This window comes from Lepidochelys kempii, chromosome 2, assembly GCF_965140285.1.
Source record: "Lepidochelys kempii isolate rLepKem1 chromosome 2, rLepKem1.hap1, whole genome shotgun sequence".
Classification (NCBI taxonomy): domain Eukaryota; kingdom Metazoa; phylum Chordata; order Testudines; family Cheloniidae; genus Lepidochelys; species Lepidochelys kempii.
The window spans coordinates 229,479,023-229,551,111 of NC_136381.1; positions in this window are offsets into that span (position 1 = coordinate 229,479,023).

The window sequence follows — 72,089 nt, forward strand, 5'->3', positions numbered from 1 at the left end:
TGCACTGCTGCTGCTGCTCTGCCTCCAGCTCCCTGGGCTGCTTCTTTGGCCCCTCTGGCTCTGGTTGCTGCAGCTCTGCTTCCAGGACAGTCTGCTCTGCACGCTGCTTCTGTGACTCTGCTCCCAGCACTGACCTGCTTCCTGGGCTGCTTTTCTGGCCCCTCTGGCTCTGGTTGCTGCAGCTCTCCTCCCAGGGCAAGTCTGCTCTCTCTGGGCTGTGCCTCTGGCTTTGGGGCTGCAGCTCTGCTCCCCAGCTTAGCTTGGGCCCCTGCTTTCTCCTTAGCTTGGCCCCACTCTGTCTGACCCAGGCAAACCCAGCTCACACAGAGGACAGGATCTCCCTGGCCTCCTGACTCCATGATTAGCCTGCTCACCCTGTTATTCAGGCTGACCTGGAGCATTGGCCTTTCCCCATTGTTCCTGGGGACTGTCAGCCTCACGGTCCTGATTTCCCGTAGACCCTTCCCCTTTTAGTACTGGGAGCGAGCCAACCAAAACACCCCCAATGACTGTTAGTAAGGGGGCAACAGTCCCCTTACAAAAAGAAGGTGGAGGGGAGATATGATTGCTCTCTATAAATATATCAGAGGGATAAATACCAGGGAGGGAGAGGAATCATTTAAGCTCAGTACCAGTGTGGACACAAGAACAAATTGATATAAACTGGCCATCAGGAAGTTTAGACTTGAAATTAGACAAAGGTTTCTAACCATCAGAGGAGTGAAGTTCCGGAATAGCCTTCCAAGGGGAGCAGTGGAGGCAAAAGACATATCTGGCTTCAAGACTAAGCTTGATAAATTTACGGAGGGGATGGTATGATGGGATAGCCTAATTTTGGCAATTAATTGATCTTTGACTATTAGCAGTAAATATGCCCAATGGCCTGTGATGGGACACTAGATAGGGTGGGATCTGAGTTACTACAGAGAATTCTTTCCTGGGTGTCTGGCTGGTGAATCTTGCCCATGTGCTCAGGGTTTAGCTGATCACCCATATTTGAGGTCGGGAAGGAATTTTCCTCCAGGGCAGATTGGCAGAGGCCCTGGGGGTTTTTCGCCTTCCTCTGCAGTGTGGGGCACGGGTCACTTGCTGGAGGATTCTCTGCACCTTGAAATCTTTAAACCATGAGTTGAGGACTTCAATAGCTCAGACATAGGTCAGGAGTTTGTTACAGGAGTGTGTGGGTGAGATTCTGTGGCCTGTGTTGTGCAGGAGGTCAGACTAGATGATCATAATGGTCCCGTCTGACTTTAAAGTCTATGAGTCTAGTTTTTAAAAAAATTACTGTATTTTTAAACCAACTATTCTGATTTTTTCCTCCCATGCAGAATTAAATTTCCCAGAAAAAAAAAGTTCATTGAGTTCAACTCTAAGGCCAGAGAATACTAATCAGAAACCTTCTGTGCTCCCTCAATCCTAATAAAGTTTAATGAAAGATGGAAATTGTCCTTTATTCCTGCAGTTTTGCTGACAATCTAGTACTGAGCTTTATTAAACAATGTTTTGCTTACAACAAGTAAACAGTTTACAAGATAAGCTGTACACCTAGAGATTTTTGCTAAAAGATCCACTTGTACAGCTCATGAATATTTTTGACAGGTGAGGTCCAAAAGTACAGTGCACCTGTCCATGGGCACCTGTGTATAAATTTACAATGGACTTCCACAGTAACAACATGGCATTATTGAAGATTTGCCTTGAAAGATTTATCATACTCTCTGAAAACAAGTCATTAGATTTATCTCTTTCAGTATCATAGGTCTTCATTGAGTCAGATAAACCATATTTTGTTTACCACCCTGGAAAGATATAAATGCTAAATACTGTTTAACTTTATTTTATGGGAGTGCATATTATATTCTTCTTTCCAGTGACCTTTTATTGCCTTGTGAATAAAAAAATAATTTACCAGACTGAAATAACAGCCAGAGGAAGGTGGGATTTATGAGCATGCCAACTCCACTAAAACCAAAGGATAAAAATAATAGTCTCAGAGTAAAAATAGTGAATTATCTAGTGCCCTATTCTCAAAACTTTGAAAAAACTTTACGCAGAAAATTAAAGCTTTACTCATTTTATCTTCTCAGCAGGAAAAAAGCACAGATTCAGTTTTTCCTCTTTGCAATTTCTTGTGTACTGGTGTATGTCATTAAGTTGTATTAAGAAGTACTTTTGTGTCTGACCTCCTCTATAACAAGAGCATAGAACTTCCCCAAAATAATCCATAGAGCAGATCTTTTAGAAAAACAGCCAATCTTGATTAAAAAGTTGTTAGTGATGGAGAATCTGCCACAACCCTTGTTAAATTATTGCAATGGTTAATTACCCTCACTGTCAAAATTTTACACCTTAATTCCAGTCTGAATTTGTCTAGCTTCAATGTCCAGTCATTGGATCATGTTATGCCTTTCTCTGCTAGATTGAAGAGCCCGATATTAAATATTTATTTCCCATGTATATATTTAGACTGTAATCAAGTCACCCCTTAATCTTCTCTTTGTTAAACTAAATAGATTGACCTTTTTGAATCTACTACTATAAGGTATGTTTAAGGCATCCTGTAATGGTTCTCGTGGCTCTTCTTTGAGTCCTCTCCAATTTATCAACATCCTTTAAGAACTGACTGCGTCCATGAACTGTCAATCAAGACTCTAACAACTCATTTGATAAAATCGGCGGAAGATATCTAATCTCTGAACAGAACAGATATAGATATTCTATCATAACAGCAAGTATTAAATAAATATTTCTTTGCTGTAAGCAATTGTCTGAACTTGCTGCTGCTTTTCATAATGTACTGAATGACCATTTGACACCTATTAACCGCTTTATTAAAAAGGAAGGTTTAACTCCAGAGAGTGATTATGTAAAATGGCACCTTTTTACTCAGGAGCTGTACTTGTAGTAACTTGTGTTTAATTAGAGGGTAGGACTCTTTCAGGCAAGGGACTGTCTTTATATGCATGTACAGATCCTAGCACAGTGGAGCCCTGATGCTAATTGAGGCATTTAGGCATTACAAGATATATAACACACCAAAAAAAAATACCCTACATTTAAAAGAAGTACTCAAAAGAAGGAAATGCCAGAATTAAGTTGCCTGTACTACCTTAATTTAGCCCCCTTCTGTACTCTAAGATAATGTATTGGATAATTTTCTGGTTCACATCTCAACAGAACTGGTAACTAAGTTCTGTTTCAGGAGCCTTCTGTGCAACATGATGATCTTAAATAAATATGTCCTTAGTTAAATATATGTCAACTATGGAAGATTGTAGGATAGCACAGCCATAACCGAGGGCCTACTTTAAGGACAGTGATGTTGCACAAGGGTAGCTAAGGGCATGTCTACATAAAGTTAAGTCCACATCCAACAGCCGCAGTAATTAAATTGGTCAGGTGTGTCCACACCACACTCATTATGTTGGTGGAGCAGCACTTGTATCAATGCAGAAAGCAGTGCATCATGGGTAGCTATCCCACACTGCAAACCATAATTTTTAAGCCTTTCTTCAAGAGCCTGGCTTAGCCGTGCATATGCCATAGCCTGAGAAGCATGGCCCCTGCTCAGCTGTGCACTCTTGGTGTGAGCATTACAATCACGTCATGCCTTATCCTGCAGTATTTCCAGAGCCAAGACAGGAACCACTGTGCCGAACATTGTAATGTCATGCAAGCAGCCCTGCTGCAAGCCATAGAACCAAACAATTCCCGGTTGCTGCTGGCAGTTGCACAGCAGCTGAAGACAGTGTAGCTGTTTCTGGTCCTGATAAACAACCACTGACTGGTGGGATCGCGTCGTTAAACAGTTGATGATGATGATGATGATGATGATGAACAGTGGCTGCAGAGCTTTCAAATGCAGAAGGCCATATTCCAGGAACTTTGTACAGAGCTTTCTCCAGCCCTGCAGTGCAGCGGCACTAAAATGAGACCTGTTCTGACAGTGGAGAAGCAAGTGGTGATCACTGTGTGGAAGTCTGCAACACCAGACTGCTACCAGTGAGTGGGGAATCAATTTAGAGTTGGTAAATCCACCGTGGGAGCTGTTGTGATCCAAATTTGCAGGGCCATTAATCAACTTCTGCTAAGAGGGGTAGTGACTCTGGGAAATGTCCAGGATATAACGGATGGGTTTTTTTTGTGATGGGGTTTCCTAGCTGTGGTGGGGTGATAGATGGCACACGTATCGCTATCTTGGCACCAGACCACCTTGCCAAAGAGTACATAAACCGAAAGGGATACTTTTCAATGGTGTTGCAAGTGCTGGTGGATAATAGGGGGCATTTCACTGACATCAATGTGGGATGGTCAGAAAAGGTGCATGATACATGCATCTTTAGGAATACAGGTCTGTTCAGAAAGCTGCGATCAGGGACTTTCTTTCAGGGTTGCAAAATAACCACTGATGAAATAGAAATGCCAATAGTGATCCTGGGAGACCCAGCCTAAGCCTTGCTCCCATGGCTCATGAAGCTGTACACCGGCCACCTGGACAACAGTAAGGAGTGGTTCTACAATAGACTGAGCAAATGCAGAATGGTGGTAGAATGTGCCTTGGGACGTTTAAAGGGTCACTGGCGCAGTTTGCTTACTAGGTTAGACCTCAGTGAAAGCAATATCCCCACTGTTCTCACTGCCTACTGGGTGCTCCATAATATCTGTGAGGCAAATGGAAAGATGTTTCCCCAGGGCTGGGGCATGGAGGTGGATAAGTGGAGCTAATTTTGAGCCACCACATACCAGGGCAATAAGAAGAGCCCAGCGAGGACCTCTGTGTCTCCAGGAGGCTTTGAAAACCTGTTTCTGTAATGAGGCACAAATAATGTGTGCTACTTATCTGTGTTATGCTTTCTCATACCATCCTCTCCACTGCATCAGTTTCCCAGTACCTCCCATTCTCCCTCCCCAAACCTCCATGCTTGGAATAAATAAAGAATATTTAATTCTTGCAACCTTGACTTTTATTGTACAAACATAAAGAAACTGAAAGACCAGGAAAATAATTTAATCTTGGGCAAATGGTGTAATAAAATTGGGAAGGGAGAAACCAAGTCAGCTTGTCTGTATAAGCACAGAAGTCTTGCCATCAAACGTCTTTGAATGGCTGCCTTTTGTTCTTAGTTACCCTCCCCTGGGGTCACTGCCAAGAATCACAAGCAGCTCACTGTAAAAGTGGCATGTCTGTGGTGCAGAACCAGAACAACTGGTTCGCCAAAAACCAAAGTTCTTTTGATTTTCACATGGCACTGCTGCATGTTTTCCCTGATGTAGCCCTTGTTCCTCATGCCTTGTGCAATCTTTTCATAGATGTCGAGGTTTCTATGGGTGGATCGGAGCTGTCCCTGCACAAACTCTTCTCCCCACAGACCAATAAGATCTATCACCTCCTGTGTACTCCAGGCTGGAGTGCGTTTGGGGCATTAAGACACCATGATCACCTGGGCAGGCGAGCTCTCAACACTGGTGAAACAAGAAATGGGAATTCAAAAGTTCCTGGGGCTTTAAGAGGGAAGGGGCTGCTTCCTGTGTACGTGGCTGCTGTGCAGTGGAGTTGAAAACAATCACCAGAGTGGTCAGAGCGGAGTATTGTGGGACCCTCATGGAGACCAATTCAGTCGACTTACACAATGTTGTATCTATCAACATCAAATTAAGCACTAGGCATCTCACGGAAGTAGAGTAATTAAGTAATAGGTGAGTTAGGTCAGTGGAAGGGATCTGGTAATGTAGACACATGCATTATTAGGTTGAGGTAAAGCAGCTTCCATCAACCTAAGTTTGTAGTGTAGACTAGGCCTGAGAGGAGCATTTGGCCTTCAGATTCTTTATTACTAGTGATGATGCACAAGAGAAGAAGACAGCTTAACTTTCAGATCAGGTTGAGGTTGCAGGCCTCACAGAATCCCTCCCCGCCACACCTTTTTACCTGTAAACTGAGCACATTTTATATTAATATTGTGGATACAACAAATGTAGAAGCTCACAATGCACTTTCACAACAGCTGCTCCTTAGAGCAGAGCTGCACTGTAACCATTTTTTTCCACAGCATATTTAATTCAGCACTAGTTAAAACAAAAGTATTAGCAGAACTCTGAGAGAATTGAGGCCTTCCTGATCATTTACATAGCACCATATTTTTCTAGAAGACCAGTGTACTGCAGATAAGTTGCCAGTATTAAGGGAATGAAGAACATTACTGATTTTTTGGGAGAGGGAAGGGTTTTTTGCTTTGTTTTTGTTGTTTATTTACTAGAGATGAATGGAATATTCAGAAAAAAATTAAACAGAAACAAGCCTTGCTGAATTCCCCTAAATGAACTCTGCTACAAAGAAGCATTTTGAGGTTTGAAAAAGTACATTTATAATAAGTTTTCCCTTACTGTTTTGTATTTTAAATGCATCTGCACTTGCTATTTTTTGCTGGGAGAAGATTCTGAAGAACAAAAATGCCATGGGAAACTCCTGTAATTATACAAGAACAGTCTAAAACCAGGAAGTAGCTCAAGTGCTTCAGGAAAGCCTGTTCTTATGAGATTTCTAGACCCCTTTTGCAGACTACGTTGGTTTAGACTGATTTGATAAGCATCTAGAACCAAATTCAGACCAGGATAGGCAGGTGCAACTCCAAGGAAGTTAATAGGGAACCACTTGCTTACCCCCAGTCACAATTCTGTCCCCAGTCTTGTAGGTGTTTATTCACACTAACCCTTTGAGCATTTTGTAGTTCATCCATCTCTGCTGTTAATCATGAATGTTCATTTTCACAGCAAGTCACTAGACTTGGGCTAAGCAGCAGAAGCAGATAGAGAGTGGAAGATTGAAGATGGAAATACAGCCTGGAATCCTAAAATGGATAATGAGCCATGAAAATTGAGATAAATCAATGGTGTACTGATTCAGTGCAAATGAGTTCAGGCATCTCCTGACCCATGTCTAGCAGTATTGTACACGCTTTTTGATTTCTACTTACCTGTGTCTGTCTGTGATATATATGGAATATGTATATCTATAATATGCAACCCCATAAAGTCGATACATGTATTTTCATCTGCATCTCTTGTTCTGTGTTAAAGATAACTGGCCAAATCCTGACTTTATTGGGTAGTATGGATATACATGAAAGCAGCATTGGGCTCAGTATATCTTTAATACTGTGTACAAGCTGTGGATAAAGACACAGCATAACTGTCTAAACATTATATATTGACAAAGCTGCACCTGTGTCTTCAACCCCCAAAAGTTTAAAGAACACAGAACAATTTGTCTTAATGCCACAGTGTATTCTGTTACATCTCATTTTCTAGCTCTGCTCTTTGGAAACTAGATCGGTACCTGGTTATTTTTTCATTCATCCCAGGATCACTGCTGTCAGTGGAGTTACCTTGGTGGAAGTCTGGAGTAAGTGAGAAAAGATTTGAGCCTAGCATATTTTTCAGAAACAAATGTATCTATATCTGATTATGATACACAGAATATGCTAGTTTTAGGATCACTGCAAAGTGACAAAGGAACCAGAGTTGGTAAGAGGTGGAACTTCAAGTGAATTATGATTTAAGGCCCCTTCCTCACTCAGATGAAACTCGCCTTCCACTGCGCACTATTTCATATATTGTTTATTCTTAAGGGATTTTAAAATTAATGACAAGAATACTTGTGGAAAAAGTGTCTGGTTTACACCTGTAATAGGATTTGCCTGCAATAGCAGCTCTGTCAGTTTCAGGTAGGTGACAGGCTGACAAATGGAGAGGTTACTTCTGTTCCTTCCTTCATTTGCAGAGTCATAAATCTGAAAAAATGTGGATTTTTTGGGTATTTCTTTGTCATCTTTTAAGATTTTAAAGGAAGAAATTAATTCACCCGTGAGAGTATCCAAGATGGCAGAGGGGGCAAGGTTTCAAAGTGTAAATGAAGGTGTAGATTGGTGCATCTGGCTGTCAGTCCCCATGAATTGACAGCCTTTTGGTCAAATCGGTGTGTGGTGCTTTGTTGAATTTGACAATTTATTCTGATTCATATAGTATAGGGAGTGGATATAATGAAAAAAAAACCCACAAGGATGTTTTTATATTGTCCTTGAGAAAAGGCATGTTGGTACTGTTGATTAAAAAATAAAAACCATTTAACCTTTGCTCATTTTAAATCAATGTCAGTTTTCATATTTATACAGTTACAACCTTTGCACTAGCAGGGTCAGGTGTTATCAGTTACACCCAGTGTTTGTATAACCTTATTTAACTAAAGGCATGTTTATACTCTTCTTTATCTTAAGGTGTGCACACAGCTATCCCATTGATAATAAACTTCACAATAAAATATATACATAGTGAATAGTTAGAGCCAGAACCTTACTATGTCTCAGTGGCTATATAATTACCAGCCAAACTAGGTGTCTGATGGAAGAATTTCAATAGTAATTGGGCTCTACCTACTCATGTTGCTGGTAGGGTCAGGGGCTTTTCTCTGGAGGTGCTTCAGCCCACACTGTTCTATGGATGGTGTTTTATCTAGAGCAGTGGTTTTCATACCACAGTGGTCCTGTTACATGGAGTTCTCTTCTGGGGCTTGAAGTATGTCTGTCTTGATGCAGTGGTCGTCCCAAGAGAAAAAAGCTGTTACTTTTCATGAAAATCATGGACTCACACATCTTTATGCTCGGACACACAAAGTCAGTGGGTTAAATCTGTATTTGGGCTGGTAGTTAACAAAAAGCCAATGAAAATATCACACTGAAACACACTGCAAAACATCTTCAGGAATCAGTGATGTTTGTACAACTAGACTTCTCAAACCTGGTGACAGATTTTGAATGCCAGATCTCTCCCTGAGCCTTAAATAACATGGCTCAGATTTTTATTTTATTTGGCTGTTTTCATGACTGTCTAAACCAGTTCTTAATGATAAAGTAGTCCCTTGCATTATAGATATATTTAAAGAACTTAGGTACACATTTCTTTTTCTAAAGCATGTAGTAAGAATTACATAATCAGAAGGCATTTTTAAAAATCATCCATCAGTGTATTAAAGGTCATATTGTAATACAAGATTTATACTTGTCTGGTTACTTTGGGATGTCCTTTTTATTCTTAGTCTAAAAATGAAAACCAGGTTGTATAGCAGTGTGAAGGTCCTGGTCGTTAGCTGTCTGATAACGTCTCCAGCACTGGAGGCCCTCCCTGTCCCCAGCAACTGTAAGGGGCACTAGTGAGTATGGATGGGCTGGCAGGCCCTCTGAAAAGCCATGCATCTTAACTCTCAGTAAGGAGCATCTGGATGTAGTAAGACTGACTCCTCCTATCTTCTTTCTGGTAGTAGCAATGTCAAGATCAGGAATTCCTTGATACCACCCCCAAAAAGGTAATAGTACCTTATCTTTGCCTCACCCTCCTCCTCTGTACACTGAAGGTAAACTTCATCCTGTTTAGAGGGCCAGCTCAAGACTTACACACCTCTTAAGTCCCTCAAAGGTTGAGTTGATTTTTTTTTTGAGGGCTTACAAGCTGCTTAAGTGGTGCATAATTCTTGCACTGGTCCTCAGCCCAAAAGTAAACAAAAATAAGTTACTTAAAGTGTTATCTGTAACAGCAGCATCTTTTTGAGAGCACAGTGCCTTGCCTGGCACTTCCCCCTAGTTATGTTCAACATCCCCCTTGCAGACCCAGTGAGATGGAAGAGGAGCTGAGTGATTGTTATGTTGCTCCTTGCCAGCATGTCAGCCCACTAAGGAAGATGCAGAGAACTATCCCTTTTCACATGTTCCACTGTTTGGCGGACTTCTTCCCCACAGAGGATGCCAGCAGCATTTCCACCTCAGAAAGGAGGAGGGGGACAAAACTGCAAACAACATATAACAGTTCTAAGTGATTTCATTTTTTTTAACATTCAAGAGACTGGAAGTTTTTTCTTTTCTTCAAAAATTCTGTATGATCTGACTGAGCCAGACAGGGGAAGAACAGAAGAGAAAAACTCTTGATTATAAGTGCAATAGACTGAAGATCAGTGACACAAGACAGATTCAAACAGACTAAAAAGGGAAAATTGCAAAGACAAAGTTACCACCAACTTCAGCCATGCAAGTCCCATGTGAAGAAAACCATTGTCCCCTGAGGTGGGCCAGTCACAGAGTCTCATTCAAAGTTGATGATCTCGATGGCTCTCTTACACTGACAGTCCTCTCCAAGGTGTACCACGCCCTTCCTATGCAAGGCAATGTCTGCAATGGATTGACCTTCATGAACAAGATCAGCTCCCAGACTACTACACTGGGCAGCACAGTATGGGGAGGAGGTGACCAGCCTTCTGTGGAGAAAGAAGTGGTTCAGGACTATTTAGAAAAGCTGGAAGAGCACAAGTCCATTAGGGCCGGATGCACTGCATTCGAGGGTGCTAAAGGAGTTGGCAGATGTAATTGCAGAGCCATTGGCCATTATCTTTGAAAACTCATGGCAATCGGGGGAGGTCCCAGATGACTGGAAAAAGGCTAATGTAGTGCCCATCTTTAAAAAAGGGAAGGAGGAGGATCCGGGGAACTACAGGCCAGTCAGCCTCACCTCACTCCCTGGAAAAATCATGGAGCACGTCCTCAAGGAATTAATTTTGAAGCACTTAGAGGAGAGGGAAAGTGATCAGAAACCGTCAGCATGGATTCACCAAGGGAAGTCATACTTGACTAACCTAATTGCCTTCAAAGATGAGATAACTGGATCTGTGGATGAGGGAAAAGCAGTGGACATGTTATTCTTTGACTTTAGCAAAGCTTTTGATATGGTCTCCCACAGTATTCTTGCCAGCAAGTTAAAGAAGTATGGGCTGGATGAATGGACTATAAGGTGGATAGAAAGTTGGCTAGATTGTCGGGCTCAATGGGTAGTGATCAATGGCTCCATGTCTAGTTGGCAGCCGGTATCTAGCGGAGTGCCCCAAGGGTCAGTCCTGGGGCCGGTTTTGTTCAATATCTTCATTAATGATCTGGAGGATGGTGTGGATTGCACCCTCAGCAAGTTTGCGGGTGACACTAAACTGGGAGGAGAGGTAGATACGCTGGAGGGTAGGGATAGGATACAGAGGGACCTAGACAAATTAGAGGATTGGGCCAAAAGAAATCTGATGAGGTTCAACAAGGACAAGTGTAGAATCCTGCACTTAGGACAGAAGAATCCCATGCACTGCTACAGACAAGGGACCAAGTGGCTAGGCAGCAGTTCTGCAGAAAAGGACCTAGGGGTTATAGCGGACAAGAAGCTGGATATGAGTCAACAGTGTGCCCTTGTTGCCAGGAAGACTAGCGGCATTTGGGGCTGTATAAGAAGGAGCATTGCCAGCAGATCGAGGGACGTGATCATTCCCCTCTATTCGGCATTGGTGAGGCCTCATCTGGAGTACTGTGTCCAGTTTTGGGCCCCACACTACAAGAAGGATGTGGAAAAATTGGAAAGAATCCAGCAGAGGGCAACAAAAATGATTAGGGGGCTGGAGCACATGACTTATGAGGAGAGGCTAAAAGAACTGGGATTATTTAGTCTGCAGAAGAGAAGACTGAGAGGGGATCTGATAGCTGCTTTCCATAGCTGCTTGCCTGAAAGCGGGTTCCAAAGAGGATGGATCTAGACTGTTCTCAGTGGTAGCAGATGACAGAACAAGGAGTAATAGTCTCAAATTGCAGTGGGGGAGGTTTAGGTTGGATATTAGGAAAAACTTTTTCACTAGGAGGTGTGAAGCACTCCTGAGGTCCCTTCCAGCCCTGATATTCTATGATTCTATAACTTGTTAAGGGCAGGCTGTTTTTTCAACACAGAACCCAAAATGTCAGACGTGGTACAAAAATGCAAGTTCCAGAACACAATGGAGTTCACAATTTGATGCAGACCTATCCCACGCTGTCACAGTACCCAAAGCTATCTATTATTTTTGCACTAAGAACAAACCTTAGTAAATGTAGGATCTGTTTTACACTTTAACTCTCGAGCAGTGCCACAGGTTGTGGTTGCACGCATTGTGCAATCAGTTTACAAATTAACCACTTTGTGATCACAATGTTCCTGAGTCACCATCTAATCTCTCACATCTGCCACTCGGCATGCAATTCCTGAGTGCCAAAAAACAGGCCTCTGCCTCTTGAGCTAATAAGGACCATTTCCATTAGCCAGCAACAGTATCTTTTCAGGCCTCTACCTACCTGAGAGCAGCTAAAAAATATTTAAAAATTACATCAAGCTAACTGTATCCTGGACACTGAGACTGACTGAATAAGATGGTCACTGCCCCTATGAAGCTATGCAGGGAAAATAAGTCTGTCTGGGAATATGGGATAAGGAAATCAGGCACCACAATGGATTGCTCACTTCTACCAGAATTGCCATCTCTCATAATATTTGGGTTTTTTAATATTTTCCATAATCTCATGATTTCTGACATCAAATTCACAATTTTTTTAATTATTCAGAATGTACGTGGAAGGGCGCCTGCCTCTAGGAAAGGGGGTCAACTCCCATTGTTTGAAATGAGATTGAAGCCATGATGCTCCTCTTTCGTCGGAGGCCTGGATAGGAAGATATGAGGAAACAGGGGACTATGTAAAGAAAGAAGGAAGATGACTAAGCCCAGAAGGATGTGGGGAGGTGGGGGCAGGAGGTAAAATGAGGGAGGGACAAGGGATATGAGGTGGAAGGGAGAAATTAATGGGAATGTGGTGAAGGAGACTGAGCTGAGCATAGGGGAATGTGAGGAACTGGCTGGGTGCTGAAGGGGACTGCAGGGGAATGTAGGGAGCAGGAGGAGACTGGGCATTTGTAGATTAAAATAAGGGGTGGTAAAGAGGGAAAGAGGCAAGAGATAGGATACCATATAGGAAAGGGGAGAAAAATTGTCAGGGCAGGTGTTCACATCTCAATATCCCTGTGAAGTAAATAAGTATTATCATCATTACTGTACACACGGGCAGCTGAAACACAGAACAGTTAAATGACTTGTCCAAGGTTACCCTGGAAATTAATGGCAGAGCCAGGTATAGCCACAGGAACCTTGAAACTTCGTCCACTCCTTTAACCAGACCATCTTTCAAGCTTGTGTGTAGGAGGGGTTGACAACTTGAACTCACTGGTAATTTTGCATCTGAATGATTTTCCAGCAGAAAACGCCCTATTTGTCAAATCAAAATTTTCAATGGAAAATTCCAATTTTGCAGAAAACAATTTGGTTTTCCATCAGGAACACTGACATGACAGCTGATGCCACATTCTGCGGGCGGAAAGTGAAATTGATAAGAGCCTTCCAGGCAGCCAGCCAGCAAGCAGAAAAAAATCCATTATGGTTTTCCCAAAAGAGGTTTTTTTTCTAGAAATCCCTTCCGACAAAATATGTCACATTTTTTACTTTTTGTCCTGATTCAGGGCCAACTTTTTTTTAAAAAAAAAAACAAAACAAAACATGAAATGTGTAGCAGGAAGGGATTTCTGTTTTCTGGCTGTCTCCGTTGACAACACTGGTTTTGGTATCCTCCCACGCCACGAACCATTGGCTAGCTGTGGTGAAGAGGATGAGGAAGCAGTAAAGAAGGGGCAACGCCTAGTGGGAGATGGCTGTTTAGACCGCTCCTCCTTCGTCTGCACTGGCCACCAACCAACCGATGACCTGAGTGTTTTGATGCACTTTTGTTCCAGAAGCCTGGTCAGATTTTAAAGAAGAGGAGAGTTAAGTTTCCCTTGCTTGTGGGAGAAAGAGGACAGCGCAAGGAGAGGCCAGAACACTGCACAGATCTGCTGGGGGAGCACTTGGTTCTGTGACATTTCATAGCTGTATCCCTCGTTTTCTCCGTGTGGCCACAGAACAATCCTGCTCCTGCCTGAGGGGATTTTGCAGTGAAAACGATTATGTTTAAACTCAGAGTTTAAGATTTGGGGGTGGGGCTTTTCCTTTTGTGGCACTTGCCCAGGCACTGACTTATTTTCCCTGCTGGGTGCTCCACCTCCACTCTGCCCCGAGGCCCCGCCGCACTCTGCCCCTTCCCCTGAGGCCCCTGCCTACTGCTCACTGCCCTCCCCCTGGCACCTCCTGCCACCTGCCAAAGAGCTGATCGGGGTCCCCGTCCAACAGCTGTGACCAGTGGGTGCTGAACACCCCCTATTTTTTCCATGGCTGCTTGAGCATGTGTGGGGCAGTTTTTCCCATTGGACTGGTGGACTTTGCCCAGTATCTTTTATTGCCATACATAAAGCAATGTGTGCGGGGGAGTGGCGGTATTACCTCTATGCTAATAAAATATGTTGGAAAATAAATATATTAATCAGACTTACCGTACATAGTTACAGTTTTTGCTTTATTTTGTACCCTTGCCCCTTAGTATGACCAACAAAGGCGTACGTACTGCATCTCACCTCATAGCATGGCTGGTACGAACTCATACTGAGAGTCGGCGGTGCAGTGACACATGTGGTTGTTTTGAAAAATCTTACTGAAAGCTCTTCCGTTAATTTTTGTCAGTTCTGAGAAATTCAGAGCACTGCTTGAATTGTGGTTTCACATCATTGTCTGTGGTGTTAGAAATCTTGCACTTGTGCCTCTTGTCCAAGGAGTTAATGAATACGCTGAAAAGAATGATTCTAAGACCAGAAAAATCTGTTTATCATGGACTGGGCAGTTATCAGCTTTCTCATTTATTTGACTGTGATCACTTTCTCATTATGATTGCTTTCATCTCACAAATGAGAGTGGCTGGGAGAGCTTTTCCTGAAAGGTTTGAATCCCTAGTTCCTAAAGCCAGTTCTCAATCTGCAGGTGGTTAGACATCTCTAAGGTACTATCAGCAGGCCTAGTCATAAATCATGGAGCCTTACTGTTTACCACAATGACTGATCTCCAAAAACAGGATCAATGCAGTTCATTTCTGAAAGCTGAAAACAAGTATATATAAGAAAAAGTGTCAAGAAAGATAGTAGTAAAAAGGTCAAACCTTAATTCACCTTGGTTCCCAGAAATATTCCTTCCAGCTGCCTGATGAAAATCATTTCATAGTCTACGAGGACTGCATTATACCAACCATAAAGTCAAGCCATTTAAAGATAGTTACCTGCTCATTTTTATTCTAAAGAAGTATTTACTGTGCTGACAAACAAAAGCAAACACCTTGTAACTTAAATTTAGCTTCCAATTGTACTTTTGCTGCTTTTAGGTTCATTCCTGGCTTGCCACAAGCCCATGGCTGCACTTCCCCAGGAGCTGTAACTCAGAGAGTTTCCCCGCAGCTCCACAGAGGGAGTAAACTGTGCCAGGTCTATACTCAGGGCAGCATGCATTCCCCTGCATACCAGTGCAGGTGCACCAGCTGGTGCATTGAAGAAAGGAAGGGTAAGGCCACCCTGGCCCTGACTCATACTGCCCCCCTCCCACCCACCTGCACAAGGGGGAGACATAGCAGCTCTGTAGCATCTGCTTCCCCTCCCATGCATCTATCTGTGATGCACGGGGCAAAAAAGGGCTTTTGTACCCTCCTTACACTTCCGCACTGCTGTGCTAGCTGAGCCACAGTCTGTCCCTTAGTGAATACACTGTGCAGCTGCTACACTGAAGGACGATAGTGTTTAGCAGTGTTACATGTTTTATAAAAGATTTGCAATAAATGCCGTGAATTATATTTGCTCTTTTTGGATTTGATTCTGATCTAAGTTATGCTGGTGGAAACCAAAAGTAACTCTAAAGAAGTCAAATGACTTACACAGATTTAAACCTTGTGTATGTGACATCAGAATCAGGCCCTTTCTTTTTTGCCACACTGAAATTTGAGGGGTTTATCTGTACAGAATGTGGGAGAAATCTTAGGAAATGGCACGTCAGAGCCTCCTCTTTTACAACACTCACTAATAATACATTAATGTGACACTGTTGACATTGCAGCATTACTGTGAATTTTCACTGGAGCATGAGAGAAAGAAATCAGATCCTTGTCTTTAATCTGAAGTGGGATAAAAGTTCTGACAGGTTTTACAACCTCAAATCAGCACCCCTGGTAAGAGGTATGAGCCCATCATTATTCAAAATACCAGTGTTCATGGGTCTGAGACACACCGATTTCCAGGATCTCAAACTTTAGCACTTCCAACTCCTACACAACAACAAAACTTTCAGGAATAAACACATAAACTGATTTTCTAGTTAATTTAATTTATTTTAATTAGCTTTCCTTAATTATCCATACAGCTGTTCAGTATCTTTAACATAGCTCAGGGGACTATTTAAACTGCTTAAGTTGAAATGTCATGTTTTAGCACAATGTACAGCAGAATATTCATCTTTTTGGGAGATGAGGGGATTGGAAGGGTCTTCCAGGATCCTCACTTTATATTGTCCCCAACATACTCACAAGAGACCCTCCTCCTGTGAACAGAGGGGAATATGCCTCCCTGCTAAGCCCACCAATGCAGCATCTTCAGTAAGCCAGGAGGATTTCAAAGAGCAACGCGTGCCATTCCCTCCCCAAATGATGTGCATGCTCTCTGTTGTGGCCGCGAGTCTAGCCAACCTAGGGAACATAAAGATAAGACTAAGTCTGGTCCTAAAACTTAGCTCCCCCATGTAGCGCTGCCTTTAGACCACTTAGATGCAGAGAGAAGGAGTACTTGTGGCACCTTAGAGACTAACCAATTTATTTGAGCATAAGCTTTTGTGAGCTACAGCTCACTTCATCGGATGTAGCTCACGAAAGCTTATGCTCAAATAAATTGATTAGTCTCTAAGGTGCCACAAGTCCTCCTTTTCTTTTTGCAAATACAGACTAACACGGCTGTTACTCTGAAACCTGTCTTAGATGCAGAGGTGTTCTTAATTCCTGATTGTAGTTAGGATGTGGACAGGTTTATGGAACAAAATCCTAAAGTACAAATCTACTAAGGAGATTGTCAAATGACTGTCTTTAAAATAAAGATTCTCATAAGAACATTTTTCAGCCTGTTCACAAAGTATTCCCCTGCCCCTAAAATTTGTTAATAAGCACTCTGTCTAAATCATCTAAGTGAAAACCCCAGCATGATTTCAGCTGGTAAAACACCTAGGCACATAAACAATCACCTGGACTTTTCCACTAGACTTGTATTGTTTATTAAAAGTAAGTAATGACGATATCCGAGATTGGAATTTTAATCTTTTCTATCAAACAGGGCTGTCAGAGGTCACCTTCACTGTGCATTCAGAGACACACAGATATATGCACACACATTGCATTTGTTTGGTAACAGTTAATTCTAATTCTCTCTCCCCCGTTTTACTGGCATCTTAGAGCTAGTGCATCTACCTATTCATTTTGTCAGACTTTTGCAACAAGATATGGAAGGCATGAGAACATCTTGGGGATAATTACTCTTCAACTAATTTGAAGAGTAATGATGATATTCTAGTTTTTATGGTGCAAATGTTTTATTAATATGTTCTTTCCTTTGATATTTTTCCTGATGTCTAATAGCTTTCCAGGTTTACTTTTTGAACAATTCCTATGCTGTACATCTTGTACCCCAAAAGAAAGCATTTATGGTAATACTCTAAAGGCCAGTTGCTGCCCTTTGGAGGAAAAAAGTACTTAAGATGAAAACTTTAGCAGAACTGTGTGCACTACTAGTGCAGGAAAATGTCTAGCAGATTGTGCCCTTTCACAAACCCAGATCTCAAAGTATGAGCTCTATCTGTCTAATCATGACTTGCGTCACCATAGTATCCAAGCACCTTGCACATTCTACGAGTAAAGACAATAGGATCCTGGGTGTCTTTCTCCTACCCCACCAGTCTGTGACTTTTTGATTGACCAGTCAATTGTAGATTGTGTTTTGTTTTGTTGTGGGAAGAATAGGTCAAAGACGAAGGTCTGACATGTTGGTTTTCAAGCAGTGGGTTCTGTGGTAGTTCTAGATACCACATGATCACATACCATGGTGATAGACACTGTACGAGAACTTAAGTAGAATAGAATTGTAATCTCTCCTGGAATTGAGTTCCACAGTTATGGACCAGCTGCTGAGAATGCTTGTAAGACTTGTAGATAAGGCCCAAAGGTCAGATTTCCAAAGATATTTAGATGTCTAAAGATGCAAATAGGTACCTGCTGAGATTTACAGATGCTCCTATGTGAGTTTAGGTGACCAATTTCTATTGACCTTGATAGGAATTAGGCAGCTAACTTGCTTAGAAACATTTAGAAATTTCACTAGAAATCTATCTGCATCTTTAGGTACCTAAATACCTCTGAAAACCTGTCCCCAAAACCTTTACCTTGGCATCCAATAGGGAGCCAGTTTCTGGGTGGTAGTTTTAGCTATCTTAGGCCAGTATATGGCTACCATTACCATACTATCAGAGAGCCGCACAACCTCCCAGTGAGGTAAGAAAGTACTATTTTACGGATGGAGAAATGAGGCAGAGCAAGGCTAAGTGACATGTCCAAAGTCACGCAGAACAGGAACTTGAAAATGGAACAGGAACTTAAAATCTCTGAAGTCCTCAGCCAGTGCCCTAACCATGCTTCCTCTCAAGCTTAATAAGTTTGTAATGCTAGGCGTATCAAGCAATGGCTTCTTAAGTAGTAGCCAGACTAATGCATACTAATGCATAAGGGTTTCTTCAGGTATGTTGGCAACAAGAAGAAAGCCAAGGAAAGTGTGGGCCCCTTACTGAATGAGGGAGGCAACCTAGTGACAGAGGATGTGGAAAAAGCTAATGTACTCAATGCTTTTTTTGCCTCTGTCTTCACGAACAAGGTCAGCTCCCAGACTACTGCACTGGGCAGCACAGAATGGGGAGGAGGTGGCCAGCCCTCTGTGAAGGAAGAAGTGGTTTGGGACTATTTAGAAAAACTGGACGTGCACAAGTCCATGGGGCCGGATGTGTTGCATCTGAGAGTGCTAAAGGAATTGGCGGATGTGATTGCAGAGCCATTGGCCGTTATCTTTGAAAACTCATGGCGATCGGGTGAAGTCCCAGAAGACTGGAAAAAGGCTAATGTAGTGCCAATCTTTAAAAAAGGGAAGAAGGAGGATCCTGGGAACTACAGGCCGGTCAGCCTCACCTCAGGCCCCAGAAAAATCAAGGAGCATGTCCTCAAGGAATCAATTCTGAAGCACTTAGACGAGAGGAAAGTGATCAGGAAAAGTCAGCATGGATTCACCAAGGGCAAGTCATGCCTGACTAATCTAATTGCCTTCTATGATGAGATAACTGGTTCTTTGGATGAAGGGAAAGCAGTGGACGTGTTATTCCTCGACTTTAGCAAAGCTTTTGACATGGTCTCCCACAGTATTCTTGTCAGCAAGTTAAAGAAGTATGGGCTGGCTGGATGCACTATAAGGTGGGTAGAAAGTTGGCTAGATTGTCGGGCTCAACAGGTAGTGAGTGATCAATGGCTCCATGTCTAGTTGGCAGCCGGTGTCAAGTGGAGTGCCCCAGGGGTCGGTCCTGGGGCCGGTTTTGTTCAATATCTTCATAAATGATCTGGAGGATGGTGTGGATTGCACTCTCAGCAAATTTGTGGATGATACTAAACTGGGAAAAGTGGTAGATACGCTGGAGGGCAGGGATAGGATACAGAGGGACCTAGACAAATTAGAGGATTGGGCCAAAAGAAATCTGATGAGGTTCAACAAGGACAAGTGCAGAGTCCTGCACTTAGGACGGAAGAATCCAATGCATCGCTACAGACTAGGGACCGGATGGCTAGGCAGCAGTTCTGCAGAGAAGGACCTAGGGGTGACAGTGGACGAGAAGCTGGATATGAGTCAACAGTGTGCCCTTGTTGCCAAGAAGGCCAATGGCATTTTGGGGTGTATAAGTAGGGGCATTGCCAGCAGATTGAGGGACGTGATCATTCCCCTCTATTCGACATTGGTGAGGCCTCATCTGGAGTACTGTGTCCAGTTTTGGGCCCCACACTACAAGAAGCATGTGGAGAAATTGGAGAGAGTCCAGCGAAGGGCAACAAAAATGATTAGGGGTCTGGAACACATGACTTATGAGGAGAGGCTGAGGGAACTGGGATTGTTTAGCCTGCAGAAGAGAAGAATGAGGGGGGATTTGATAGCTGCTTTCAACTACCTGAAAGGGGGTTCCAAAGAGGATGGCTCTAGACTGTTCTCAATGGTAGCAGATGACAGAACGAGGAGTAATGGTCTCAAGTTGCAGTGGGGGAGGTTTAGATTGGATATTAGGAAAAACTTTTTCACTAGGAGGGTGGTGAAACACTGGAATGCGTTACCTAGGGAGGTGGTGGAATCGCCTTCCTTAGAAGTTTTTAAGGTCAGACTTGACAAAACCCTGGTGGGATGATTTAGTTGGGATTGGTCCTGCTCTGGGCAGGGGGTTGGACTAGATGACCTCCAGAGGTCCCTTCCAACTCTGATATTCTATGATTCTATGATCTCTTGTACATCAGCAAAGTAGAGCATGGTACTGAATTGGAAGTTCAAATGTCCTGCAATGTTCGTGTTATGTGAATGGGCAGATTTCTAAGGAGACAGGTACCATATTATTGGCCCTGTGTTCAGTGTGTGACTCTTGATGTTCAGAGGTGCCAGCTTTATGTGGGTGATAGTATTCTCCATGAAGTAGACTAATCTTTTTCTCACAGAGAGAGATTACTGAGCTCCGGAGTCAAATAAGGCATTCTCAGCTGACAAAGTGATTTGCAATACAGAAAAGTTTAGTGGGGTGTAGTGTAGTTATGATGGAAGAAAAGTAGGATTTATTGATCTTCAGTCCTGCTTCAGTGTCTCCACGGTCTGTATAATGTGGGATACACTAAAGTGAGAAGCCCAAATTACTAGAGGGAACTTGTTTCCATTAAGAAAACCTGCTATCAAAAGAACATAAGAATGGCCCAACTGGGTTAGACCAATGGTCCATCTAGCCTAGTACCCTGTCTTCCGACAATTGCCAGTGCCAGGTGCTTCAGAGGCAATAACAGAACAGGTAATCAAGTGATCCATCTCCCGTCGCCCATTCCCAGCTTCTGGCAAACAGAGGCTAGGGTCACCTCTAACAGCCATTGATGGACCTATCCTCCATGAATTTATCTAGTTCTTTTTTGAACCCTGTTATAGTCTTGGCCTTCACAAAAACCTCAGGTAAAGAGTTCCACAGGTTGATTTGCATTGTGTGAAGAAATACTTTCTTTTGTTTGTTTAAAACCTTCTGCCTATTAATTTCATTTGGTGACCCCTTGTTCTTTTGTTAGAAGTGGTAAATAACACTTTCCTATTTACTTTCTCCACACCAGTCATGATTTTATAGATCTCTGTCACATCCCCCATTAGTTGTCTCTTTTCCAAGCTGAAAAGTCCCAGTCTTATTAATCTCTCATCATATGCAAGCTGTTCCATACCCCTAATTTTTTTGTTGCCCTCTTCTGTACTTTTTCCAGTTCCAATATATCTTTTTTGAGATGGGGTGACCAGATCTGCATGCAGTATTCAAGATGTTAGTATACCGTGGAAAGAGATATATCAATCCATCAATTTACATTTGTGGTGTCAACATTTCCACCACTTAGAGCTAGTTTTGACAAGTGGTAAGCTGAGACTTCTGTCTCATCCTCCCTCGCTCTGTTTGTCTCTTTATGCCGCGGGTGGGATCCTGTCTGACACCTAGATTTTAAGTTCTCTGGGGGAAGATCCAATGGCCACTGATGTCAATTGGAGCCTTTCCATTTACTACAGTGGGTGCTGGACCCGGCTCTGGCAAGGGACATCTTTTGTGTCATTTGTCTGTACAGTGCCTAAGACAAGGGGCTCTGGACTTTGTTTGAGGTACTACCAAAATAGAAATAACAATCTGTAGTATAGGCAGCAGAGTTTTGGTAGAGGATTGTCCAACTGGTGGTTATTCCAGCCAAAAATTCAATGCACTGAGATACAAAAAAAATGTTCAAATGCTCTTACTATATTGATTTTGAGCATACAGTACCTGTTTGGTAACAATACAACGAACACATTTAAAACCATTTTTTAAAACCACAAACAAAAATGAGAGAGAAATTCTAGATCTAGTCCACATATACCCAACAACTGCTTCCTTTTAATGGGCTTTACAAAATCTTTCGGGCAAGCACAATTCTAACTAAATAATGCTGATTGTATGTCTTCTCGAGAAGAAGTAATTGAAAGCAATCAGCTGATACATTAAATGAATGGTGCCCTATCAAAGCAGATGGTGATAAATAGAAACACCTTGCTGTTGCTTACACTCACACTAATGTGAGCTGGTCAGTATAATTTATAATTATTTTTTACCTTTGGCATGCTGGTGCTTTGTATTAATTCTAATATTAGAGTGATAAATTAGGAAGCGGCAGATTGTGTAATCAGCAGGTGGCCAGCAATACATCAAAAATCCCAAATGAATTTAAACTGCTACCAATTTTTTTTCTTTTGGTGTACTCTGTTAGGGCAGAAAAAGATAGTTGATCTGAAGTTGTAATCCAAACTATATAAATATCTTTTCTATAAAGGTCTTATATAATAGACCTCCATTTTCTGATATGCACCTCTGTAGACCCCGATACTTGAAACACTTATGCAAGCAACATTACAAAAGTAGTGTCACTGACTACAACAGGACTGCTCACATAAGTAAAGTTACTCAGATGTGTAAATGTTTGGAAGATTAGGGGCTCGATCTGTACGCTCAATTATGATTGTGTGCACGGGTACAATGGTTGCACATGTAAATGACTAGTTGTCTCTGTATCATAGAATCATAGAACTGGAAGGGACCTCAAGAGGTTGTCGAGTCCAGTCCCCTACACTCAAGGCAGGACTAAGGATTATACGTATTACTGCATATGCAGGTACATGTTTACCGATCTGACATTTTTGCAAAGCTAACTGAAGCCAATGGAAAAATTCCCATTGATTTTGATGAGTTTTGGATCAGGCCCTTAATTCCTCCTATTTTAAAGATACATTCTGTGCTTTTAAAAAACAAAACTAACACAACTCTGTAAATTCACCATAACAGGTAAAGAAAGAGGTTGTTTGGAGCCTGCTGTTGGGAAGAATCTGCATCTCACTGCTAAGTAGAGCTGGGTGGAAAATGGTTCTCCCATCTCAAGAATATTTTTGAGATTCTGGGAAAAAGTCCATTTCAAATTGGGATGAAAAGTCAACATTTTTAAATGATTTGCAAACCAAAAATTAAAAAAAGTCAACTGAGGTAAATCAAAACATTTCAGTTTGATGATTTTGAAAAGTTTCATTTCAATTTTTACCTTTTTATTTAAAATAAAGTTGCATTATGAGCAGCTTAAATTCTAAATGAAAAATTTCAAACTGGAAAACCCTCAATTTTTTATTTGCAAAATGTCAACACTTTTCTTTTCAAAATTTGTTGATCTGAGGAATTCGTCAAAACTGACCCCATTCCCAACCGGCATTTTTTGATGAAGAAAAGCTTCATCAAAAAATTTCCCAACCAGCTCTACTGCTAAACGCTGCATGTAGTCCCTACAAATGGCATGATCACAGCTGGGGCAACATTTGCCTCGATCCTCCAGTTTACTCATCTGGTGCTCTGCTAATTAATGACTTGGGAAAAAAATCAAAGGCAAAAATACAAAATGGGGAATAATCGGATCGGGGTATTACTGATGAAAAGGATCTGGGGGTGATAGTGGATCACAGATTGAATATGAGTCAACAATGGGATGCAGTTGCGAAAAAGGCTAATGTTCTGGGCTGTATTAATAGGGGTGTCGTATGTAAGACATGGGAGGTAATTGTCCCACACAACTCAGCACTGGTGAGCCCTCAGATGGACAACTGTGTCCAGTTCTGGGTGTCAGGTTTTGCTGCATTACTACTTTCTACATTTACTACTTTGTCCCTAAAGGACATGTACCTGTTAGTTTTTCCCTAGGATTTAGTAAACCGCCATCATAAAATCAAGGCAAGGGAACAATCCTGAAAGGCACCAACCATCCTCAGCTCCCCATGGATATCAGCAGGAATTTAAGGTGCTCAGCACTTGCACGAGGAATCACTAGGTAAACCTTTGAGTGAAACCTTTGACAGATATGAGTTAGCCTCCTACATTTGTTCATAGGCCAGGTGTTATTCTTTCTTCTCTTTTGTGTCATCTATCTTAATGAATGAAAATAGGTTATTGTGTGTGTTTACAAATTACACGTTATTTACTGTGAGCTTCCTATTAATAATGAACCATAAACTAATTAAAATCTTCTCTATGTGCACTTTGGCTCTCTTGCTGCTGAGTAAGCATCTGCGGCTACATACTGAGAAGAGTGGTATAAGTGTAGGACCTTATTGCCAAGCACTGCAATATATTTTCCCCCCACTGGCAACAAGCAGCCTTTTCTTGCATTTAAGTTACTTGATAGCAGGCTCGTTATTTCAAATTGATGGAAAAGGAAAGGGGCCCCAAAAGACACCAGATGAAAGGAGCTACAAGTCCTGTATTAAAAATACAATCCTGAACACAAGGATTTACTAATTAAGACCATCCACTTTGTAGTTCACCCCTCACCATTTCCCAAATCCCCAATTATCACAGCAGAACTTGTTATCTACCTATGCCCCCCATTACCATAACATCTGAGCCCCTCACAATCTTAATGAATTTATCATCACAACACCCCTGGGAGATAGGAAAGTGTTATTGCCACCATTTTCCAGATGGAGAACTGAGGCACAGAGGGACTAAGTGACTTGCTCAAGGTCATAAAGTCTGTAGCAGAGGAGAGAATTGAACTCAGGTTTCCCAGCTCCTAGACTTGCACCCTAATCACTGGGCTGTCCCTAACATACTACAGTCTAGTGGTCTCAACTGCAGGGCCCCATGTTTGCTTATGTAATTTGTATTGCTATCAGGAAAAGATCGGGGTGGATGTTAAAACCAGGTTTCAGGGGGTACTTAGACATCTAACTCCCTTAGACTTTCAATGAGACTTATGTTCCTAACTCACTTCGGTGATTTTTAAATTCCCATCTGAGCTCTAAAATGAGAAATTAGCCTGAATAGACCAGTAACCTCAGATCACCCCAAGAAAGCAGTCTGATGAAGTTAGTGGATATAGCACAAGCTTCTAAAGAGTGAGATCAAAGTTCTGGTTTTGCATCAGAAGTGTGATTCTTCATAAATTCTTCAGTTATTGGAAGTGTTCCATTGCTATTTTGGTTCCGATATTAATTATAACTCAGTTTTAGAGGGCCTCGGGGTTGAGATTGAACTATGGGAAAACAGAGTTCATTCAGAACAGGGAACTCTGCAAACTTCATCAAGGTCCCTGAACCACATTTTACTAAAATATTTGTGAAATCCTTGCCTGCCGAACTTCAACGGTCCACACAGCTCTGCTTGTACTGAATGGGGCTAACACACAAGATATGCAACAATGTACATAAACCACATCTTTCACGTGGACATTTGGTTATTTCAGAGATGTTTATCAAGTCCTAAAGATTCACAATGGTTCCTTCTGGCCTTGGAATCTATGGTCCTCTAGTTTGATGTTCTGTATAACACAGGCCATAGAACTTCCCCAAAATAATTCCAAGAGCACATCTTTAGGAAAAACATCTAATCATGATTTTAAAATGGTCAGTGATGGAGAATCCACCACAACTCTTGGTAAATTGTTCCAATAGTTAATTACCCCCTCTCTGTTAAAAAATTATACCTTATTTCCAGTCTAACTTTAACTTCCAGCCATAGGATCACGTTTTACCTTTGTTTGCTTCATAGAAGAACAGATTATCAAATGGTTGTTCCCCATGTAGGTACTTACTGAATATGATCAAGTTATCCCTTAACCTTCTCTTTGTTACGCTAAATAGATTGAGCTCCTTCAGCCAATTACTGTAAGGCATGTTTTTCAATCCTTTCATCATTTTTGTGTTTTTTCTCTGAAACTTTTTCAGTTTATAAAATCCTTCTTGAATGTGTGGACCCCAGAACTGGACACAGTACTCCAGTGGTGATTGCACCAGTGCCAAATTCAGAGGTAAAATAACCTTTCCACTCCTATTTGCGATTCCCCGTTTATGCATCCAAGGATCACATTAGCCTTTTTAGCCACAGTATTACCCTGGGACCTCGTGTTCAGCTGATTATTCACCATGACCCCCAGACCTTTTTCAGAGTCACTGCTTCCCAGGATGGAAAGGATAAAGTCATCTCTCTGTTCTTACCTAGGAAAATCTCTCACTGCAGAAAGTAGGAATTTTGACTGAGTAGAAATCAAGAAAGTTGATGGGATTTGGTCTGCAGTAATTTAGCATTATTATTATTGGTATAAGAGGTCCTGATCAGGGCCTCATTTTGCAGGATGTGTACAGATTACCTAGTAAAGAGACCATACCTGCCTCAAAGGGTTTCTAATCTAGTTAAAGACAAGATTCACCAAGAGGGTGAAACAAATGGATAAAGGCGGGAGGAAGAGAGAACCAGATAACAAGAGAAGCACATTTTTGCATAGAGTAGTTGTGGGCACAATGTAGTTTGCCACCTGCTTAGCTGCTTTCAACTGCATCAGTGGTCTGCATCCCAGCTGTGTTGAGTCTTACGGAGGGCTTGGAAAGAGAATATAGGAGTGGCTTTCTTAATGTTTTGAGGGATTTTGTGCCATAAAGCACAGGGGTGCTTATGGGGAAAGTGGACTAATTGGCAATTAAGGATGGGAACCCTGGTGGAGTGAAGGTGGTAAGCAATGATGCAATAAGTAATACATGGGATATAGCCAGTTTTCTTACATTTGCACAGACCCAGCTTTATTCTGGGAATATGTGATAAGGTTCTCTCTGACTGGTAGTTTTCAGTTACAGAGACTGTAATTAGCTTTTTTTTCCCAGGTACAGGGTTTGGGGTTTGTCACTAGAAATAAATGGAGATCTGGGTATTCGGGAACTGAAAACGAGACACTAACCTATTTATGGTAAAAGAGGGTAGGTCTGCAATGTAAGCCCAGGGTTAGTGGGACTTGAGTCAGCTGACCCATGTCAGGGAACTCTGGGCTTGAGCGTCTACCTTGTATTTTAACTCCGTGTTAAGACTTTTCTAACTATGGTGATCAGACGTCCCGATAATATTGGGACTGTCCCGATATTGGGGGATTTGTCTTATATAGGCAACTATGCCCCTGCCTCCCCCCAAACCAAAAGTGTCCCGATTTTTCATAATTGCTGTCTGGTCACCGTTTCTAGCCCAGGTTCAAACCCAGGGCTTTGGCATCCACACTGCAGTGCGCACACCCGAGTCAAAGTAACCGTACCCCACAGTGCCAGTGTCCCCCACCCTCAAAATGTGGCCACTCTAGCCTTTGGACCTTGGTGCACAATCTGTGGGAAAACTTTACTTCCTGCCCTGCACGTTCCCAGGAAGCCGCTCGCTTTTACAAAAGTCTTGATTGGTTCGCTCTCCATTGCAAACCCAGGAGGCTCTTAGATAGTGTGCTTGCAGATGGGTGATTGGAAGAGAATGGGTTAACGGTGACCTGAGCTGCTGCCATTCGCACAATGGGGGTGGGGTGTGAATTCTGTTTTCAATAGATTGCAGATTGTTAGCATAGAGAGGACTAAGGAAGTTGTCCCATAGAACTGTGGACTATTTCTGGATGATTTCCAGGACCTGAGTCAAGCGGGCCTGCATCTACGCTACCAAGCAATAGTACTCAGACTTTGGGTCCCAGTTTAACTCAAGCTTGTACCCTCCAGCTCTGCAGGGTCCTGGGATCTTGGGTCTGAGCTCTGGGTTAGCGCAATTGCAGTGTAAACACAAAGGAGGCTAGGTTTGACCCTCAACTGAAGCACAGGTGCCGGCTTCCTCCAGGCCCCGGGGTGCTCAACCCACCGCTCCGCCCCGGCCCCGCCTTCACCCGTCCCCTTCCCCCAAGTCCCCACCCCCGCCCCACCTATTCCCACCTCCACTCTGCCCCAGGCCCCGCCTCTTCCCTCTGCCAAGCACACCCCAACCCCTTCCCCCCAGCGCCTCCTGCACACCACAAAACAGCTGATTGTGGCGGGCAGGAGACGCTGGGAGGGAGGGGGAGGAGTTGATTGGCGGGGCTGCCAGTGGATGGGAGGCATTGGGGGGATGGGGGAGCTGGCTGCCAGTGGGTGCTAAGCACCTGCAAATTTTCTTCCATGGGTGCTCCATCCCTGGAGCACCCACGGAGTCGGCACCTATGGGCTGCAGCGTGGGCCTATATTGCAGTGAAGACATACCCTGAGAGAAAAAGCATTGGCCACAAATAGAAGAAGGTATATTAATTGGGCTTTTCTATCTCCAGCGTTTTGATCATGCTTACAATTTTCCCTATGTAAATCTAGCTCTATTCACATGGCTCTCATTAGGATTTCATGTCTCATTTCAGAAAGCACACATGAAATTATTTTCTTTTTTCCAACTGCTCTGAAGCATTCAGAAGTTTGCATTCAATTAGTGCCAGAGTATTTGCTACTCAGAACTAAAGTGCTCTCTTTTGCTGAGCTGGGTCACCCATAAAGGGGATGTAACATCCATCTTGTAACCAACTTAAGTCAGATCCTTTAATTAATGGCTTGGCATTCTGCTTTATCTTTTAAAAGGATAAAATCTAATTGTGGTTCGCATTAGACTGTCTAATGAATGTGACCACGAAGCAATTGATCAAAACTAATAGGGAATAATTGTCCATACGTTAAGTAAACCTCGTTTGTTTTGCATAGGCACTTAAAGGGCGCATTGCTAGTGTTACTCATGCATTATCCATTCCAATGAAATTACTTTGGTGTGGTTCAAAAAAGGGGACTTTAATGAACATATTCTAACTTCCTCGTACCGGGCATGTCGCTAAATCATCTTCCATTTAACATGATGTTTAAAAGGAAAGTCAAAGTGATTCATTCTGCTGTTTTGATAATTTCTTGAATTTTTCTAGCAAATTTAATTTAATTTTAATCTAATTTTTAAATGACTTTTTTTCAGTGGTGTTCCCAGGTTTCACAGTCTGCAAAAAATAGCTTTCACCTACGGAAGTTTTCCTTCTTCTTATTGAAAACAAAAAACTGCCTCCTAATGAAGTGGAGCTGGAGGCCAAAGGAAAACTACTTTCTGCAATATGTTAGTCATGACTTGAATCTCACCCAGATAACTGTCAAGAGTACAGACTCCACACGATGAGCCACACTATGGAGGAAGCTTAAGGCAGCCTGGATAAAATAATACCTCACAGTTACAGCTCACAGCCTTTTATCCTAAAGGACCCAAAGCACTTTAGAAACTACAGCCCTGATTCTGCATTGTGACCTGCAGGGACAGACTGCTGCATAAATCATGAAGGTTGTGGCCCACAGGTCAAATCCTGGAATTCCTGCTCAGGCGTTATTCAGACAGAATTCCCCTGGCCTGAGTAAGAACATAAGGCTATAGACCAGCATAAGGATTGCACCATGTGGATGTATATGGTCCTGATATTCAGGGCTCTGACACATTGATGTATTCTGATTTCAAAATAGCAGGATGAGAGCAATAGCACAAAATGTAGGAAATGAATAAGGGAAAATTCTCCTCAATTCCTCTGGTTTTGTGACAACGCTGCCTTTTTTTTTTTTTTTTTTTAAAGAGTCAGACAAGCTTTTCAGGTATAAGATTTATGAGGACTAGTACAGAAAATTCAACTAAGGATAATGACAAAGAGTTCCTCAAATGATAGTGCTTTTGTGAAGCCTCATAGTGAGAACATGCCACCTCCTCAAGATTAAGAAAGGAAAAGCTAAAGGGAAAACATAGTAGGAATTCAGAGCACTTACCACCTGGAAAAAAGGCAGCAGACAGTTACGAAATGGCCACTTTGTGACTAAATCTGACTCCTCCTGGCAGATATAAAGGAACAGCCCTCAGAAAGACATGCAGGGAAAAGGATCCCAGAAACAGTGCAACCTTGCAGTTGGGAAGATTAGTAGGGAGCAGGCAGGAACAAAGGAAAGTGCTCCTGGAAACGGGGTTGTATCCATAGCTGCTAACTTTCATTCAGTAAATAAGCCTAAAATCAAGCTAATCCCATTTTAAAACAAGGCCAAAACAAGCCAATCCCTAAGAACCCTAACACTCTATGTGACTAGAGCCCCCAGGCATCAATGTTCCCTCTAATTTTTGACAGGCCGTGTGCGCAAAAAATTTCTTCTGTGAAATTTCTGACAGGCTGTGTGCGCAAAAAATTGCTTCTGTGCAAATTGTTGTTCACGTGGTGTTTCGCCGTGTGCACAGGGCTTGGGATCTGTGTGCACATGCACAGCCTAGCGGGAACAGTGTCTGGCGTACAGTCTGGGACTGTGGTGGGCCCGCAGTGCACGGCTGACTCTCTCCCTCCCTTGCCCCTGCTTGCCCGGAGCCGATCAAAAAAAAAAAAAAAGAAGAAGAAACAAGCTACAAGCCAAACAAGCAAAAAACTACAAGCCAAAAACTAGCCAAGTAGCCAACTAGCAGCTCACAAGCCAGTTAAGCCAAAAACAAGCCCAATTTCTGCGGGTTTTTTTCTGCGGGTTTGGCATGTCTGGTTGGATCACGTTAATCAAACTGTGGGTTGATTTTTTTTTAATTTCATGAAATTCTATGTTTCAATTTTAATGTAATTTTCATTGAGGAAAGCACAGCAGCATTGCCCAACTCTTTACATCTATAAATACTGTTTCAGAAACATTCCTGAGGGAAGAAAAGTCATGCTTCCTTCTCATTGGTCTGGAAAAAAAACCTCTTTTATAACATTCATATGACAGTTATTAATAAAATAAAAGCTACAATAAAAATGTCCACAAAGGAAGAAACTCCAAACTATGTGGAAATCAATGTTTTAAGTGGAGTAAGAACTCCATGGCTTTAAGTTTCAAGGGTCTGTTCCACACAGAGTCATAAATAACCATAAAAAGAAATGGGACAGCATTGATTCACTATGGTCTGAAAAGAAATTAATACCCAAAGTACGGAACTCTCCTTCTGTAATGAGGAACAGATAAGAGGGATAGTATAGATTTATATATATATATATATGCACAATACACACTTTATTTACATCACTGCAGAAAGCCAGGCCAAGCAAAGGAAATCAGAAAGGAACATATTTCACTTTTGTGCACAAGCGTCAGTCTCTAAATTATGAGATTCCAAAATAAGGGCAATGAATCAGCATAACAAGAAGCAAAGAGGGAAGGCTGAATCTCCCCTCGACAATATAAGCGCTAGAATTGTGGAGAAGCGCTCCATTGACAAATTGGGTCTCTCATCAGAGATGCATCTGTCACACACTTTTTGTTTGTCTGTTTCTTTAGGAAACTTTTGAAAATGACACTCATTTGTGTAAGTTGCCAGTTTTCTTTTAAAAAATGCAATTTATTTTTCACTCTTTATTTACAGCATCATGTTTCGTTCAAATGAAAATTGCAATGAAGTGGTTGCCGGAGACGAAGACTCTGGCTAACAAGCAGGGAACACATCCATGGGAAGCTGGGGTAAAGAGAAAGGGCTGGGTTCGCCCCCTCAGTACATTGCTCCAGATATGTTTGAGACAGTGCCACAGAGCATGATGGTGCAGCCATTTTACTATACATCGTATGGTACATAGGATCTTATGTTTGTCCAGAGAAAATGTGACATTACGAGTAGAAGAAAGGAGGCCATTTCTTTCAGCAAATAAGAAGTGTCTAATACTGGTGCTGATTCTACTCCCCTGGGCTTCAGGGGATCAGGATTGAGCCCTTAGAAAGGGTATCATCTACTGCCTGAAATTTAAAACTGCATGTGCACTGGGGTATATGTAATTACTGCGACCCCATGCACAAACGGATTAATTTTTAAATGGTCAATTAGATGCCTAACCTACTGTAAGATTTTTCTGTCCATCTAAGGCAGCATTTTCACATTTTTTGTGAAAGCCTTGAAAAGACTGAGGGCCTGATTCTGATCCAACTTACCCTGTAGTAACAGAGCTGAATTCAAATTATTATTAGGAGGAGAATGTTCCTGATTTATACAAGATCAGAATTAAGCTGAGAAACTTTAGCAGCCCACATTTAAAACTGAACATGCAACTTCATGCCCAATTTGCACTCACAATTACAGGAGTTGTGCACGCTAACTGTGTAATTGCACTCACAAATGGCCAGTCAGAGGCAAACATTTTTAACCAAATAACTCTGAATTCTGTGTGATGTATATTATCCAAATGTATTTAATCTTACTGTTTTTGAGTCCAAAATATTAAACATCCAACAATTTAAAAAATGGATGAATAACATCTGTATTAATACTTTGAATTTCTATAGTGTCTGTCATCTGAAGATCTCCAAGTGTCTTTCAGACATGAATAAATTAAGCCCCAGAATACCTCTGTAAAAGTAGTGAGGAGATCTTTACTGATCACTTCACCCTCCATTGTAATGCAACCAAGGCTGATATAGAACATGTCAGCAGTTTTGCAGCACATAGCAGCATTACACAAGTGTTTAGAGCTGGGAATGAGAATTAACGTATGAAATTGAAAGTGCAGTGGAATTCATGTATGCAGAATACAATTACCTTGGTTAAAATTTGACTGGGCATAAGGGTTAATGGAAATATTGACCATGGGATCTTTAATGAATAAAAGAGCACCCCCCAGCAGCATGGCTTACCTTAGCATCTTGCTGGGGCCTTGGTTTGGTAGTTACTCATGTAACCCTTCTGCCAGGCCAAGTTGATAGCAGCAAGGGCCGGGTTCAATACACAGGGGTTCCCTCTCATTAAAGCAAATGCAAAACTGGCTCGAGCCCCCACCCAGTGACCTGGGAAAATCTTACACACCCCCTGGGCGCCTCAAGGAGGCAATACTTCCCCTCTCGCAAGCACAGAGTCTTGGTGTAGTAGAGAATCTTTAATAACATGAGGCAAACAACATCAGCATTAAATTGGGGAAACACCACAACTAGTGTTCATTAACCAAACCATGAACACTGACCCACCCCAAAAAATTTGGGCCACATCCTTTCCCTCAGGCTCTTGAGTCCCAGAACCCAAACGTCTCTTGAGTCCAGCAATCCACTAATCGCCCAAAGTCCAAAAAAAGTCCAGCCCCGGAGTTCAAAAGTTCACCTGCAGAGTGTTACTCCCCAATCTGGCTAAAATGTGCCTGGGTGTGGGGGAAAGAGGTAAGGGGCACCTTACGTGTCCTGAAGCTGACTGCCCCACAGGGCTCTGCTCCGCTCCACCACGACCGGCTCCGCTCTGCACAGCTCACCGTCTCACGACCGGCTCCGCTCAGCTCGCCGTCTCACGAACACACCGCTGTCTCACGACCGGCTCCAGACAGCTCGCCGTCTCACGAACACACCGCTGTCTCACGACCGGCTCCGCTCAGCTCGCCGTCTCACGAACACACCGCTGTCTCACGACCGGCTCCGCTCAGCTCGCCGTCTCACAAACACACTGCTGTCTCACGACCGGCTCCGCTCAGCTCGCCGTCTCACGAACACACTGCTGTCTCACGACCGGCTCCACTGCACACTAGAACTTCCGGCTCCCCCCTACTTGACACAGTGCTCAGTGATTTCAGCTCTCAGTGATTTCAGCTCATAGTAGTGGGAGCCTTAGTGCTGGTGCACTATAAGGCTGAAGTGAATTCAGCACAATACCTGTAACAAAACTCTTAATAGACCCAAAATTAGCTCTGACATTCCACAGTGGAGAGAGACAGAGGTGCAATTGGTGCTTCAGGCCCTCACAAAAGGGGCCTACACCACCAGGCACTAATACCTGTCTCAAGTCTCTCTCAATTCACAGAGTTTTGGAACCCATGTCCCTTGCCTAGTGAGTGCTACTCAGTTGATGGTGAGTCCTCCATCATAACAAAAAGGCCAAGTACAGTTCCAAGCACAGTTCCCATAATCAGGGTACTAACAATTTATTCTTCCCGCCCCAATAACAGAGACACTGGGGATCCCACAGCAGCCAAAGTGACGATTTGGGCAGTTATGGCCTCATTCTAGGCAGGGTGGGTGTGCCTATGCAAATGAGATCAGCCCCTGAAGTTCTTTTCCACAACTTGCCACACCTCACCACCAGATGTCAGGGTGGAGCCCACCCTGTCTCTGCTTACATCCTCCCCCCAGCCGAGAATTTGGCGTCCCGACAAATCATACTCCCTTTATACCAACTCATTGATTTCCTCCAAAAGGCCTCAGAAAGCCCACTTTGGCTTCCACAATCCTGTGTGCTAAATGTATTGGCTCCTCACTAGTCACCCCAGGTGCATCATAAGTTAACCGTTTTACTGGTCTTATCACCCTGTCTCGTCTATTGAGAATCTCTGTTGCTGAGGTAAGGGGAACGTCCTCTTGATTGATGGATGGAGAGGCTTCCTTTGAGGGTCTCTTGGCTACTGGCGTAGGCCCCTGCACTCCTAGTTCTAACGCGGGAGGGTCCAAGGTGCCCAGGACATCCTCTACCTGAGTGTCTCCACTGGCCAATAACCTGTGTGTGTCATCACACGGGGGTCTCATCAGCGGCACAGGGGTGTCAGAAAGGGGCCTAAATAATTCCGCCATAGGGTTTAGGGTGGAAAAGGGAGAACTCTCATTCGGTTCAGCTGGTCGAGACTGAAATCTTGTCTCCATCCCAGGATACACCAGGGTTGTGTCTTCCTCCTCAGACTCACTCTCAGATGTGCAGAATAGGGGTAAGTTAGCTGCAGGAGGCTCACTGTCTGTGTTGGATGGCAGCTTTGGTCTAGCACTTCTGTTCTGCCCGGCTGCCCTGTCATGGCCCATCTCATAAGGGGTGCTTACCAATTCCCCCACAGGGAGCAAAAGGTTTCTATGCACCGTCTTTATTTGCCCTGGACTGTCTTCAGGTTTGATCTTGTAGACCGGCAGATCTCCCAGCTTTTCCATCACCAGGTAAGGTATTGCCTTCCATCTGTCAGCTATCTTGTGTTTGCCAGCGATACCCAAATTTCGCAGCAGGACTCTGTCCCCCGGCTGGAGCTCCTGCGAACGCACTCTAGCATCATATCGATGTTTGTTGCGGTCTGCGTTCTTCCGAGCCGCAGCGGTAGCCAAGCGATAAGCATCCTGTAGCCTCTCTCTTAGTCGGGATACGTATTGCTGATGAGTTTCATAGCTATCTCCATCCTCTGATACACCAAAGCACAAGTCTATGGGTAATCTTGGTTCTCGCCCAAACATCAAAAGATATGGGGTGACTCCCGTAGCATCGTTCTTTGTGGCATTGTAGGCATGCACCAGAAATGCGACATGCTGGCTCCAGGTTGCCTTCTGCTCTGGTCGCAAAGTTCCCAACATATCTAATAGGGTTCGGTTGAACCTCTCTGGCTGGGGATCACCTTGGGGGTGATAAGGCGTTGTCCTAGACTTTTTAATTCCTGCTATCTTCAGCACCTCCTTCAGAAGGTGACTCTCAAAATCCCGCCCCTGATCAGAGTGTATCCGAGCCGGGAATCCATAGACTGAGAAATATTTGTCCCACAATACTCGAGCGACGGTGGTGGCCCTCTGATCACGTGTGGGATATGCCTGTGCATACCGTGTAAAATGGTCAGTCACTACTAGAATGTTCCCAACATTCCTCTTGTCTACCTCTACAGACAAGAAATCAATGCATACCAACTCCAAAGGTTTGTTGCTGGTGATGTTCTTCAGATATGCAGCCCTCGTGGGCAGAGTTTTCCTTTGAACACATCGAGCACAAGTCTCACATTTCCTGCGAACATCTTCAGCCATTCGGGGCCAATAGAACCTACTACGAATAAGTTCCAGAGTCCTCTCCATCCCTAAATGCCCAAAGTCATCATGCAGGGCCCTCATGGCCAGGGCTCTGTACCTTTTTGGCAGTACTAGTTGTGCTCGTTGCTTTTGTAAAGAGTCGGTGGTCATTCGGTGTAGCACTCCCTGAATCAGTTTTAATTTGGTCCATTCTCTCAATAGTAGTTTACCCTCCGGGTTAGGTGGGACAACTGCAGCTGGGCTTCGCCCCTCCCTTTTGGCAAGTAGTGTATCACGAATGTCAATATCTTGCCGCTGGGCTTCTTGCCAGTCAGCCGCATTGAGCATGGGCAAAGGAGATTGGTCCAATGCAATATAGTTCACTGAGGCAGAAGGCATGCATTCAGGGGGCAGGCCCAAAGCTTCTGCAATACATCCCTGAAGGCTCTCACAGGCCTCTGGCTCTCGACGACTCACACTGCAAATAGCTCTCACTCCATCTGTAGGTATCACAGCAACTTCTGGAGCCTGCGGACGCCTGGACAATGCATCTGCATCTACATTGCTTCTCCCTGATCGGTACTGAATGCTAAACTCATAGCTAGCCAAGGCGGCCACCCATCTCTGCCCTGTAGCATCCAGCTTAGCACTTGTTAACACATAGGTCAGTGGATTGTTGTCTGTCCACACCTGGAACTGAGCACCATACAAGTAGTCTCGAAATTTCTCAGTGATGGCCCATTTCAAGGCCAAGAATTCCAGCTTGTGGGTGGGATAACGAGTTTCACTATCAGACAATCCTCGGCTGGCAAAGGCTACAGGTTTATGTTTGCCTTCCACTTCCTGGTACAGGACTGCTCCCAGACCCTCCAAACTGGCATCAGTATGCCGGATAAATGGTTTGCTTGGGTCAGCAAAAACTAGGACTGGAGCATGAGTTAGGCAAGTAATGATTTCTCGAAAAGCCCTTTCACATCTCTCATCCCACCGTGGCCCAAATGGTGCAAAGGGGCCATAGTTTCTCTGCACAGGAGGCTTTGGGAACCTCCCCTTATTCCTGGTCTTAGATTTGTTCTTGCTGGACTGATGTCCCCTGGTAAGATCATTCAGAGGCTTTACAATCGTAGCATAGTTTTTCACAAACCTGCGGTAGTAGCCACTAAATCCAAGAAAGGTCTTGAGTTCTCTATAGTTACTTGGACGTGGCCATGTAGTGAGTGCTTCTATTTTATCAGGATCAGTACTCACACCCTCTTGGGATACGATGTGACCCACATACTTCACTGAGGTTCTGCAGAACTGGCATTTGTCAATTGAAAGCTTCAGACCATAATCCTCCAACCTATCAAGCACTTTAAGAAGTCTTTCTTCATGCTCCTCTAAGGTTCTTCCAAACACAATCAGGTCATCCAAATAAACTAACACTTGCAGTAAATTCATGTCTCCCACAACTCTCTCCATGAGACGTTGAAAGGTGGCAGGTGCTCCAGAAATCCCTTGGGGCATGCGTTCGAACTGATAAAACCCTAATGGGCAGATGAAGGCGGTCTTCTCCTTATCTTCTTCTCCCAGAGGGATCTGGTAGTACCCACTTCGAAGATCCAACACAGAGAACCACTGGCTTCCCAGCAGACAGTCTAAGGCATCTTGCACTCGAGGCATAGTGTACTGGTCGACCACAGTACGGCTGTTTAGGGTGCGGTAGTCAATACACATCCGGATTTTCCCATTCTTTTTACGGACTACCACAATGGGCGAGGCGTATGGGCTGCGGGACTCTGTAATGATGCCATTCGCAGCCAGCTCCTGAAGATGATGTCGCACATCTTCCATCTCAGAGAGAGCAATCTTCCTAGATCTCTCCCTAAAAGGTCGAGAGTCATGTAGTCTGATATTGTGTTCTACTCCTTTTGCACATCCCACATCCCACTCATGCAGTGAGAACACCTTGGATCTTTCACAAAGTTTCTTCCTCAGGCGATCTTTCCACTCCTCGGACACTGGTGAATCTCCAAAGTCAAACTTTGCTGGGTCTATCGTCGGAACTTGCGTTTCACACTGGGGGGTTACAATTGACTCGGGTTCAAAGAGGTCTGCTATCTTTTGTCCTCGCCTCACAAAAATATCACGACTTGTCCCATTAGCAATCAGTATAGTCACCTCTTCCTGGGCTTCAGCAGGTAGGGTTATGACTCCACTAAGAACCAGCACTCCTTCAGGGAGCCCTCCCTCAGTTGGCTGCTCCACCACTGCTAATGTTCTCTTATTGCCTTTCAGGCAGGTACTCATGACAATCACCTCCTTTTCTGTCATTGCAGACACCACTAAGGGGACCGGGCCTGCGTACCTCAGTGCTCCCACCGGCAAATCAGGCATCACTCTTTTTGCGTCCTCAATTTTTCTGTAGGCTGCAGCACAATGTGTGTGTATCACCAAGGTATTCAGGTATTGGTCCCCTGCTCGCTGTCTGCAGTAATCTGCAAGTACCTTAAAGAGGCTGGAGTTGGTCCCTATCAGCACGGACACATCAGAGACACCTTTAGGGTCAGGGCATATTAAAGCTGCAGTGTCCACCTCCTGTCTTACCCCAGCGATCTCTTCTGGGAATTCCAGGTGTACAATGACATACCCCTGATACGGGTATTCATCCATGCTGAGACCACACAGGCCAAGCCCTGTCAAGGGCTGTATAGGCAGATGCATAAGCATCTGCTGGTAGAAAGACTGGAATATGATAGTCACTTGGGATCCCGTGTCAAGCACTGCTCTACATTCTGTCCCTTCAACCTTTACAGTGACCTCAGCTCGAGGTCCTATCAATCCTGGTGGGATTCGGGTGGCATGGTTCTTCGCAGGGGAGCCTCCGAACCCTGCAGGCCTAGGCGGCTCCCTTCCCAGGCCCTGGGGCCGTTTCCCGACTTTCCCCAGGTGGTCCTCAGCTTTTGGTATACTAGCGGGGGATTCTCTGCATTCTGACACCTGGCAGCAATGTGCCCATCCTGGCCACACCGGTAGCAGAAGAAGGATTGCCCTTTCCCGTGTTGCCGGGGTGGGGCAGAGGTTCTAAATGTAGTCTTCTGGACCGTGGTAACAGGGGGTTCCTTGTACGCTGAAGTCTTTGCTGAATCGATGGTATTCTCTAGTTCAGCCACTTTCTGTGTCAGGACCTGCACTCGTTGGGTAAGTTCCTCTTGAGGATTCACCATCAGCGCCTTGGGCGCTCGTATGGATGTTGTGGCAGTTGCCTGGGGTGGCTGAACCTCCCAAACCTCACCAGCTGCCTGCCTCTCTTCCTCCTCTCGGACCTCTTTTATCAGTCGAGAGTAACCCGGTGGATTGTCTTGGCGCTCCCTTAATCGAAGGTGGAGAAGGATTGGGTTCTGATATTGAATTCCCCTCACAATCTGAGCCAATCTAGTCCGGTCCATTTGCTCAACCGCTACTGCTCCCCTCATGATGGCTCTCTGTAATAATTTCTCCAACCTCTGTATGTAGGCAGAAACTTTCTCTCCCTTTTGTTGCCTGGCATTGAGGAACTTGCAATAAACATCCTCTGAGCCCTCGGTTCTCCCGAAGGCATGATCAAGGGCCTCTAGGCAGTCCTTTACCTTGACCCCAGGGTTACTGAGCTTCAGGGTGCGAATCACATCTAGGGCTGGCCCCCTGAGGCACTCTACTAGTCGCCCAAAGTCCAAAAAAAGTCCAGCCCCGGAGTTCAAAAGTTCACCTGCAGAGTGTTACTCCCCAATCTGGCTAAAATGTGCCTGGGTGTGGGGGAAAGAGGTAAGGGGCACCTTACGTGTCCTGAAGCTGACTGCCCCACAGGGCTCTGCTCCGCTCCACCACGACCGGCTCCGCTCTGCACAGCTCACCGTCTCACGACCGGCTCCGCTCAGCTCGCCGTCTCACGAACACACCGCTGTCTCACGACCGGCTCCAGACAGCTCGCCGTCTCACGAACACACCGCTGTCTCACGACCGGCTCCGCTCAGCTCGCCGTCTCACGAACACACCGCTGTCTCACGACCGGCTCCGCTCAGCTCGCCGTCTCACAAACACACTGCTGTCTCACGACCGGCTCCGCTCAGCTCGCCGTCTCACGAACACACTGCTGTCTCACGACCGGCTCCACTGCACACTAGAACTTCCGGCTCCCCCCTACTTGACACAGTGCTCAGTGATTTCAGCTCTCAGTGATTTCAGCTCATAGTAGTGGGAGCCTTAGTGCTGGTGCACTATAAGGCTGAAGTGAATTCAGCACAATACCTGTAACAAAACTCTTAATAGACCCAAAATTAGCTCTGACATTCCACAGTGGAGAGAGACAGAGGTGCAATTGGTGCTTCAGGCCCTCACAAAAGGGGCCTACACCACCAGGCACTAATACCTGTCTCAAGTCTCTCTCAATTCACAGAGTTTTGGAACCCATGTCCCTTGCCTAGTGAGTGCTACTCAGTTGATGGTGAGTCCTCCATCATAACAAAAAGGCCAAGTACAGTTCCAAGCACAGTTCCCATAATCAGGGTACTAACAATTTATTCTTCCCGCCCCAATAACAGAGACACTGGGGATCCCACAGCAGCCAAAGTGACGATTTGGGCAGTTATGGCCTCATTCTAGGCAGGGTGGGTGTGCCTATGCAAATGAGATCAGCCCCTGAAGTTCTTTTCCACAACTTGCCACACCTCACCACCAGATGTCAGGGTGGAGCCCACCCTGTCTCTGCTTACACTCAGAAGGAAATCTCCTGCCAATCTAATTACTAATCCCATTTCCTGTAGCACTTGGGTTTTCCCTAGAATGGTGATTCTTAAACACTGAGTTGAGCACTTACTGATGCTTTGTGGAGAACTTCCTTAAGGTTCATGAAGCTCTTTCTACCTTCAGGCAATAACATATTAAATTAGAGCTTCCTGGGCATTGCAGCCCAGCCCAGGACCCTTTGGCTTTTCTAGGGGGAGTTATTTTATTTTATTTTTTCCATCAGCTAAACTAAAATCACCATGTAAATTTCTGCACCTTGCCTTGCCAATTCAGATCTTCCTCCTACAAGGGATGCATAGCTACAAGCTCTTGGAGAAGGCCCAGTCACATGGTGCCCTTCCCTGATCTGGCAGTCAGTCCGCAGGGAGAGAACATCAAACCATGATGGAAAGCAGCAGACAAACCTTTAGGGACGAGAGCCTCTGGGACTGAGCTGAGAGGACTGTACATTTTCACATGGAACCTGCCTGACAGACGTCAGATAGTAGAGTTTTCCCCCTCCACCCCCATTAGTTTTCTGTGTGCTTGTTAAGCCTCACCATTCCCAACACCAACGGGGCACAATAAAAGAACTCTTCGTACGCAGTAACAGAAATCACTCCGGCTCTCAACCAGCAGTTTAGAGCCACTGTAAGAGCATGAGTGTCAGTGTTATAATTTGCTGCTGTAACATCACTCCTTGAAATGTGCTGGTGGATTTTCACAATTGTGAAATATGTTTTTCTTTTGAATGGGGGTCACAAGGTGCTCAACACAGCAACAATCCATGTGTTTCATCACCCCGTGATTCACACGTGTCTGCTATTTATTCTATATTTATTTCATGCTAATAGCTGCTGTTGATATTACCAAAAATGCATTGTTGTGTCTTTCAACAAATAATCTCAAACAAGTCACTTTGCTGACGAAAAGTGAGATTGCTTATACGAGGCGCAAATACGTGAGGTAGGAGTGAGAAGAATAGGATTGGGATCTAAAAGAGATTTGATCGCTGTCATCTCAACAGCAGTATGTTGACAGCTAGAATAAATAACTTCTCAGGAGCAACTTGTTAAACTGGGTTAAAAGAGGCTCTGTAATGATGTGGCCCACTCTAATATCTCCTGCCAATCAGATTATATTTTATTACTCAGCTGAACTGTACAGCATGATTCAGTTTGTGGTTAACTAAAGGGGGTCACAAGGTGCCAAAAGCTTATATTTCCTGAAGAGGTTTTGGCAGAAACTGTGGATAAGAAAGAAAGCAGGCTGGTGTCAGGAGAAAAGACAAAGGGCTTCTGTAGAGTTATTTCACATTAGGAGAGAGGCTAGTCTGTGAAGTCATACAGCTTTAGTTTGGTGGGTAATAAAAATGCTTCGCTTCCAAGGCTTACAAACATGAAATACCCCTGTGAGGGCAGCCAGAGGCATAAGGGGCTCTGCCAGCCTAGCCCAGCCCAGGGAATGGGGGCCTGCATCAAGCAGGAGTCTGTGGCGACTCAAGGCTCCTCCAACTCCTACTTCACACAGATCCCAGAGCCTGACAGCCAGAGCAGATCAAGAAATGGGTCAGGGAGGGTGTGCGGGGCAAGGCCGGCCATGGCACTTTTCGAAGTGACGTTAATGCCAGCGTCCTGTTCAAATTCAAATAAATTTGTGATTCTTCTCAAGTGTACCCAAGATTGGGAGGCACTTGGCTATCACCTACCCTTACCATGAGAAGCCTTGTCTGTGCCTGCCAGGGGTCAGCTCCGCAACTCCACGGGCCACAAGCAACACAAGCACTCCCCTTCAGGCCTCCACAGGCTCCACTCTCTCTTTACAGATTAGCGATAGACACACTCCAACCACCAAGCCCTCTGAGCCTCTCCCTGGAGTATCCAGCCCCTGTTCCAAAGATCTGTTACTTTCAAGGAACAGAATACCCCAACTTACCAGTTACACCTTAGATCAGTGGTTCTCAACCAGAGTTTTGTGTACCCCTAGGGTACGCAGAGGTCTTCCAAGGGATACAACAACTCATCTAGATAGTTGCCTAGTTTTACAACAGGCTACATAAGAAGCACTAGAGAAGTCAGTACATACTAAAATTTCATGTTTATATTACTCTTTATACTATACACTGAAATGTAAGTACAATATTTATATTCCAGTTGATTTATTTTATAATTATGTGGTGAAAATATAAGGGATTTTTCAGTACTAGTGTGCTCTGACACTTTTGTATTTTTATGTCTGATTTTGGAAGCAAGTAGTTTTTAAGTGAGGTGAAACTTGGGGGTACACAAGACAAATCAGACTCCTGAAAAGGGGTACAGTAGTCTGGAAGGGTTGAGAGCCACTGCCTTAGATCACCGCTCCGCTTAACACACAGCACTTAAATAAGTTTGTCGTGAAATCAAGTGGTAGTTTATTTAACAAAAGATAAATATTTTAGTAATAGCAAGAAGTATTGAAAACAAATGGTTACATATAAAATAAAATCATAACATGCATTCTAGAACCTAGACTTATTTAACTAGATACTTTTATGACTTGTAGCTCAATGTTCATGCACAGTCCTTACGGCGATTTACAGCCAAGTTGGCTGTGAGCTACCATTCATGAGAAAAGTCATGCTGTCAGCTTGTCCCCTGGGGGGAAGATGATGTCTGTTTCCCTGAATTACCTGATATATAAGAAATTAGTCTGCCATCTTAGTCATAAACAGGAGATGCCCCTGCTGACTGTTTTTTCCTGTATGTTTCTTCTTTTTGTACATTTTGCCATTTTATAATTAGCACTGTGGTGTTACTGTGGCTTTAAGAGAATGAGTAGACTCTCCAGAGCGCAGGAGCTGACTGTGGGAGGAGACAGCTGGTTTTAGGTTAGACTAATAGATTGATCCGAATTAAGATGCTCTGTATCTAGGTTAATTATGTACCTAATAAAGACTGTTGTTTAGTTACTAGTAATGAATTATTACTAAGACTAGTGGATTACTTGAATGTAAAACAACACATGGTATCAGGAGTGAAAGAAGTGATAAAAGCAACTGAAAGAAGTTAAACACCCACACACCTGAAGTAAAGGTTGCTCAGAATTAAAAAAAACACATTTGAATGAAATACGATGGCTCAATTAAGAATTCCCACATTTCTAAAAATGTCAAGAAATGCTGCAGAAAACTGGAAAAGGTTTAAACAAGAATTTGATTTATTTTTGAGGGCATCGGGATCCATAAGGAAGATGAACAAAAGATTGCCATCTTTTTGAATATTGCAGGCACTGAAATAATTTCTTTATGTAATTTATTTGAGCTTTATGTTAGAGAATGAGCTGACTATGAGTTTGTCTTAAAAAAATTTGGGGAACACTGTTTACCAGAAAGAAATGAAAGATTTCTATTTCACTCAAGAAATCAAATGGAGGAAGGGTCTTCTGAATAATTTTTAACAGATCTAAAGACAAGAAGTCAGGTGTGTGATTTCCAGAATCTGAGTCAATGATGAGAAATCTAATTGTGATGAGTATAGAAGATATCTTCCTAAAGACTGCTGGAAGAGACAGATCTAAATCTAGAAAAAGTGGTGAGAATTTGCCAGACTGATTATTCAAAATTAATATACATTTTAGAAAGAAAACGAACGGATGTCTACACTGCAGTTAAACAGCCCCTCACTGGGCACTCACAGAAACTTGGTGCTTCCAAAGAGACAGAACACACCAGCCTGCTAGGGTGGCTCAGGACTCATACTGCGGTTTAATACACAGCATCGAGATGGTTTTGTAATAAAACAAGAGTAAGTGTAACAACAAAGAGCAACGGTTTAAGTGACTTTAAGTAAGAGGGAAAGGAATAGGAAAGGTCACAAATAAAACAAACAAAACATGCTTTCTAGTGACTAAAATTGAATTCTAGCAAGCTACAAGCTTTGCCTAAGCAGTTTCCTTCCTTACTTGAAGCTATCAGCATCCCTGGCTCCAGACTAGGGGACCCAACTTTCATAGGCCCAGAGGGTGCTATGCCCTATTGTCCATCAGTAATGGATGACAAAACGGCTTTTTGCCTCTGCTTATATCTTCCCAAAGTTCATTGGCCCTGTTTCAAAAGGCAGGAAGGCTTCCTGGGGGTGCTGTTTCCACCCCCTGTCAAGACTGTTAAGTGGTCATCTTCCTGCACTTGCTCTCCTGATGCCTTTGTTTACCTTGCATGTAAATATGCTTCTCATTGTCTTTGGTCACATCTTGCTTAATTTATATTGGAAACACAGTCAAGCCTGTGAAAAACGTTCCTCTGTCTAGGACAGGCTAGGCTGAGTATATTTTGGGCACAGCCACAAACTAAATAAAAATACAATTCCTTTTTATTTTTGTGGGATGGAGAAGAGGGAGGTGAGAAAGGAGACAAAATTAACTTTCGCAACTAGACTTGATCTCAGTTTTTCTCAATGAGCGTCTTTATTTTTAAAAAATACCCACATTTGGAAGCCGGCAAAAAGTGGGTGCCAGAGCTGTGCTATCCCACAGAAGGTTGAGTGTGGGGTGCAGGATGGGATAGGTAGCATAGAGTGTGATGGGGCTGTTGAGGGGTGAAAAGAGAAGCTGTCTCCCGATCCAAATCTATCAGAATCTTTAAAAATGGTTTGTGTTTATTTGGGTGGGGGGGAGGGGTGTTTCGGAGACAGGGCTGAAGTTTGGTCTGGTTCATATTTTAACCTCATCCCAAATGAAAGCATACAGTGACACTCTCCTTACAATGTGTATGGTAAACATCCACTGTTGCACGGTCTGTGTGTATGTAAATCTCCTCACTGTATTTTCCACTTTATGCATCCGATGAAGTGAGCTGTAGCTCACGAAAGCTCATGCTCAAATAAATTGGTTAGTCTCTAAGGTGCCACAAGTCCTCCTGTTCTTTTTATTAATATCATTGTTACTTTAGTTGGGGGGAGAAGTACCTGGATTCTTCCGAGAGTCCCCTCCCTCAGAAGTAAGCTATTAAGATTCGTGGTCAGGCTCCATCAGGAAGAAAACAAACAGCTAAGAGCAGACCTAGGTTTACAGAAAGCGTATGTGCTGCTGCAGGATGACGAAGGGGCTGCAAGTTCAATGAACTAATGTTTGTCAGTCACTAGTTAGCATTCTGGAGGACTCAGAGGGAACACAGTTAGGATCACAAGTTGGAATGAAAGAGACTATTTATTTAGGAAGGTGATTAGACCCTCTAGAGATCACTGCCGTGCTAAGCTTACTTTCGGTGTTGCTCTGCAGAGAGGCATGGCACCTCCCTTATAAAGCTCTAGATCCACTGGGTGACAGACCCTGTCAGCTGCACACAGCGCTGCTGTTAACCACGTAAAGCCAAAAGTGCCGTGCAAGAGGCATCTTTAGTCTCCAGGGTTGAGAGCCCATTCAACTGCTATTTTAAACAAACAAACAAAAACGTTGTGAGGCGATTCGCTTTCTGAGCAAGATTCAGATCAAGGCTATGTCTACACTACAGCCTATGTCGGCATAATTTATGTCACTCAGGGGTGTGAAAAAAATACCCTCCTGAGTGACATAAATTACACCTGACCTAAGCACTTGTATGACAAACATTCAGTGGGAAAGCTTCTCCTGCCAACATAGCTTCTGCCACTCGCAGAGGTGGTTTTATTATGTCAACCAGAGAGCTCTCTCCTGTCGGCATAACGTGTCTTCACCATACGCGCTGCAGCTGTATTGGTCCAGCTGCACCACTGCCGGGATGTCCATATAGACACGGTCCAAGCGCTTTTACGGAGCAGTTGATGGTTTAGGGCAGGGGTGGGCAAACTTTTTGGCCTGAGGGCCACTTTTTGGCCTGAGGGCTCCGGTACGAAACTGCAGAAAAACCTGAGCGTCTCTGGATTAAGTTTAGAAGTGTGTGCAACAAGAGTGATGTAGTGGTAGGAGTCTGCTATAGACCACCGGACCAGGGGGATGAGGTAGATGAGGCTTTCTTCCGGCAGCTCGCGGAAGCTACTAGATCGCATGCCCTGATTCTCATGGGTGACTTTAATTTTCCTGATATCTGCTGGGAGAGCAATACAGCGGTGCATAGACAATCCAGGAAGTTTTTGGAAAGCGTGGGGGACAATTTCCTGGCGCAAGTGCTAGAGGAGCCAACTAGGGGGGGCGCTTTTCTTGACCTGCTGCTCACAAACCGGGTAGAATTAGTGGGGGAAGCAAAAGTGGATGGGAATCTGGGAGGCAGTGACCATGAGTTGGTTGAGTTCAGGATCCTGACGCAGGGAAGAAAGGTAAGCAGCAGGATACGGACCCCGGACTTCAGGAAAGCAGACTTCGGCTCCCTCAGGGAACGGATGGCCAGGATCCCCTGGGGGACTAACTTGAAGGGGAAAGGAGTCCAGGAGAGCTGGCTGTATTTCAAGGAATCCCTGTTGAGGTTACAGGGACAAACCATCCCAATGAGTCGAAAGAATAGTAAATATGGCAGGCGACCAGCTTGGCTTAATGGTGAAATCCTAGCGGATCTTAAACATAAAAAAGAAGCTTACAAGAAGTGGAAGGTTGGACATATGACCAGGGAAGAGTATAAAAATATTGCTCGGGCATGTAGGAATGATATCAGGAGGGCCAAATCGCACCTGGAGCTGCAGCTAGCCAGAGATGTCAAGAGTAACAAGAAGGGTTTCTTCAGGTATGTTGGCAACAAGAAGAAAGCCAAGGAATGTGTGGGCCCCTTACTGAATGAGGGAGGCAACCTAGTGACAGAGGATGTGGAAAAAGCTAATGTACTCAATGCTTTTTTTGCCTCTGTTTTCACTAACAAGGTCAGCTCCCAGACTGCTGCGCTGGGCATCACAAAATGGGGAAGAGATGGCCAGCCCTCTGTGGAGATAGAGGTGGTTAGGGACTATTTACAAAAGCTGGACGTGCACAAGTCCATGGGGCCGGACGAGTTGCATCCGAGAGTGCTGAAGGAATTGGCGGCTGTGATTGCAGAGCCATTGGCCATTATCTTTGAAAACTCGTGGCGAACCGGGGAAGTCCCGGATGACTGGAAAAAGGCTAATGTAGTGCCAATCTTTAAAAAAGGGAAGAAGGAGGATCCTGGGAACTACAGGCCAGTCAGCCTCACCTCAGTCCCTGGAAAAATCATGGAGCAGGTCCTCAAAGAATCAATCCTGAAGCACTTGCATGAGAGGAAAGTGATCAGGAACAGCCAGCATGGATTCACCAAGGGAAGGTCATGCCTGACTAATCTAATCGCCTTTTATGATGAGATAACTGGTTCTGTGGATGAAGGGAAAGCAGTGGATGTATTGTTTCTTGACTTTAGCAAAGCTTTTGACACGGTCTCCCACAGTATTCTTGTCAGCATGTTAAGGAAGTATGGGCTGGATGAATGCACTATAAGGTGGGTAGAAAGCTGGCTAGATTGTCGGGCTCAACGGGTAGTGATCAATGGCTCCATGTCTAGTTGGCAGCCGGTATCAAGTGGAGTGCCCCAAGGGTCGGTCCTGGGCCGGTTTTGTTCAATATCTTCATAAATGATCTGGAGGATGGTGTGGATTGCACTCTCAGCAAATTTGCGGATGATACTAAACTGGGAGGAGTGGTAGATACGCTGGAGGGGAGGGATAGGATACAGAAGGACCTAGACAAATTGGAGGATTGGGCCAAAAGGAATCTGATGAGGTTCAATAAGGATAAGTGCAGGGTCCTGCACTTAGGACGGAAGAACCCAATGCACAGCTACAGACTAGGGACCGAATGGCTAGGCAGCAGTTCTGCGGAAAAGGACCTCGGGGTGACAGTGGACGAGAAGCTGGATATGAGTCAGCAGTGTGCCCTTGTTGCCAAGAAGGCCAATGGCATTTTGGGATGTATAAGTAGGGGCATAGCGAGCAGATCGAGGGACGTGATCGTTCCCCTCTATTCGACATTGGTCAGGCCTCATCTGGAGTACTGTGTCCAGTTTTGGGCCCCGCACTTCAAGAAGGATGTGGATAAATTGGAGAGAGTCCAGCGAAGGGCAACAAAAATGATTAGGGGACTGGAACACATGAGTTATGAGGAGAGGCTGAGGGAGCTGGGATTGTTTAGCCTGCAGAAGAGAAGAATGAGGGGGGATTTGATAGCTGCTTTCAACTACCTGAAAGGGGGTTCCAAAGAGGATGACTCTAGACTGTTCTCAATGGTAACAGATGACAGAACGAGGAGTAATGGTCTCAAGTTGCAGTGGGGGAGGTTTAGATTGGATATCAGGAAAAACTTTTTCACTAAGAGGGTGGTGAAACACTGGAATGCGTTACCTAGGGAGGTGGTAGAATCTCCTTCCTTAGAGGTTTTTAAGGTCAGGCTTGACAAAGCCCTGGCTGGGATGATTTAACTGGGAATCGGTCCTGCTTTGAGCAGGGGGTTGGACTAGATGACCTTCTGGGGTCCCTTCCAACCTTGATATTCTATGATTCTATGATCGAGGAATGGAAATTGTATGGCAGGCCATGAATGCTCACAAAATTGGGGTTGGGGTGTGGGAGGGGATGCGGGCTCTTGGGTGGGGCTGGGGATGAGGCGTTTGGGGTGTAGGAGGGTGCTCTGGGCTGGAACTGAAGGGTTCGGAGGGTAGGAGAGGGGGATCAGGGCTGGGGCAGGGGTACAGGAAGGGCTGCAGGTTCCAGTGGGAGGGTGCAGCCTCTGGGGTGGGGCTCGGGATGAGAGATTTGGGGTGCAGGAGGGTGCTTCGGGCTGGGATAGAGGGGTTTGGAGAGCGGGAGGGGGATCAGGGCTGGGGCAGGGGGTTGGGGTGTGGTGAGAGGCTCAGGGGTTCAGGTTCTGAGCGGCGCTTACCTCAAGTGGCTCCCAGAAGCAGTGGCACATCCCTTCTCCGGCTTCTATGCGGAGGTGCGACCAGGCGGCTCTGCGCACTGTCCTGTCAACAGTGGCCACCCCTGCAGCTCCCATTGGAGCACGTAGGAGCTGGAGCGGGGCCATGGCATGGCTTCTGGGAGCTGCGTGGTGCGGCCCCTGAACCTGCACCCCAGCTGGAGCACCAGAGTGGGGCCGAGCCGCGTGGTCTGGCCCCCAACCAACACCCCGGCTGGAGTGGGGCCGAGCCACGTGGTGCGGCTCGCGGGCCGGCTTAAAAGAGTTTGCAGGCCGGATCCAGCCCACGGGCCATAGTTTGCCTACCCCTGGTTTGGGGACTCTTCATGGATAATCTGAATTTTGCAAAATGCATTTCAGTAAACTCCCAAGGGAAATCCCCCAGGCCCACTGAAGCTAGTGGCAAACTGGCAAAGGCTAACTGGCTGCAGACCTCCTAACAAAGCAGGAAATTAAGAGCACCTTGTACCGCTGCACCACAAAGGTGGGGGGGGGAGGTTCCTTTGCTAGCGTTTGCTGTTGAACTGCTCCGTTCCCCAGCACACAAGCAGAGAGAGCTCAGTGGATAAATGCAATGGGACATTTACGCAGGAGACAAATCAAAACAAGCTATTATTCATTGCCTTTTCAACAGCATTTATCACTATGGTATCTGAGCAGTCCACATATGATAATGGATTTCCCCTCACTACAGGTTGCCTGGAGAAGGGATATAGAAGAATGCCTGTTATAAAGGTGGGAAACTGAGGCAGAGAGAGATCAAGTGACTTCAAGGGAGGAAGCCAGCCTGTGACAGAGCTTGAAATACAACCCAGGTCTTCTGAGGGCCAGTCTAGTCCCTTATCTGAACCACTCATCCAATCACCAGGTGTCAAACATTTAGGAAATACAGCCACCAAGCAGGGGCTGGGGGATGGAAAAGTTAGGGTTGACAGAACACATGGTAAAGACCGAGGGCAAGAACAGTTCAATCTAGAAGACAGTATCGTGCCTTTACTCATCCACCAGCTCACTTGCTACCAAGTCTCCAGCATACACTAAAGTAGAGTAAGGTTAATTTTAACAAATGTTAGACATTCTGCATTTTCTGGTAGCAATCTGGATCTCAAACCTTACACCTCTTGCTTTGCTGAGCATCCAGAGAAAATTTACCTTTTGGAAGGAAAGTTACAAATTCAAAACTTAAACTTGCAGGAGCAATTATTTTTTGATTCTGGCATTGTGAATAGAATTCCTCCCTGTGAGTGTTACCAGCTGGGTCTACCATTTTACCATTTCCATCTACAACAGTTAGGAACAAAAGAAGTCCTGACAATGGCATTGGTCCATTTCTAGGAAATGTAGAACCATCTATATTAATGCAGAAAAGGCAGAAGTGTTCAATAAATATTTCTGTTCTGTATTTGGAAAACTCCATTCCACTAGTATCTCTGGAGGATGTAAAACATCAGCTACTAAAGTCAGACATTTTAAAATCAGCAGGTCCAGAAAACTTGCATCCAAGAGTTTTAAAAGAGTTGTCTGAGGAGATTGCTGGACTGTTAATATTGATTTTCATTATGTCTTGGAGCACTGGAAAAAGAGCTAATGTGTCAATTTTTAAAAAGGGTAAACAGAATGACCTAGGTAATTATAGGCCTGTCAGCCTGACATTGATCCCGGGAAAGATAATGGAGTGGCTGATAAATTAATTAAAAAACTAAAGAAGGGTAATGTAATTAATGCCAATCAACATGGGTTTATGGAAAATAAATCCTGTCAACTAACTTGATATCTTTTTTAAATGAGATTTCAAGTCTGGTTGATAAAGGTAACAGTGTTGATGTAATATACTTAGATTTCTGTAAGGTGCTACATGACATCAGATTAAAAAACTAGAATATAAAATTATCATGGCACACATTAAATTGATTAACAACTGGCTAACTGATAGGTCTCAAAATGTAATTGAAAATGGGGAATATTCATCAAGGAGGTATGTTTCCAATGGGCTCCTTCAGGGACTGGTTTTTGGCCCTACACTATTTAATATTTTTATCCACAACCCAGAATAAAACAAAAAAAAATTGGGGGAGTGGGAAATAATGAAGAGGATAGGTCTCTGATACAGAACAATCAGGATCACTGGGTAAACTGGGCACAAACAAACAATATGCATTTTGATACAGCTAAACGTAAATGCATACATCCAGGAACAAAGAAAATAGACCATAATTACAAGATGCGGGCACTCTGTCTTGGGAAGCAGGGACTCTGAAAAAGATTTGGGATGGGCAAGTGGGTAATCAGTTGCATATGAGCTCCCAGGGCAATGCTATGGCCAAAAGAGCTAATGCAATCCTGGGATGCATAAACAGAGGAATCTTGAGGAGGATCAGAAAGGTTATTTTCCCTTTGTATTTGGCACTGGTGCAACCGCTGCTGGAATACCGTGTCCAATTCTGGTGCCCACAATTCAAGAAGGATATTGATAAATTGGAGATGGTTCAAAGAGGAGCCATGAGAATGACTAACGGATTAGAAAACATGCCTTTTAGTCATAAACTCAAGGAGCTCAATCTATTTAGTTTAACAAAGAGAAGGTAAAGGGGTGACTTGATTGCAGTCTGTGAATATCTGTGTGGGGAACAAATATTTAATAGGCTCTTCAATCTAGTAGAGAAAGTTATAATACAATGGCTGGAAGTTAAAGTGGGACAAATTCAGACTGGAAATAAGGTGTAAATTTTTAACAGTGAGTAATTTTTTTTTTTTTTTTTTTTACAGAGGGGCATGATGCATTCTCCATTACTGATCATTTTAAAGTCAAGATTGGATGATTTGCTAAAAGATCTGCTCTAGGAATTATTTTGGGGGAGTTTTATGGCCTGCATTATATAGCAGGTCAGATTAGATGATCACAGCGGTCCCTTCTGGCCTCGGAATCCATGAAACCATTGGTTTCTCGTAGCTTGTCAGAAAGATCACTGTTTTGTTTTTCTCTCTCTATTATTCCAAAGAAGGATCCAACTTTTTCTTGGATATGATACATTTGCCATCAGTACCCATACCCTCCCATGCCCCCATGAATCTGTGTAAAGGTTTTGTTTATTTTAAGTTCCCAAAACTTAGGCCTCTAATCGTTTGAGCAGCTCCTCACATTTACCATCAACTGTGTTATTATTGAGACAATTCAGCAGCTTGGCAGTGGCTTCCACTCATTACTGTTGGGCGAAGAGCACTGTCCACACCCAATTTTTAAGAGATTATTAGAGAATATTAAAGCTTTATTGAGACATTTTTAAGACAATATATCACCACCTTAGTCAAGCATAAAGCACAAATAAAACAGATAGAGCAGGATAGGATACTGACCAGTTACCCAAGTGCTGAGGCACAGGTAGGTTGCTTCTGTCATGATCAAGTCCATACTTGTTTGGGTGCATAGATACTTCCTTTCTCCATTATGCTCAGTAATTAGCACCCTTTGTATACCCTTATACACTTACATGACCTGTACATCCCGCATGCACCATCCTTGCTCTCACATACGTTACCTAACTGATCGTTCATCACCCTTATCCATACCTGGTACATTTCATGCTATATACATGCTACCTTTTTTAATCACACCCAACACTTGTCCTGACTGGGTGACATTTTCTTAACATGCCTTGGTCACATATCCTTCCACTCACATTATTATCTATGTGACTTACATCATTGGCCTGGACATTTTCCTGTTTTTCACATATTTAAGTATTCTTGCCGCCTTGTCCTTATTGTCACCAGTTTGGGTGTGGTGTAATGGTCCTAGGCACCTATACTGTCATCCATTGTAGGAAGCCTCCTTATACAACGTCTGTTGAGTGGTTATCTTTACACGACTCGCCAACACTTTGATTAGCTAACAACACCAACAGTAGTGCTGTAAGTGTCCAGAGATCCACTGGACAGTGATGACAGGAAGGGTGGGAGCAGAAGGAATCCTATCCATTCAAGGGGCACAACGGGCAGCAGGTGTAATGCTATATTTCTTTTCAAAGGCTTTTTTCAAAATTCCTCTGATACCGTCCTCCCAGTTCTCTTTCCCACCCTCTAACCTTATTATTAGAAATGTTTTTCATGGCACTTAAGACTCTACAAAGCCAAAACACGGGGTAAAAGGAAAGACAAGATTTTTCTCCCCTCTCTTCTCATTTTGCAGAGCCTGTGTGTATTTCAAAAGTTTTCCTACTTTGGTTTCCATGGGTGGGAAATTGACTGAGACAGTAGTTCTGCCTAGAGCCAATTGAAATATTTTTCATCAAAAAGTTTTTCCCACCAAAATTGCTTTTCCAACAATATGATATTCATGTGGAAAATTTTCATTTTTTTCAAAACAAAAACATTCAATTTAATTTTTTATACATTGAAATTTCCAGTCTTCCCTCCTCCCCTTTTTCGAGGGGAAAGAGAGGAAAATTGGGAGAAAATGAAAATCCAAAATTTTAGTTTTGAAAATTTTCAGTTTTGTTTTGCCAAAAAGTTAAACATTTCTGGGAAAACTTTTGAAAAAAAATGTACATTTTCCATTTCTTTTGAAAATATTAATGGAAAATACTTACCATTCTGCAACCTTCCCTAGTTCTTGCACTAATTTCCAACACCCAAAGAAGGAAAAAGTGTCTTTAGACCCCAAGAGGAGTCTCATATTTTGACCCAGGATTTAAAAACAAGTCCTACCAGGGAGTAAGCTTGTGTTTTGCCATGCTTAGACAAAATGTGAGCCCCAACCTATATAATATAGTTTGACTGTTCAGAATTTGACAAAATGCGTTACACTGCAACAAGAAAGTCTCCAGAAAATTGCGTGTCCATGTACCATCTCTTCCAAGTTGGCATGATCTCAGCAAATGCAAGAGAGAGCAAGATCTAACTGCATGAGGAGAGAGGCAATTAACTGGCCACCTAAAAAGAATAGAGAGCTACCCCTCTCACAGCTGGAGGCATATGCTGCTGTTATTTTGGGGAAATGGCCTGGACCTGCAGGAGATGGAGGTGAGAAAATCAATTAAAATTAAACCAATTCATGATTTCTCCTGTTCTCTGCAGAATAAATCTGTGTGCTTGCCTGGGAGTTGTAAACAGCCAGCTCCAAATTCATTTTTCAGATGTTGTTCATGCTTCAGCTTGGCATTTCTTGAATGTAGTCTTCCTCTCAGTAACTGTTGACAGGTCTAGCCCTGTAACCATCTGCCTTGTGAAGTAATGAGACCAAACCAAATGGAGCTTGAAGAAATTAACATTCTTTCTTTAATCTATTAATAACTGAAAAGTGTTGATTTTGGCGACAGCTAGATTCTTTATTGTGATGCATATTGGTTAATTAGAAACATCATAAGGAAGGTTATATGTGTATAATGTGTCCCTCCAGAAATACACATTTTCATAAGCAGGGTTTAGTTCTTCTCAGACTTATAAACAGTCACTGAAAATGTTGTATGTGAAAAAAGTCAAAGGAAAAAAAAGCAGACAACTTCCTATGCTTCTCTGCTTTTGCTGTTTTACTATGGAAAAACATGTCTGTGTATTTCAGATACAGCTACTATTTAAATACATCTGCATATAAAAGGAAGCATAAGATCTCCAAACACCTACCCACTTTTTGTAATGTTTAAGGTCCTGATGAACATCTGCCCCCACCCCCAAATGAACACATATACCTGTCTACCTAGCATACTGGAGGAAATTAGTCCCAGCTGGGAACATTTGCATTTTGGTTGTGAACATTTTCAGATGCAAACAGTGCCCATTGCTGGTAATAGATTGTTCAGTGAAGGTGACATTAATTCCACCTGCAAAGAATCTAGGTATTCTGCCTTGGTGTGGGGGAGGGTGGAGCAGTTGGGCATTTAAAATCCACCCCTCAATTCCAAGGTGAGGAGACCGAGCTGCTGTGCTGTTGCTATTCTAATTTATGGGCTTACTGGCGCAACTCCTCTGTGCTAACTCTATAGGGTTCTGGAACCACTGGATGCATGGCCGTTTCACTCAGCAGCTGCTAGTCCTGCGGAGCAAATTTATTCTTGGAACCACCACTTATCAGTGTTTCCAAAATGGATATGTTTTTTTAGGATTTCTGGTCTGCAAGCATTTTTGAAAAAATAGGGTTTGTTCCAATCCAGAACAAAACCAAGTTTTGAAATACTGAAATTTCTCATGAACTGGAAATCCTGAGTTTTGGCCAGCATTAGTCCAACGTACAATTGCTGCTGCCAAGGAGCTCTGTTTCCATTGTCACTCAGGCCTCATCTATATACAGAGTTGCACCAGTTTAATGAAAGGTGTGATTTTTAAACAGATGTATTTAAACCAGTGGCAACACACAGTTGTGGACACTCAAAAAGATTTAAATCAGGTTTCTATCAATTTAGCTTAATTTGGTAAGAAATTTGATTTCAGCTAAATCAATATAAAGCCGGTGTGAATTGGATTAAGGGTCTGCACTCTCTTTTGATCTTGGTTAATGACATCCGTTTTTAAACCAATCTAAAGTAAAACCAGTGCAACTTTGCATATAGACATAGCCATGTGCTCAGTTTGAGGGGTTTGATTTTTACATATGGCCTCCAGTCTTGCGGGAACCTTGATAGGTAAAATTTTTATCTATAAAACTGGAGTCTTTAAATACGCGCCTTTTCAGTGCCACTTTCCAAGTGGCTATATGAACCCCAAGTGTAGGCAATTGACTAGATCTCAGCATTTCCTGCACATCTCTGTTCCTGTCCATAGATGGCACTTGCCTGGCTGCATTTCCATAGCACAGCTCTGTCATCTGTCAGGAGCTAACCTCCCAAGACAGTTCATTCTAAACCAGTGGTTTTCAATCATAGGCAGACCCCTAAAAAATTTCACCTGGAGGTGCAGACCCCCTTGGAAATTGTAGAGATTGTCTGCAGACCTCCAGGGGTCTATAGATCACAGGTTTAAAAACGCTGTTCTAAACCCATCCTCCATTACTTACAAGAACCCCTCGTTGAGACTCTATCATTGTTGCTCCCATTATAGGCGCATATCCAGAATTTTAGATTGTTCCTTTCTCCCTCCCTTCCCTGATTATTGTTCTCCCCATGCACTACTCAAACTCTTTGCCTTTCTCCCCCTCCTATCTCTCTGTCTCTTTCCCATCCATCCTTCGCTCCCTTCTGGCCTTGCTTTTGTCCCTCCACTCCCTTCCACCCCCTTCCCACCACTTTCCTCGCTATTTCTTTTCTTTTCCCCCTTTGTCCCTCACTAATTCTTGCTCTTTCTTGATTCCTTCACTGCTTCTCACTCCAATCTGTTTGTCCCACTCTGATTTCCTACAGTAAACAACATAAAACCAGGACAGCTTTAAGGGAGATGGTATGCCCAGCTGTGAGCCCCATACTGACACTGATCATTGCGTTTGTGTGATCTTTCAGCTGCTCTGACATCACCACACCTGGTTCTACTGCACAGCACCTAATCCTAGTTCCTTTCTCTGTTCTCTGGGAGCACATGGAGAGATGAACACTGATCACAAGAAGTCAATGCAGGGCCAGGCCTGGCAATACAAGCAGTGCTCCCCAAACTGCCTCTGATAGTTCAGGGCCCTTTTAAGAGCATGAAGTGGATTGTCTATACTCCCTCTCCCTTGTCAGCATCACATACTCTAGGGCAGGAATAAAGCCTTACAGCATTTGTGTTCCACCAGATGGTGCCACTGTGATAAGCATTCTAGAATAGAATGTTGATAACATTTAAATATTACATTTTAAAGTTCAGGTTTTGATTATTAAGGCAGATTGGAAAGAGCCTTACAGACTTACATTGTGCCCCCAGCCTGTCCCCAATGAAACCATTTGTTTCTTTTGCAAAATGGTCTTTGCCAGCAGTAGGCTCAGGCATTCCAAAGTTATTTTTCTAAAATATAGTTCACGGTTTAATACAGGATGAGAACACAGTGTCTCTTATGCTCGAAACTTCCAGATAGGTGGGCTTGTGCAAAAATGGTTGAAGTTTTCTTGTAAGGGCACACACTGTAGAAACTTGGAGCTGAACTGTGTAGCCATTTCACATGTGGGATTCCTATGGCTGTTCATGGGATTTTGGCAAGTGAAGCAGCTACACTGATACTAGAAGCGGTGACATCCCTCTCGCTCAGCTGCTCGGCGGAAGCTTGGCCAGGCAGCTCTGCACACTGCCTCCGCCTACAGCACTGGTTTTGCAGCTCCCATTGGCCGGTAGCCGTGGCCAATGGGAGCTGTGGGGGCGGCGCCTGCAGGCGGAGACAGTGTGCAGAGCTGCCTGGCCACGCCACCGCTAAGCAGCTGAGCAAGGGGGATGTCACCGCTTCTGGGAAGCCTCCCCAGGTAAGCACCGCCAAAAGCCCACCTCACCTCATCCGGTGCCCACTCCCACACCCAAACGCTGCTGCTGGTGGGGGAGGCACGGAGCCAGATACCTAAACCCCCACTCCAGCACCAGCAGGGGTCCCGGGCCGTGCACCACCCACCCCCACCTCAAGCACCTGGGCTGTCCTTCCTCCAGCCCCTGACCCCCAAGTTTTAGTCGGGGTATATAGTAAAAGCCATGGACAGGTCACGGGCCATGAATTTTTGTTTACTGCCCGTGACCTGTCCATGACTTTTACTAAAAATACTCATGACTAAAACATAGCCTTAGCCATAGCCAACATGGTCATAATTGGCTGCCTGAAGTTAAGCTCCTAATTCTATGTAGGCACCTAAATAAAATCATTGGTCTGATTTTCAGAAGTGCTTAGGACTTGTACATTTCACCTCAGCACATCTGAAAATTAGGTGACTTATGGCACTCCCTAAATTAAACACCCTAGTTAGGTGTTTAACTTTAGGCACCCCCGTTTGAAGATGTTGGCTTAGGTCTATCTATCTTAGGTAGTTCTAAGGCAGTTATCTTGTAGTATCTAAATGGTCATGCTTAAAATAAAATAAATGAAATAATAGCAACAAAGGTATTAAAATTCAGTGACATTCTAGTTCAAAATGGACAAAGCATTCTGGGATACTTCAGGATAGAAACACTAGCAGAAAACTCCCATACTCCAGGGAGCATATGGTGTGGGTAGGCATTGAATGAAGAATCAGGGATGACTGACAAACAGCTTTCAGACCGAAGACTCGGTGCCATGCACATTTTTCATTACCACTAGGCTGTGACCCTAATAATTCCTCAATGCCAACTGGCAAAGGATTAACTGTTCTGTAACAGAAACTCCTGGCAGGCCTGACAAACTCACCACACCCACCACGTTGCTTTCATAGAATTTATCCAAAGAGAGTCAAATGAAGTATCTAGTAAAAGCTTATGTCATACTGATCCTCATAATCATGGCAAGATGTATGTACAGGTAATAGTTAAGGAGGTATGTACAAACACACTGGAACATAGGTGCCGAGTTTCTAATCTGCTGGGGGGTGCCTTCCCCCTGGCTCCACCCCAGCCCCACCCCCACTCCCACCCCTTCCCCCAAGGTCCCAACCCACTTCTTCCCTCCCCCACTTCACCCCCCCATCCGTTCCCCACCCAGTTCCGCCCCCTCTCCCGATCGCACTGTGCCCTCGCTCCTCTCTCCTTCCCCCCCAGTGTGTCCTGACACTGCATAACAGCTAAGCCGCGGCAGGCGGTAGGTGCTGGGAGGGAGGAGGCAGCACTGATCGATCAGTGGGTCCTGCGGGTGGGCAGGAGGTGCTGGGGGGAGGGGGAGGTTCTGGTAGGGGGGCTGCCAGTGTGTCCTCAGCACCCACCATTTTTTTCCCCATGGGTGCTCCAGCAGGTTTTGACCAAAGAATGTATATTCACCTGTCTGCCTTGGTTCACATGTAAAATAAGTATTGTAAGCCCACACAACGGAAGCCTATTTGTTTATACGATGCGAACATGAGGATGTGAAAGCAACATGTAGCCAGCAAACAAGGGAATAAACCAGGGGATCATCCTGACTCTGGGGACAAAACAATTAACTTTAGGGATATAGAAAGAAGGCAAAAGTACATTTCTTTATCAGTCACTGAGGAAGCAAAAAAGAACAGCGCTTTTTGCATTCATGAAAGGTGGTTGGAGATGCTAGGAGATAGTTTATCTCACCTAAAGCAACTTTAGACAATGGTTTAGCCTGTTAAAGTTAAGTTTAGATGCTAGAAAGCAAGTTATACTTTTTGTTATATATAAAACATTTCTGTTTCCTTCATTGTCCTTTTTCACTATCTGCACGACCATAGCCTTTAGTAATACATTTATCATTGTTTCCACTATAACTATATCTCAGTGCTGTGGTGTTATATTGGAGCTGATCCTTAGAATCATAGAATATCAGGGTTAGAAGGGACCTCAGGAGGTCATCTAGTCCAACCCCCTGCTCAAAGCAGGACCAATCCCCAATTTTTGCCCCAGTTCCCTAAATGGCCCCCTCAAGGATTGAACTCACAACCCTGGGTTTAGCAGGCCAATGCTCAAACCATTGAGCTATCCCTCCCCCCTTAGCTGAACCAAAAAAGCTGGTGTGTGCACTGTTCCTTTGGGAACACGTACCTGGTAATTTCTGAGAGTTTCCCGTGGTTAATGGCTGGACTTTACGGTGGAAAGCTTCCAGGGGGGCTTGGGCACTGGGGTGCCTACTGTTAACCTGCAAGGCAAAGTAAGGGCTGGCACAGCCATGAGCGGGGTGCTTGGGGAACTAACAGACTGGCAGCATCAGGGAGCTGACACCCAGTTAAGCACCACCTAGTCCTCCTCGTGCTGGAGGCGGGGGCGGGTAATAAGGTGACTCACGGTCCTGGCAATGCCAAGAAAGCAGCACAGAGGCCGTACCTCCATTACCCATGCTTCCTTGGGAATGACACTTCTTTGTCCTTATTTGGTACCATTTTATTTAATCTGAAGTGCATTTTTTTCAAGAAAGGTGGATTGAAATCAGTGCCAGACCAGGACATTCACAACTGTGCCTCGTCTAGTTCAGATACATTCAAGCTGCCACAATGCCATTGAAAAGGTCATACACAGGGCAGTTGCTTACAGATAAATACTGACGTTTTGAACAAAATACAACTGTGCCAAGAAAACGAGTCATTGTCATGCCATGGTGACCCATGCAGGTCAGTCACAGATACCTGTTTGTTTTTGAAGAACCACCAAAAGGATTTTTGGAAAATACATTTGGGGTGCATAGTGGGGATCACAGGGAGATTTCCCTTAACCCCTGTGTGCCTCATGTGAGAATTTCAATCCCCATACTCAGGAAAGGACATGAAGTGCTTGCACCATGTGCCTACAAGGATGCATGTTACCCACAGATGCCCAGAAGAGGTTGAGAGGCACCTGAAGCAGGCTGATGCACCAGCTGGCAGAGGGACCTGGCACAACAGTGGCAACACAATGCACCCCCCTTAGACAGAATATCTCACTGGAGTGATGCAGCTCAGCACTGCCAGCCGCGCATTATTTCCTGTTCAAGTGAGCCAGGAGAAAGGAATCCAGTGCTCTCAGCTGATGGATAAATGAAGAGGTTAAGCCAGGATCAGTTTGAATGATAATAAAACTGACTGAGGACTTTGCCTTTCTCAGGCAAGGGATAGATTCCCCTCTTCAAGCCTGTGAGGAACACCCGTTAGTGCTAATAGGAGTTATGTGTAGGCATCAAGAGAAGAATATACTCCCATGAACTCACTAAGCTTTATTGCAAAAAGAAAAGGAGTACTTGTGGCACCTTAGAGACTAACCAATTTATTTGAGCATAAGTTTTCATGAGCTACAGCTCACTTTATCGGATGCATACTGTGGAAACTGCAGAAGACATTATATACACAGAGACCATGAAACAATACCTCCTCCCACCCCACTCTCCTGCTGGTAATAGCTTATCTAAAGTGATCACTCTCCTTACAATGTGTATGATAATCAAGGTGGGCCATTTCCAGCATAAATCCAAGTTTAACCAGAACATCTGGGCGGGGGGGTTAGGAAAAAACAAGGGGAAATAGGCTACCTTGCATAATGACTTAGCCACTCCCAGTCTCTATTTAAGCCTAAATTAATAGTATCCAATTTGCAACTGAATTCCAATTCAGCAGTTTCTCGCTGGAGTCTGGATTTGAAGATTTTTTGTTTTAAGATAGCGACCTTCATGTCTGTAATTGCGTGACCAGAGAGATTGAAGTGTTCTCCGACTGGTTTATGAATGTTATAATTCTTGACATCTGATTTGTGTCCATTTATTCTTTTACGTAGAGACTGTCCAGTTTGACCAATGTACATGGCAGAGGGGCATTGCTGGCACATGATGGCATATATCACATTGGTGGATGTGCAGGTGAACGAGCCTCTGATAGTGTGGCTGATGTTATTAGGCCCTGTGACGGTGTCCCCTGAATAGATATGTGGGCACAGTTGGCAACGGGCTTTGTTGCAAGGATAGGTTCCTGGGTTAGTGGTTCTGTTGTGTGGTATGTGGTTGCTGGTGAGTATTTGCTTCAGGTTGGGGGGCTGTCTGTAGGCAAGGACTGGCCTGTCTCCCAAGATTTGTGAGAGTGCTGGGTCATCCTTCAGGATAGGTTGTAGATCCTTAATAATGCGTTGGAGGGGTTTTAGTTGGGGGCTGAAGGTGACCGGCTAGTGGCGTTCTGTTATTTTCTTTGTTAGGCCTGTCCTGTAGTAGGTGACTTCTGGGAACTCTTCTGGCTCTATCAATCTGTTTCTTCACTTCCGCAGGTGGGTATTGTAGTTGTAAGAATGCTTGATAGAGATCTTGTAGGTGTTTGTCTCTGTCTGAGGGGTTGGAGCAAATGCGGTTGAATCGCAGAGCTTGGCTGTAGACGATGGATCGTGTGGTGTGGTCAGGGTGAAAGCTGGAGGCATGTAGGTAGGAATAGCGGTCAGTAGGTTTCCGGTATAGGGTGGTGTTTATGTGACCATTGTTTATTAGCACTGTAGTGTCCAGGAAGTGGATCTCTTGTGTGGACTGGACCAGGCTGAGGTTGGTGGTGGGATGGAAATTGTTGAAATCATGGTGGAATTCCTCAAGGGCTTCTTTTCCATGGGTCCAGATGATGAAGATGTCATCAATATAGCGCAAGTAGAGTAGGGGCGTTAGGGGACGAGAGCTGAGGAAGCGTTGTTCTAAATCAGCCATAAAAATGTTGGCATACTGTGGGGCCATGCGGGTACCCATAGCAGTGCCGCTGATCTGAAGGTATACATTGTCCCCAAATGTAAAATAGTTATGGGTAAGGACAAAGTCACAAAGTTCAGCCACCAGGTTAGCCGTGACATTATCGGGGATAGTGTTCTTGACGGCTTGTAGTCCATCTTTGTGTGGAATGTTGGTGTAGAGGGCTTCTGCATCCATAGTGGCCAGGATGGTGTTATCAGGAAGATCACCGATGGATTGTAGTTTCCTCAGGAAGTCAGTGGTGTCTCTAAGGTAGCTGGGAGTGCTGGTAGCGTAGGGCCTGAGGAGGGAGTCTACATAGCCAGACAATCTTTGTGTGGAAGGTTGTTTTTTTTATGAGAGTATCCAGTTCTGAGAGCTCATTCTTTTTTTCAACTGCATGAAAAAACTTGAAAAAATCTTCAAATCCAGACTCCAGCGAGAAACTGCTGAATTGGAATTCATTTGCAAATTGGATACTATTAATTTAGGCTTAAATAGAGACTGGGAGTGGCTAAGTCATTATGCAAGGTAGCCTATTTCCCCTTGTTTTTTCCTAACCCCCCCGCCCAGATGTTCTGGTTAAACTTGGATTTATGCTGGAAATGGCCCACCTTGATTATCATACACATTGTAAGGAGAGTGATCACTTTAGATAAGCTATTACCAGCAGGAGAGTGAGTTTGTGTGTGTGGTTTTTGGAGGAGGGTGGGAGGGTGAGAAAACCTGGATTTGTGCTGGAAATGGCCCACCTTGATTATCATACACATTGTAAAGAGAGTGTTCACTTTGGATGGGCTATTACCAGCAGGAGAGTGAGTTTGGGGGGGGGGGGGCGGAGGGTGAGAAAACCTGGATTTGTGCAGGAAATGGCCCAACTTGATTATCATACACATTGTAAGGAGAGTGATCACTTTAGATAAGCTATTACCAGCAGGAGAGTGGGATGGGAGGAGGTATTGTTTCATGGTCTCTGTGTATATAATGTCTTCTGCAGTTTCCACAGTATGCATCCGATGAAGTGAGCTGTAGCTCACGAAAGCTTATGCTCAGATAAATTGGTTAGTCTCTAAGATGCCACAAGTACTCCTTTTCTTTTTGCGAATACAGACTAACACGGCTGTTACTCTGAAAACTAAGCTTTACTGTTATCCCAACAGACTCATTCATATATTGCTAACAGGAGACTCTTCTCATGGGATGGAACCCACCTCTCTCTAACCCATGCATCTTTGCAAGGAATGGATTGATTTCATGCTTACATATAGACTGCTCTACTTTGCTCCTTCCCCATTCCCTAGCTCCTTTCTATAGAAGGATGAGACAGAAGCAGTTTCCCCTTTTGTGCTGGAGCCTGTACTAGACAATGTTTTGAAAGTGAGTAGCAGCATATATACCCTGTTAGATCATCACGTTCATCACCACCTAGGTTGCTCTGTAGAGCTGGTTGAAAATGTTTCAAAGGTCCAGTCTGTGGACAGAAAAGGCTGGTTTGTCAAAAACTGAAGTGTTTCGCAGGAATGTGTCGATTTTGACTAAATTTTTGTGGGAGAAAAGTTGAAATGAATCATTTTGACTAATTTCGATAATGTCCAAGCATTTTGTTTTTGATAATGCTGATGTGTTTCATTTTAATTAATGTGATTTAGATGATTATATGTACATATTATATTGAATATTGTATATATGCATTTAATATAATAGATGCATATAATATTTCAACATTATCAGAATAATTTGCTGTTTCCAAATCAACATTTTGTGATCTCTGCACTATAAAAAATTTTCATATGGTGACTTTTTGTTCTGATTCGCAATTCAAATGTTGAAACATCAGAATTAACATCTCTAACTTCAGATACTGCAAATCCCAACTAAACAACATAGAAAAAATAATACACTAGCTAGAAACAGATCAAATAGCTCAAAGTAGTAACTGACCTCCCACAATTAATTCTGGGCACTGAGGTCTAAGACATCTGTACCTGGAAAGAGAAATAAATGGAGGATTATCACTACAAATGCGTGTGTGCTTTTCTAATGCAGACTGTGGGGCTCCTAACTGATCTGCTTACATGTTGCCCAAAGTTTGCTTCTTATTTAAAAGGGTCATGAGTTGTTTACAGGTATTTTTGCTCGCTTTCATAGCACTCACAAATACAGTTGGTCAAAAAAATTGACAAAAACTTTTTCCATCAAGATAGAAATTCTTTGTGGAAATATATAGGTTTAGATGAAAGTTTCATCAGAAGGTTTCTCAGGTCTAGGATGGTATTTGATTGGGGAGGACGGAAAGGAGAGAAAGAGAGCAAGAGACAGAAAGAGTGCAAAAGAGAATTTCTCAGGTCCAACATGGAGTTTGAGGAGGGGAGGGGAACAGAGAGATACTTTCCTGAATTTCCCATTAAAAAAAAAATTGAAAAGTGTTTTGAAATTATCAAAAAGTGTCCTGTTTTGACATTTTCTAAGCAAAAAAAAAACAAAAACTACTCACCTTTTTTCAGGTAAAAATTACTTTTTTTCATATTTAAGTTTATTAATAGTTTTGGGGCTTTTTTAATTTTCAGTGCAGGACAGGAAAAGCTTTCAAAATCTCAAATTCTTGTGGGACAGGTTAGATGTTTCCCACTGAGCTCTAGCTGGAAGTGCTCTGTTGAGATAGGCCCAAATCCTCAGGAGTTACACTGGTGTGGCGTGACAGCAGAGCTGCCCTATGGCGGTCATTATATCAACAGGGTACTAGAAACTACCACACCACTTACAATATTCTGCCCCTCCCACACATGTGTACACACACACACACACACACACACACACTCCGGTGGGGGAAATAGCCAATGGGTTTGGCAGATTCTCTGGTAATGCCCTCGCTCCTGCTTAACTCTCTCTGCTGCAGAACAATGCAGAAGGAATCAGGCTCAGTGCCACACAGGTGTCTGTGCAGATTCCTCGTCCCAGCACCACTTCCTCCCACACAGCAGAAAAACATCCTCCCAAAATATTTTAAAAGCAGTTTTGGTGGGGAGGCTCCCGTAGGATATTCTCTGATTTCAGTTCCCATTTTACTTAAGGTGCTCGGGGGTTAAAAACTTAGATGGTGACTTATTTTTGATCAATATTTGGTGCCAGGATCCAAGAATTGGAGGGATGTCAATGAAGCCCAGGAGATTAAGGGTCCAGTCAAATCCCACTGTAGTTAGTTGAAGTCTTTCTATTGACTTCATTGGGAATTGGACTGGGTACATGGGCATCAGATGAAATAGAGTACAACAGGAGAACATTCTCCTTTTGTCTCAGCAACCATTGCTGTGGTCAGGCAAGGATCCTAGTCAGTAGAAATGACTGGATTGGATTTTGCAGGACAATGAGGTAGCAAAGGAGATCTTCGCAGAATTCATTCCAGAGCTCTCCTTGGAGTGGTGAGGTTCATCATTGCCTCCCCCAAGGGGCTGAGTATACAATGAGCAAATGGAGCCCTTAATTGTTATTGGATGTTACCCAGAGTTTCTCTGGGGAAAGCCTCCCACTGTTTTTCCACTGAGTGAGAAAAGTTTGTTGCCATCCAAATTTCAAGGCAAATGAACAAAATTTGAACAAAATGTCATGCTTGGAAAGAAAAGCAGAAGCAAAAGAGACAGGAAACAGAACTATACAATTAAGCAGCAATGGATGTAAAATCAGAAAAAGCATAGTTTGCTACTTTACTGCTTGCTCATACAGTGTATGCTCTGGGAGAATCAGTTTGGCCAAAAAGTTTGGCCAAATCCTATTTTTGCCCTTTTAAAATGAAGGTGCCATAAAATCACCCATTTGATATTTTGCCCTGTTTCCCTGCTCATTGAATTCTAAGATATATATACCTTGTACCATCTTGTCTAATAGCAAATCTTCTATCAAACTTGTGCACAGCAGGTCACTATTACTTAGAATAGGAAAAACTGGGGTATCTCATAATCCCATGTGGGACCGGTTAGCAAATGTCAACTTTTTAATAGCATCCACTGTAAATTTCTCAAGATATATGGCAATGCACACTGTTGTGATAACTGGACCTACAAATTTACTCTAATTGTGAGCTCAACTGTAAGTGAGTGTAAGTTTCTCAGTTGTCACAATAACCTATAACAAGAAACGTTGATGGGAAAAGGTAAAAAAGGAGACAGAAGGACTAAATTCGTCCACTTAAAAAAGGCCACGCTGATAAGATTCAAGCAATCATGTTGGAATCATGCTGCTTAGTAAAAACAGAAGATGTGGAATCAGAAATTAATGAACTAGAATTGGTGTGTCAGATATTAGGCCTAATTGGTGAACAAAATAGGGGATGGGCTATTCCATCTCTTTTTGGGTTCTTAAAGAGACACTTTGGGGTTGGGGAAATAAAAGGAACAGACAGAGGCTACTGGAGCAAGCTTCACTATCATGGCTACATCCCCATCATCTCGTGGGACCCCAGATCTTCTTTGTCCCAATCCTGCGAGATGTCCTGACCAAATCAGGCCAGAAAGAGGGATCCAGATGACATCACCACCCTGCCAGCTCTACCCGAGATAAAACAGGATTGGACTTTAACAACAGAAGTAATTACAGCAACTCCAGTCATCCCAACTAACTTCTTCTCTTTTGCCCGGAAGGATTGCCATATGTGGGGAATTTTTCCTCAGGTCAGATTGGCAGTGATTTTAGGGTGTTTTGCTTTTTTGTGCAGGGTATGGGTCACTTGCCAGGATTGTCTGGTATATTTTACTTAATCATTCCCCTGCCTTTTCTGGGGCCTTGAGCATTGGTGTGCCTTGGTCCCTCCTATTCTCTGCCCATTGCACTTAATAGTCTAGCGTCTTTGGGCTGTAATGCTTTGGTCTAATTTCGGTTGTTGGGTTTAATGTGCAGATGTTAGGTTGTTGGTGGCCTGTAAAGCACAGGAGGTCAGACTAGGTGATCTGGTGGACCCTTCTAGCCTTAAACTGACAGTTGTTACTATCTTTGATACCATCTAGGATACTGTCAAAAGGGTTCCCTTCTAAAAACTCTCTCCAACAAAAGGGAAAGGGAACAAGGGATGTTGTTAAAATGAAATCCTTGTTTAATACTTTACATTCCAACTGATTTAACTGTTTTTCCTTCTGTTCTGTGTGTATAATATACGCTTTTTTCCCCTGGTGTGTTTGCCATGGTACTAACCAGGCTGAAGTCTCTGTATATCAAACCTCAGCCCTTGTTTAACACTGTTTAATGTTGGACAGCGACAGGGTTACATTAACATCTTTACACTATATATTCCATTCAATTAATACCCCACTGCGTAGGACCTCATCCTGCCAACCTTACTCAGGAGAGCAGTGCAACTGAGAACATGTATGTGGGATTAGGAGCGGATTTTAAGACTGGCACGCTATCTGCCACCTGATCTGAAACTGCTGCCCAACACTCCTACAGAAATAACAGTCGCAGTGGAAGACTATCGCACACCCACAGGAAATTCTACAGTAACATGCATGGGAGGTGTTCCTGGAATAAGCTCAACAATCAGTGAAAATGGAGGAGAGGGGGAAAAGCTCCCAGATATACAATATTTAGAGACTCCATTCAGGCTATTATAGCTGCGCTAAAACTAGCCTTGAAAATTGTAAGACATGCTACTCCTGGGCATGAAGCAACTTTGTATTTCAAGTGAAATATTCTTCCAACTCCACATTTTTTATGCACTCACGAATAGCCTTGAAAACATATACAGATCAAAATAGAAAAATTATTGAACATTGATAAATAATCACAGGCAATGATGGTTCCTTTGTTCCAGTACGTTGAATCTGCCTATCTGTTGAAGATTACTGTTACTACATGAGTTACATACACCCAGCATGAGTAAACAGAAATGATTTATTTTGTGAATTTCCAAGTTCAAAACTTGTGAACTGCAATATTTAGCCTTGTCACTGAGTAAGCTGTTTTATAAATCATTTCATTAAACTTATTTCATTGTGTACATTTTTAATTGTAGAGAATTTGTTATGTCTTTTAGTAGTCTAATCGGGAGTGAATAAGAGGAAGAGGATATGGAGCAGAAGGCTTGTGCCTTTAGGGAATGACACCAGTTATTAGACACATATCCAAAAGAATTTGAAATTCCTCTTGGCAGGTGCATCGGACACAGGGAGCAGTAACTTATGCTCTGTATATGCTGAGTTACTTAGGTACTGTAATTAAAGTTACATTTGAAGAACTCCTGCTGTTCCCCTCTCCTTCTGGAAAAGCTGACATGGCCTTCCTCAGACAACTGTGACAATATTTCTAACACCTCTGTATTTGTTTTTCAAGTGGCAACATACAGCAGCATACACCTTTACAGTAGGTAAATTGCAAATCTAGGATGGGAACATGGAGATCCTTTGAACAGAGGGTTGAATTTTTCCACTTCAGAGGTCCACTGCTGAGAAGAGCAACAAAGAAGAGAAAGTTATCTCTTTTTTTTTTTTTTGGTTCTTCTCTTAGAATAAAATGAAACATTTGCACAACTGTGTTAATAAAATTTAAAGGAGAAACATAGGTGCAATCAGAACACTAATTTCATAGTTTACCAAAGGTAACAGAAATGTTTATTATATACATATTTTACACACAAAACACATTCAACAAACATAATTAAGGTTGCACTGAAGAGTAAGGGGTCATGCGGAAAAAAATAGTATATGATTATGCATACACAAAAGGAATGCAAATTAAGGTTTTACAGACAACCTTAATTCTGGCATTTCCTAACTTTCGAATCCTTGACTTTGCAATCTTTATAATGATCTTTTAATGGTGTGTGTGTGTGTGTAATATATAATTTGATTACCTAGGTTTTTAAAAAAAGCAAACTGGGGGGGGAGGGAGAATCTATCATGAAGCATCAATTTGACACCCACATGGGTCATCAGCAGGATTGGAACTTTCAGATCCATCGTACAGACCTCTGCCACTTGAGCTAATGGATTAACTAATAGCTGTAGAAGGTTGTCATCCTCAGTGTAGACCAGCACTAGGACGGCATGAGATGTACACTTTGCCAGTGGAGTTCACAAATATATGTTGACAGCAGAAGAACGGACAGATGCAGGAATCTTGGATTCCAGGCCAGGCTGTGGAGGGGAATGTGCTCTAGTGGCTGGGATGATTTAGTTTGGGATTGGTCCTGCTTTGAGCAGGGGGTTTGACTAGGTGACCTCCTGAGGTCCCTTCCAACCCTGATATTCTATGATTCTATGATTCATCTATGCAATGCCCCCAAGCATGATCCCTTTTGCCACAATGTGTCCATATCCTAGTCCTGTCTCTTGTCCACCCCTCGCTCCTCATCCCAGTCCCATTCTCCTTACCTATCCAGCCCCAGTCTCTACTCCTCAGGATTCTCATCTCAGTCCTAGTTCTCCACCTCTCAGCTCCGTCTCTTACTCCTTCCCCCCATGTTTCCCTTCCTCACTGGCTTCCAGTCCCAATCTTCTTTTCTGGACTCCACAAACTATCTCAGTTCCCTCCCCGCGCAACTCCTTGTCTCAGTCTCTTTCCTCAATCAGTCCCAGTTCTTCCCTGCCCCCTAGCTTGTTATCAAATCTGGCCCCCAACCCCACTGGTCCTCAGTCCCAGTCTCCTTGCCCAGCTAGACTGACTGCCTCCCCAAATCTATTGGCTCCCTGACCCCTCCCATTTTCTTCCCCGGGTCCCAGTCTCCTTGTCCAGCCAGTCCCAATTTCCCTCCCAAGCTCCCATTCCCACTCCCTGCTTCCAGTCCCAGTTTCTGCCCCCTCACTACCCTCAGGGTCCTTGTTCCAATCTATTATTTCTATCTCCACTACCCCTCCCCAAGTCAAGCTCTTGTCCCCTCTGCGTCTGGATCAGACAGTTTCCTCCTCCACACTTCCTGGGCCCAGCGGGGGCACTGAGAGAACAGGAGAAACAAGTTTCCTGATTTTAGTTCAGGTGCCCAGACACAGCACAGCCTACAGCAGCCCAGAGCTGCAACTACAAGGAATGTCCTGCTCAGCCCCAGGTGGGAGCGTACACAGTGCGGCTGGAGTTCTTGAGGGAATTTAGCTGCTAAAAACCAAGAATTCTCTACTGAGCATGTGTGAACTGCAATTTCTCAAAGGCTTATAACTTGGCCAAATTTGGACAGATTTTCAGGGTCAGCAAAAGGCACATCCCTGACATAAAAGCCACCCATTGCCAAATTTCAAAGTTCCTTCTCCATAGCTTGGGAGTGCTAGAGGTGTTCAAAGAGAAGTTCACTGCAATTTAACATAGATAAAACAATGTATTTTTTCCTTAGCCTCGTTCTTGGAAATAGCTGAGCCCTTTTGGCTCAAATTTTCGAGAAAAATTTAGCCTGAGACAAACACCCAGTGTGGAAAGTTTCAGCCAAAACAGTTAAAGTTGACAAAATTATAAGCAACTGAAAACAGAGTCTTATAATGGGAAGTATCGAACAAGCTCAGTGATAGACAGTGCTCTCAGCTTAGCCTATAATATATACACATAGTATGTATGTAGCATCCCACCTAACTGTCATATCAAAAGGCACAGTATGACTTATCAGGAAATGCTAGCATTTAAAATGCTTTCTTAGATCAACTCTTCCAATTGTGAATTCACAAAGTGCACAGAAATAATATTTATAATTGGTATTCATATTAATGAAATATTAGTAAGAGATACCAGCTGCTTCATGTATCAAAATACTAACGCTCATTACGATTGGTTGACAGGGACCTTATGTTAACTTCTTTTTTTAAAGGGTATAAATTTGGTGCTCATAAAAGCGAAGGACTGGAGTCAGGCATGGAAAGGACAAGTGCTATGCAGATATCCCTACCCAATTTCAGCCCTGATTTATATCTCACCTCCTTTCCCAGTACTGAATGTATAAGAAACACAGTGCCAAACTCAACATGAGTTTTAAAACCGTTGTCCAAGAGGGACTCGGATAAGAGCATTAAATTGATTTCCACGTGTGAGCTAAGTACTGTTGAATCTGAACTTGGATTGCCAGAGGGCAAAGGAGTACTATAATAATTCAGTAGTCCCCATCTGCAGAAAAACCATGTGCCTGTGTCAGATGTCTGAAAAGTCCCACATTTCCCCCACACCTGGGCATGCAATTACACTAGCACAAGTGTCACTGAGACGCAAAGAAATGTTTGTGCTCCTAAATGAAAATACAGAAATTCATGGGCAAACCTGAAAGGCTCAGCCATTAACAGCCTGACCCGACTCCCATCGAAGTGATTTGGAGTTTTGCCCTAGGTACAGAATTATATTGCCAATGTTAGACATTGATTTCCCCTCCCCCCCATCCCCCACTTACTTAACTCATTTGGATTGATTAAAAAGGACTTTAGTGTTGTGATCTCTGTTCCCTACAGGTAAAATTAAGCAAGTGGGCCAGAGGCTTTGGAAAAGTATTCGCACACACATACACTTTTACATTTGCTTTTTGGAAAATGTAATGAAGTGACAAGGGCGAGTGAGAAGGCATTTCATGACAGGCTGGAGGAATAGCAGGCACAATTCTTCTCAGCCTTTAATCCAGCCTGTTTACTGACAGGAAGAGCCTGAACAAGTGTAATCTTTG